The 70,379-nt window shown below is 48.6% G+C and overlaps 4 protein-coding genes, 1 long non-coding RNA gene and 2 pseudogenes across 6 annotated transcripts in view; 5 read left to right on the top strand and 2 right to left on the bottom strand.

The window, feature by feature from the left end:
- Positions 1-848, top strand: part of LOC136486183 (protein DOUBLE-STRAND BREAK FORMATION-like) — a 4,475-nt gene extending 3,627 nt beyond the window's left edge. Inside the window, exon 7 of the transcript XR_010766726.1 lies at positions 733-848. The gene's annotated coding sequence lies outside the window, so the exon portion shown is untranslated. The remainder of the gene's footprint in view (positions 1-732) is intronic.
- A 1,629-nt stretch (positions 849-2,477) lies between these two features.
- Positions 2,478-3,410, top strand: LOC136486184 (LOB domain-containing protein 24-like). Its single transcript, XM_066483035.1, has 2 exons — positions 2,478-2,682; positions 2,843-3,410. Exons 1-2 carry the CDS (start codon positions 2,488-2,490, stop codon positions 3,284-3,286), a joined length of 639 nt encoding a protein of 212 aa, XP_066339132.1. The 5' UTR covers positions 2,478-2,487; the 3' UTR covers positions 3,287-3,410.
- A 42,374-nt stretch (positions 3,411-45,784) lies between these two features.
- Positions 45,785-47,925, bottom strand: LOC136486181 (uncharacterized). The gene is made up of 2 exons (XR_010766725.1): positions 47,782-47,925; positions 45,785-46,404 (listed from the first exon to the last, which is right to left on the bottom strand). It is a non-coding gene; the product is annotated as an uncharacterized lncRNA (long non-coding RNA).
- LOC136486180 (xylan O-acetyltransferase 13-like) lies at positions 47,796-50,729 on the top strand. The gene is made up of 5 exons (XM_066483030.1): positions 47,796-48,304; positions 48,730-48,904; positions 48,989-49,197; positions 49,366-49,524; positions 49,620-50,729. The coding sequence occupies exons 1-5, from the start codon at positions 47,862-47,864 to the stop codon at positions 49,966-49,968; spliced, it is 1,335 nt and encodes a 444-aa protein (XP_066339127.1). The 5' UTR covers positions 47,796-47,861; the 3' UTR covers positions 49,969-50,729.
- Positions 50,730-50,816: 87 nt separating this feature from the next.
- Positions 50,817-52,260, top strand: LOC136487962 (uncharacterized; annotated as a pseudogene).
- A 2,031-nt stretch (positions 52,261-54,291) lies between these two features.
- Positions 54,292-58,572, top strand: LOC136486179 (nicotianamine aminotransferase 1-like). 2 transcript variants are annotated; one of them, XM_066483028.1, is made up of 7 exons: positions 54,292-54,713; positions 55,821-56,160; positions 56,251-56,469; positions 57,682-57,741; positions 57,832-57,987; positions 58,071-58,164; positions 58,294-58,572. In XM_066483028.1, exons 1-7 carry the CDS (start codon positions 54,424-54,426, stop codon positions 58,413-58,415), a joined length of 1,281 nt encoding a protein of 426 aa, XP_066339125.1. In that variant the 5' UTR covers positions 54,292-54,423; the 3' UTR covers positions 58,416-58,572. The 2 variants fall into 2 exon arrangements, with proteins under 2 accessions (XP_066339125.1, XP_066339126.1); XM_066483029.1 differs by having other exon boundaries at positions 58,071-58,129; positions 58,228-58,314.
- Positions 58,573-59,698: 1,126 nt separating this feature from the next.
- Positions 59,699-62,592, bottom strand: LOC136487961 (pentatricopeptide repeat-containing protein At1g79490, mitochondrial-like; annotated as a pseudogene).
- Between the last annotated feature and the right edge of the window lie 7,787 nt (positions 62,593-70,379).

Raw genomic sequence — 70,379 nt, 5'->3', positions numbered from 1 at the left:
TAATCCCATCGAGTCTGAAGTGCTCAGATGGGGAACACCTTGTCGTGTTTCAAGAAAAAGGACGACTGCTGCTTATTCCAGCAAGGAAACTTGGGATGCTAAGTAAAAGGGTTATGTGGAGTACAAGAGGTTAGATGTGGGTACTCATGTGGCCATATGGGTGAGCACTCAGTGGCGGATTGAATTTGACTTCGAAAAATCTGAAGACTTTTACTACATAGGCTGTGAAACTAACACTGTCGGCAGAGCTTAATAATGTAGTGGTAGGGGCCTGGGCAGCCGCGGTTGTACTTGACTGGCATGCCATCCATCCATATTAGGGACCAATCAAACCTCGGGAAGGCTTGCTTTTGTAGCAATCGCATGTGCACACACGCATCGCAGCAACCTTTCTTAGACGTCCTGCCTCCTCCTGGTCTGTAGGTCACTCGTGTAGGCCTTTCCATCTCATGGATCCATGCGCCAAGTGAGAAAATCAGAAAGCCGATCCTCTGAGAGACAGGGAGACAATTAAGATGTCTTATCCGAAGATCAATCATCGACATGCTTGCAATCGCAACCAAACACGGGCGCAGATACCTTGTTCTGTTTCGTTTGATTTTCCATTTTCATGCTAACAGGAAATTAATTAAGATTAATGCACGAGTAGAGACGTCATGGTAGCGGATATATGCGTGCGTGCATGGTTTTGTGATAGTAGTTGCTGCAACATGAATTTGTTCTGTCATGCAGAGTGGAAACAAATGTGGGTAAAATATAGTGAGTCGTTGTGAAGTCGGCATCCGACTGCCGGTGCGCTCCAGACCACGGTACATGTGTCACCCTCTAAGCCTGTACACATGTGACATGTCACAACTGGTGGAGACCCACCACGACTCCATGCATATGGCTGATGTAGGTATAGCATACTTGTCTGCTGCTACAACTTAGTCCTAGTTAAGACACGAATGATGCTTGTAGCTGCTATATGGTGTACAACATCCATTCATCACTGTTGTAATGCACGACAAATCCCTAATCTTGCTGTTGTCATGGCCTCTTGCACGCATGCATGGGTAGCCACTAGCTGACTAGCCACTCCTGACCTACTGGTTACATACGTGTCAGCTTTCTCCATCATCTTTTGCTACGCTGATACTCTGTCGTTTTCTCTTGCTTATAATGCAATGTTAGTGATTCTTTATTTATATATGGATTGGATTGAACCTATCATGATGTGGCCGTGTCCAATATTGAAAATGATACGAAATGGGAATCAGTGATCCATGGGGAGAGAGCTGACCCACATGAACCCCGCCAATTCCCTGCCCTGTTTTAATTTCATCCCAGGCATAGGAGTAGATGAATAATTCTACTACCTTAGCTAGTGCATGCATCGTTCGATTTATAAGCTGTAACCGCTATATACATGCTTTGCCAGTTTGCTATAAAACTACTAGCATTAAGGTTGAGTCAATTAGTACTTAAGGGTCAACTAGTGCTAGACGGCTTTGGTTCTTCTGTACGTAAGGGTGTTGTAGCTAGCTGTACTCTTTCTTCCCTAATCTAATTAAGGTCAACAGACCGAACGTGCATGTGGCGCTAATTTCCACCATCACGCATAGTCAAATAATCCTGCTCTCTAGAGCTAGCAGTGGTATATGTTTGCTCAGCAGCCGGCCACCGTTGCAATAATAGTCGACTCATTTCTCAAGATATTTACCTAGTCCTAATGCATGTGAGCCATTGACATGGAACATGGTTTAATTTGTCATCACTGACAATAAACAATGCAGTCTTGGTCTGGCAGAGTTTGAGGTCTCAAGTGATGCATACATCATACATGCACTTGCACATTTTTGTCTGGCTTTAGTCAACCAGGGGTGTCTATTTCCGACTGCTGCAGCAAGTGAAAACGGAGGTAGAATTTCCATGCCACAACTGTACTGATTGGGAGACGCATAGAATAGTCCATGAACCATGAATGCGTAGACTACGTTTCGCTTTCTTTCTTGTTTCTAGTTAATTATAAGGAGATAAAGACTTTCTCAGCTGTATCTGCTGCGACCAACAAACCTTGTTGATCGTGGCTGCTAAATACAGACAAAGAAAAACCATAGAACGTTACACACTGTACTGGTACAGCACTACACAGGCATAACATGCTTGCTGTGCTTGTGATCCAGCTGGAAGGAAGAAAATTAGCTGATAGGTCAGCATGATACAACAGAGTACTAAACAGAAATCTATATTCTATCATCTTTGTCCTGATCTGATACTGTGCTAGTTAATGTGCAAACTATTTGATCTCTCCCATCTTCAGACCTATCATTTCCGACCTAGCTATCATCAGTTCTTCTAACCTACTTTGTTCCTTCCTCTAACCTGCCTGGCTCTATAAAAGAGGAGGTTCTGCACCTGGCAGTCTCCCCCCTTCCCTTTGCAACCATTCTCTCTCTAAACCCCTGTGAGCTGTGACTGTGAGGAACCAGAACACGGCAGGTTACCATGGCCGGCAGCGGAAGTGGGAGTGGGAGTGGCAGCAGCAGCAGCAGCAGCCCGCCATGCGCATCGTGCAAGCTGCTGCGTCGGCGCTGCACGCAGGAGTGCGTGTTTGCACCCTACTTCCCTCCCGAGGATCCTCACAAGTTCGCCATCGTCCACAAGGTCTTTGGCGCCAGCAATGTCAGCAAGATGCTGCAGGTCCGTTCAATTTTCCTCCTTGCTGACCTCGTGCATTCAGTTTTATCTCCTTCGTTACTGTCATCCATGGATCATTCAGATTTTTTTTGAAGTGTGATCATTCAGATTCAGCTAGCTTGCTCATCAGGCTAACATAATCTGCACCAACTGTTGATTCCAGGAGCTGCCTGCTCAGCAGAGAGCGGACGCCGTGAGCAGCCTAGTGTACGAGGCGAACGCGCGCGTGAGGGACCCCGTGTACGGCTGCGTGGGCGCCATCTCCTATCTCCAGCAGCAGGTCTCCCAGCTCCAAGTGCAGCTCGCCCTCGCCAAGGCCGAGATCCTCTGCGTCCAGGTGCAGCACGATGACGGCTATGCACAGTCAGCTTCAGCTGCTGCCGTGCCAGCTCCGGCAAAGCAACAACTCCATCACCAGCAGCAGCTGATGGAATGCGATGCTTATGGCAGCCTGCTCGTGCAAAATGGCCTAGTGATGAACACGTTGAACAGCACTGCCGTTCATCAGCAGCAGCAGATGCTGGGTGGCTTTGGCTCTGCCTCTGCAGGGAACACTGCAATGATGCTGCAGGAGGCGTGCCTCAAGAAAGAGTCCCTTTGGGTATGAATGGATGAATTATGTACTTCCATTTGTCGATAAGAAAGAAAAAAAAACTTCTTGTCTCTGTCTCTGTCGCTGTCTGCCGCTGTAATTTTCCGGAAGGATGGGAAATTATTAAGAGATGAGTTAATTCGCGGTCACATGAGCGTCACAATCTCAGCATTGTTCCTACCTAAAAACTAAGAATAAGATCTTTCAGGAAAAAAACTTAAAAACTAAGAATCAAGACGAGGTTCACCTGCTTTTGGTAGACTTGGGAGTTGAGAGTCAGCTATTTTGGACGCGTTTGGATTCACATGGTGTGCACAGTAGGATTGTTTGTGGACAACTGGACATTAAGCATCACAAAAACATTTTTTTCCCCACCGCGCTGGATCGGAGTTGTGCTGCTACATCCAATTGGAAGACCTGACCTAACAGATTCCTAAGCTTTCTGCATAGGACGTGTGTCCATCTGCTGGGCTGCACAAGGGCTTACCTGGCTTCACTAAATATTCTATCTAGCAACTGTACATTGGTACTTGATAAATGCTAAGATGTTACTTGTGCGCCCCGTGTCATCAAGAAACCGACAAAAAGCAAAACCTAATTCGTTTCTTTGTTCAGAAAAAAAATGAGTTAAAAGCGTGGTTTTGGTGGATCTACTGGGAATGATTCGTGGAGGCTAAGTGGCTTTACTATTTATACATATTTTGGCAATGATTGGTTTGGTTTTGATATTGTCAAAGATGACAGGGTGCATGCACAGCATTGACTCATGAGGAGGTGAATCTAGGACAAACAAAAAAGTCAGTTGTATATGGGTGGAGTACTTTGCTTTTTGTTTGGCTATCTTACTCTTTATAAACTGTTGTTTTATTTGTGTTTCAGACGGCATTGTAGTTGTGTTGATCACTAAGCATTTGCTTACGTCTAGCTCTAGCACAAAGGACATGTTAAAATTAACAAGAAGGAAGACAAATATGTACATGGGAAAATCTTTCATTTTCTAATCTGTTTTTTTTCATTACTCATTTCGTAATCTGTTAGTCCTCTTGTCAGTGTTTTGAACAAATACCAACTAATAAATTTATAATTGTTGCGCGTTAGGCTCGGATGGTGTACTAAATGACACAAGGTTTATACTAGTTCGGGCAGAATGTCCCTACGTCCAGTTTGCTGCTGCTCGTGTTATTAGTACCGAAAAAGGCTCGTAGTAGGGGGTACAAATGATCGAGAGAGGGACAGGTCCCAAGTCTCTGATGGAAAGGTCGAAAGAACGCCAAGAGCTCGGTTGCTGCTTGGCTGTGTGTTGTATGTGGAATCGACCCCTCTCCTAGTGGGGTGTCCTGCCCTCCCTTTTATAGACCAAGGGGGGTGCAGGAGTTACAGATGGGAGAAAGAGGAAAAAACCAAAGGTAGAGAAGGTCCTTCGAAGGTGCCGGGTCTTCCTTTTCTCTTGAGCCTGCCCTACTGTCATGGCAGACCACGCCAGGGATAGCATGCCTCGCTGATCCTGATAGGGCCGGGCTCTGGCTTCGTTTCAGCAAGTGGTCACGTCCCATCCTCCCCCGGAGGACGGTGCGGTGTGTCAGGGTATCGAGCCATGACTCTACGAGGAGTAGACGGAGAAGTGACTATATGCCTGTTACTGTTGATGACGCGAGTTCTCTCTTGGACTGTAGTGGTTGTCGTATGCCTATGTTAGTATCCGCGCCCGAGGGCTGATGGCGACACCTACAACACCGTGGGACAAAAGTCGGCGCCTACAACACTGTTTGGGTTCTGTCAGGTCGGAAAGGGCTTAAAGCGCCCGTCCCGTCGTATCCTGACGGTACCTTCATGCAGGCATGCAGGGCATGGCCCTCGATACTACAGTTGACTAGAATGTCCTGTCGTACCCTATGCTCGTCATTATGAAGGAGTAGGGTGCAATCGTCGGGCAAGGCGAAGCCTGCCCTTAGCCGTCGGGTGCGAGGCGGAGCCTGCCCTCAGACATTGAACAAGACGGAGCCAGCCCTTAGCCATCGGGTGAGGCGGAGCCTGCCCTCAGACGTCGGGCGAGGCAGAGTCAGCCCCCAGCCGTCAGTCGAGGCAGAGCCTGCCCTTAGCCATCGGGCAAGGTGGAGCCTACCCTCGGACATCGGGCGAGGCGGAGTCTGCCCTCGGACGTCGGACGAGGCGGAGCCAGCCCTCAACCATCGGGCGAGGCGGAGTCTTAGCCCTTGGGGGTCGAGCGAGGTGGAACCAATCTTCCATTGTTCGGGCGAGAAGTGTAGTAGCATTCTTGTATGACCGGAAGCATCAACGTTCGATGGTTATTAATTCCACCTCATTGGGTACCCCGGTATTAGGTCCCCGATAGTAGTCCCCGAGCCCTCGGGCGATTCGAATAGAATCGCCCGGGGGGTATTTTGACTTGCTAGAGGGTGCGCGTGAGCGCACCCAACGGGTGTAACCCCTGAGCCCCCGGGTGATTCGGGCAGAATCACCCAGGGGTATTTTGATTCGCTAGAGGGTGCGCGCGAGCACACCCGTCAGGTGTAGCCCCCGAGCTCCCGGGTGATTCGGATAGAATCGCCTGGAGGGTAATTTCGGACCCTTCGCGGGTATGGTTGTGAGATTTGGTTTTTGTCAACTAGACAGTTTAAAGGAAACCCTGGTATCCTGTTCGCGGGGATTTGTCTAGGGTTAGCCTAGTTGGGACTTGATCGCGCATCGAGGTTCCCTTGAGGCTTGTGTGGCTGAGTTCTGGCCACTCGTGGGTCCATCCCTTGTTGGGACGGCCGTTGAGACTGTTGGGCCAGCCCTTGAACTCCTAGGCCTAGGCGGGCTGGAGAAAAGCTTTTTGACCCATATCCCCTCTTGGGAAAAGAGTCCTAGTCTGCTTGGGGAAGGCGAAACGTCCGACGCAATTTTTGTGGGAAAGGATAGGGATCGCGAGCACATATCCCGTGACATGACGCGGTGGTGTATCATGGCAGGCTCAGAGACCTAGGCGGGCGGTTGCTCTTCTCGCATCCGTCGCCCCTACAAAGCCGAGGGGTTCACCCCCATAAAACCAAGGGGTTCGCCCCTAGGGTTCCGTACTTTGCCTCCTTGCCTTCACATCGACAACCTCCACCGCCAATCGCCTGAGCCTCCCGCACTCGCAATGCAGCCGCCGTTAAACTCGCGTCCACCCCCTCCCAATTGTTTCAATGGAGCCGTGGTGCAGATCCAACATCACCCCTCAGCACCTAGAGGGCATCGTTCACCGTGGCCTCCTTTGCTCGCTGACCGCCGCCGAGGAGTGGTGGCTACCTGGTAATGGGGACAAGCCATCACCGCCCGAAGGGTATGTCATGTCCTTCGCTCACTTCCACGAGCGGGGATTCGCCATACCTACTCACAAGTTCCTTCGGGGGCTGTTGGATTACTACTAGGTGGAGTTGCAGCACCTTACTCCCAATGGGGTCTAGCACATTGTGGCGTTCATCGCCCTGTGTGAGGGGTTCCTGGGGATTAGTCCCCACTTCGACCTGTGGTGGTATCTCTTTGCCATCAACCTATCGAAAAAGCAGGTTGGGAAGCAAGAGCTGAGCGTGCCGATGGGATGTGCCAACATTCATCTCTGCAACAACCGGGTGAACAAATACCCGTCGATGCGTCTATCAACCTCCAACAAGGGGTGGCATTTGCATTGGTTTTACGTCAAGGACGACGTTGCCGCCCCCTTGCCAGTGTTCTCCGTGCGCATCATCAAAGAGGTCCTGGGGCCATGGAAGTGGGGTGTCCTGAACAAAGACAAGAAAAAGATCAAGAACCATCTCGCCGAACTCCAAATTCTAAAGGAGAGGGGCGTGAAGGGATCGGGGATCATCGGCGCCTATCATACGCGGAGGGTGGTGCCGCCGATGAGCTGCACGCTTCCCCTGTACCTGATGGCGCCCAGGGCATTGCTCGAAGGGACGGTGCTTGTCGACAAAGCGCTCCCCCCACCAAAGTGGCACAGCGCATCAAGGAGGCAATGGAGCCTTTGAAGGACAACACCGGTGTTGTCCTTGCTTTCGTGTATCCGGTGCCGGGGCATCCACCAACGCGGCTAGAATCGGGGTTCATTGATTTCGTAAGTTTTTTTCCCATGCCTCCTTTTTTCTTGAATTCCTACCCCCTTGATGCTGACCTCGGGATAGTAGGACCAGCCGAAGAGACTCGTCTTCGGAGATAGCTCGGCTCCGCTGTCGAAGGACCGGATCATGGCGATAGCGAATCGCACCATGGCTGAGTGGGATAGGAAGATGAGAGAGCTCAAGAGGAAGAAGATGCTATGAAAGCAGCAAGCACAGGAGCGAGGAGAGGAGACAGGCAGTGACAACGACTACAACGATGAGGAGTTTGATGAGGTAGTTGCTGATGTGGAGTGGGATGTCCTGGAGAGTGAGGATACGCTGATAGGTACCCACTTGTCAACACAGGGACCCTTCCCGTTCCATGCGGAGGGAAGTGAGTCTGTGAGGCCGGCGGAGATGGGCCAAACCATTGGCCCGTCCTTAGGACCGGTGGGAGTCGACGGATCCACCGCCATACCTGGGGTGCCGATGGAGGACCGGTGGATGGGGGGAGATGGATCTACTACCGCACCCGAGGTGGCGATAGAGAGGGGTGGCTCCGCCGCCGTGCCCTCGAAGGTAAGGGAGATGAGCCCCTCTACCTGGGAGTAGGGGGCAGGCTCGAAACGGTCCCGCCCAGACGAATTGGAGTAGGAAACTAGGGGTTTGTCCTCAAAATGTTCCTACCGCCCAACAGCGCCAGCGTAAGTAACTGTCGACAGAATATCATCGACAGTCCTCCGAGGGGTATCCCACGAAGGTAGATTGATCAGCAGAGGAGCGTGAGATCAAGAATAAGAAGACAACAGAGACACACGAGTTAGACAGGTTCAGGCCATCAGTATGATGTAATACCCTACTCCTGTGGTCTGTTAGTTTGTATTAGCTATCGTATGATATTGTGTGACTGCATATGTATGTATCTTGATGTAGCCTATCCACTAGCGGACCCCTACCTCTCCTTATATAGTCTGGAGGGGTAGGGTTACAAGGAAAGTATCCTATTTGGTACTATACAATATCTTGCGGTGCACGTCGAGTAACGCCGTGCACGTCTTGATCTTGTGGGTTGTACCACCTCTGATGGTGTGACCCATGTCTTGTCTTGTGGATATTGGGGGCCATACCCCCACAGCTAGTCCCCAAGCCTAATAGTAGGTGACGTAGTCACATGGTGCCAGGGTCAGAAAATAGAAGACCAGCCGAGCAGGCAGCCAGTCCCCAGGCGTAGCCATGAGATGAGAAAAGCGCACATTCACCGCAAGGTGAAGTGTGCCCATTTAGTCCCCGAGCCTGCTGAAAGATGAAGAATGAATCTTGTAGCAGGGTCAAAGAAAAAGAAGTATGAAAGCTTACCGATGTTGTCTAACATGCACGTATTAAGACCCCAGACATGCTGCCCAAGATCAGCACCCTGATCCGAACAGTATGGAGCAGCTTGATAGCACACCGATGAGACGTAGCAAGATTCGAGCACCGAGGAGTCCCTGGTGTAGCTGGCGATGTCTGAGCACCGAGGAGTCCCCGGTGTAGCCGGCGATGTTCGACCACCACGGGAGTTCCCGGCGTAGCTGGCGATGTCCGAGCACCGATGAGTCCCCGATGTAGGTGGCGCTGTCCGAGCACCGAGGAGTCCTTGATGTAGCTAGTGACGTCCGAGCACCAAGGAGTCTCCAGTGTAGCTGGTGATGTCCGAGCAGCGAGGAGTCCCCGGTGTAGCTGGCGATGTACGTGCACCGAGGAGTTCCCAGCGTAGGCGGCGATGTTCGAGCACTGAGGAGTCCTCGACATAGCTGGCGATGTCCGAGCACCAAGGAGTCCCTGGCATAGCTGGCGATGTCCGCGCACCGAGGAGTCCCCGGTGTAGCTGGCGATGTCCGACCACTGAGGAGTTCTCGGCGTAGCTGGCGATGTCCGAGCACCGAGGAGTCCCTGATGTAGGTGGCGATGTCCAAGCACTGAGGAGTCCCTAGCATAGGCAGCGATGCCCGAGCACCAAGGAGTCCCTAGTGTAGGTGGCGATGTTCGAGCACCGAGGAATCCCTAGCGTAGCTGGCGACATCCGAGCAGCGAGGAGGTCTCGGTGAAGCTGGCAAGGTCCGAGCACCGAGGAGTCCCCGGCATAGCTAGCGATGTCCGAGCACCGAGAAGTCCCCGACGTAGCTGGCGACGTCCGAGCACCGACATAGCTAGCAATGCCCAAGCACCGAGGAGTCCCCGACATAGCTGTCGATGTCCGGCGTTGCTGGCGACGTCTATGCGGTGAAGTGTGCCCACTTAGTCCTTGAGCACGAAGAATTCAAGGGCTGAGGAGTAACCGACGTATCTGGCGATGAAGCACGAGCGACGAATAGTCTGGTCAACTGATCGACGGCGAAGTGAGCATTGAGCAGAAGCGACCGACGAACATTCCGATCAACTAGTCGGCGACAAAGTCAATGATCCTAGCGGTCCGACCAATTGATCGGTGGTGAAGTCCAAGCACCAGGTGATCTTGTGGGTTGTGCCACCTCTGATGGTGTGGCCCATGTCTTGTCTTGTGGATATTAGGGGCCATACACCCACAGCTAGTCCCTGAGCCTGACAGTAGGTGATGTAGTCACATGGTGCCAGGGTCAGAAAGTAGAAGACCAGCCGAGCAGGCAGCCAGTCCTCGGGCGTAGCCACGAGATGAGAATAGCACACAATCACCGCAAGGTGAAGTGTGCCCACTTAGTCCCCGAGCCTGCTGGAAGATGAAGAATGAATCTTGTAGCAGGGTCAAAGAAAAAGAAGTCTGAAAGCTTGCCGACATCGTCTAACATGCACGTATCAAGACCCTAGATGTGCTGCCCAAGATCAGCACCCTGATCCGAATAGCATGGAGTAGCTTGATAGCACACCGATGAGACATAGCAAGATCCGAGCACCGAGGAGTCCTCGGTGTAGCCAGTGATGTCCGACCAGTGTTTTCCTAAATGCTAAACGGTAAACAGTCGGTCACATACCGTTTAGCCATTATTCGGGCAAAACGTCCCATTAAACGGGCTAAATGGTCAATTAAACAGGGTAAATGGATGATTAAACGGAAACGACGCACCACTATGTAGCGTTTACACGGTGTTTAAACGGGTTAAACGACCGTTTAGGCGAACAGGCGACCACCAAGGGAGTTCTCAGCGTAGCTGGCGATGTCCAAGCACCGAGGAGTCCCCAACGTAGGTGGCAATGTCCGAGCACTAAGGAGTCACTAACGTAGCTAGCAACGTCCGAGCACCAAGAGTCCCCGGCGTAGCTGGCGACGTTCGAGCAGCAAGGAGTCCCCAGTATAGCCGGCGATGTACGTGCACCGAGGAGTCCCCGGCATAGGCGGCGATGTCTGAGCACCGAGGAGTCCTCAGCGTAGCTAGCAATGTTCGAGCACCAAGGAGTCCCTGATATAGCTGGCAATGTCCACGCACCGAGGAGTCCCTGTCGTAGCTGGCGATGTCTGAACACCGAGGAGTTCTTAGCGTAGCTAGCGATGTTTGAGCACCGAGGAGTCCTTAGCGCTGCTAGTGATGTTCGAGCACCAAGGAGTCCCCAGCGTAGATGGTGATGTTCGAGCACCGAGGAGTCCCTGGCGTAGGCGGTGATGTCCGAGCACTGAGAAATCCCCGGCGTAGCTAGCGACGTTCGAGCAGCGAGGAGTTCTTGGTGAAGCTGGCAAGGTCTGAGCACCGAGGAGTCCTTGACATAGCTGGCGATGTCCGAGCACCGAGGAGTCCCTAGCGTAGCTAGCAATGTCCGAGCACCAGCGTAGCTAGCGATGTCCGAGCACTGAGTCCCCGGCGTAGCTGGTGATGTCCGGCGTAGCTGGCAATGTCTATGCGGTGAAGTGTGCCCACTTAGTCCTCGATCATGAAGAATCCATGCGCCAAGGAGTAACCAACGTATCTGGCGATGAAGCACGAATGACGAATAGTCTAGTCAACTGATCGGCGGCAAAGTGAGCATTGAGCAAAAGCGACCAGCGAACAGTCTGATCAATTGGTCGGCGATGAAGTCGATGATCCTAGCGGTCCGACCAGTTGATTGGTGGTGAAGTCCGAGCACCAGGTGATCTGAATACCTGGACGATGATCCTGCAATACAAATATGTAGAACGGGTAGTACATGATGTACAAATATATGAACTCTAGAGAAAAATCAGTAATGGCGATGAAATAGCGTAAGTAGCTCAGCGATTAGTTGGTGTGAAGATGTATTTAATATAAACTACCCGAACAGTTAGTGTGTAGCTGAGTCTCTAGCCCTAGCTAGCCTGTTAACCATAACACGGAGCGTGGAGCCCGTGCACGTGTAGGAGGAACAGGCGTCGCTAAGAAGCCGCTGCCGACCACCCATAACACAAAGGGTAGACGCTCGTGCATGTGTAGGGAGGAGCCAGAGATAGGTCCATCTCTGGAGGCATTCGAGCATCAACAGGACTGTTCGAGGGTTTGGAAAATCGTTAGAGAGCAAACATGGAGAAACGTAGCTCGGAGAAACATCATGGCAATTAACGCAGATTGGATAATATTTAGAAAAATATTAAAGCATGACTTAGCTTTAGACAGAACGACTGGTCGGCGGCGTATGGCGCTATCTGGTTGGCGAGAGGATGGACGTCTTCAACCTAGTCGGCGAATCTGCCCCTCAGGGCATGTTGGTAAGCGGCGGCGGTGTTGGTGAACTCAAAGGGTAGGGTCATAACCCCTAGAGTTTCCTGAGCAGCCTCTGTTAGATCTAGATCAAAGGGTGGTCGGCGCTGAACCAGAGTGTCTAGAGCCGATTCAGCGATGGAGAGGCAATCGACGAGCTTCAGACCGACCCGATCGATGGATACGATCAGATCATCATTGTTGATCTGCCTCCTCTAGTAGCGAGGAAGCGGGAGGCGAGTTGTTGATGAAGGTGACCTTGGAGGTGGTTCCAAGATCGGATCTTTAGTCGCAGGTGTGGGGGTGATCGACGAAGAATCGATCTACACCGCCTTGAGGAGCTCTCTGACTCTGTCAGCATTGATGATCCACGAGATCTATCTAACCATGAAGATCTAGCCGGGCTATAGGAGGAATGAAGAGCCTATGGAAAAAGCCATCTTGTTCGACAAGGAAATAGCACGTAAGCCCCTACCTGGCGCGCCAACTGTCGACAGAATATCATCAGTAGTCCTTCGAGGGGTATCCCATGAAGGTAGATTGATCGGCAGAGGAGCGTGAGATCAAGAACAAGAAGGCAACAGAGACACACGAGTTAGACAGGTTCAGGCCGTCAGTTTGATGTAATACCCTACTCCTATGGTCTGTTGATTTGTATTAGCTATCATATGATATTGCATGACTACATATGCATGTATCTTGATGTAGGCTGTCTGCTAGGGGACCCCTACCTCTCCTTATATAGTCTAGAGGGGTAGGGTTATAAGGAAAGTATCATATTTGGTACTATACAATATCTTGCGGTGCATATCGAGTATCGCCGTGCATGTCTTGATCTTGTGGGTTGTGCCACCTCTGATGGTGCGGCCCATGTCTTGTCTTGTGGATATTGGGGGCCATACACCCACAGCTAGTCCCCAAGCCTAATAGTAGGTGACGTAGTCATGTGGTGTTAGGGTCAGAAAGTAGAAGACCAGCCGAGCAGGCAGCCAGTCCCCGGGCGTAGCCATGAGATGAGAATAGCGCACATTCACCGTAAGGTGAAGTGTGCCCACTTAGTCCCTGAGCCTGCTGGAAGATGAAGAATGAATCTTGTAGCAGGGTCAAAGAAAAAGAAGTCTGAAAGCTTGCCGACATCGTCTAACATGCGCGTATCAAGACCCCAGACGTGCTGCCCAAGATCAGTACCCTGATCCGAATAGCATGGAGCAGCTTGATAGCACATCGATGAGACATGGCAAGATCCGAGCACCGAGGAGTCCTCGGTGTAGCCGGTGATGTCCGACCAGTGTTTTCCTAAATGCTAAACGGTAAACAGTCGGTCACATACCGTTTAGCCATTATTCAGGCAAAATGTCCCATTAAACAGGCTAAATGGCCAATTAAACGGGGTAAACGGATGATTAAACAGAAACGACGCACCACTGTGTAGCGTTTACACGGTGTTTAAATGGGCTAAACGACCGTTTAGGCGAACATGCAACCACCAAGGGAGTTCTCAGCGTAGCTGGCGATGTCTGAGCACCAAGGAGTCCCCGACGTAGGTGGCAATGTCCGAGCAATGAGGAGTCCCTGACGTAGCTAGCAACGTCCGAGCACCAAGGAATCCCCGGTGTAGCTGGCGACGTTTGAGCAGCAAGGAGTCCCCAGCGTAGCCGACGATGTACGTGCACCGAGGAGTCCCCGGCATAGGCAGCGATGTCTAAGCACTGAGGAGTCCTTAGCGTAGCTAGCGATGTTCGAGCACCGAGGAGTCCCCGGCATAGCTGGCAATGTCCGCGCACCGAGGAGTCCCCGACATAGCTGGCGATGTCTGAACACCGAGGAGTTCCCGGAGTAGCTGGTGATGTTCGAGCACCGAGGAGTCCTTGGCACTGCTAGTGATGTTGGAGCACCAAGGAGTCCCTAGCGTAGACGGTGATGTTCGAGCACCGAGGAGTCCCTAGCGTAGGTGGCGATGTTCGAGCATCGAGAAATCCCAAGCATAGCTAGCGACGTTCAAGCAATGAGGAGTTCCTAGTGAAGCTGGCGAGGTTTGAGCACCGAGGAGTCCCTAACATAGCTGGTAATGTCCGAGCACCGAGGAGTCCCTGGCATAGCTGGCGATGTCCGAGCACCGGCGTAGCTAGCGACGTCCGAGCACCAAGTCCCCGACGTAGCTGGCGATGTCTATGCGGTGAAGTGTGCCCACTTAGTCCTCGATCATGAAGAATCCATGCGTCGAGGAGTAACCAACATATCTGGCGATGAAGCACGAAAGATGAACAGTCTAGTCAACTGATCGACGGCGAAGTGAGCATTGAGCAGAAGCGACCGGCGAACAGTCTGATCAACTGGTCAGCGATGAAGTCGATGATCCTAGCGGTCCGACTAGTTGATTGGTGGTGAAGTCCGAGCACCAGGTGATCCGAACACCTGGACGATGATCCTGCAATACAAATATGTAGAATGGGTAGTACATGATGTATAAATATATGAACTCTAGAGAAAAATCAGCAATGGCGATGAAATAGCGTAAGTAGCTCGGCGATTAGTTGGTGTGAAGATGTATTTAATATAAACTACCCGAACAGTTAGTGTGTAGCTGAGTCTCTAGCCCTAGCTAGCCTGTTAACTATAACACGGAGCGTGGAGCCCGTGCACGTGTAGGAGGAACAAGCGTCGCTAAGAAGCCGTTGCCGATCACCCATAACACAGAGGGTAGACGCTCGTGCACGTGTAGGGAGGAGCCAGAGACAGGGCCATCTCTGGAGGCGTCCAAGCATCAACAGGACTGTTCGGGGGTTTGGAAAATCATTTGGAGAGCAAATATGGAGAAAACAGCTCGGAGAAACATCATGGCGATTAATGAAGATTGGAGAATATTTAGAAAAATATTAAAGCGTGACTTAGCTTTAGACAGAATGACTGGTCGGCGGCATATGACGCTATCTGGTCGGCGAGAGGATGGACGTCTTCAACCTGGTCAGTAAATCTGCCCCTTAGGGCATGTTGGTAAACGGTGGCGGTGTTGCTGAACCCAAAGGGTAGGGCCATAACCCCTAGAGTTTCCTGAGCAGCCTCCGATAGATCTAGATTGGAGGGTGGTCAGCACTGAACCAGAGTGTCCAGAGCTAATTCGGTGATGGAGAGGCAATCGATGAGCTTCAGACCGACCCGATCGATGGATACGATCAGATCATCGTTGTTGATCTTCCTCCTCTAGTAGTGAGGAAGCAGGCGGTGAGTTGTTGATGAAGGTGACCTTGGAGGTGGTTCCGAGATCAGATCTGCAGTTGCAGGTGCGGGGGTGATCGATAAAGAATTGATCTGCACTGGCTCGAGGAGCTCTCCCAATCTGTCAGCGTTGATGATCCATGAGATCGATCCTACTGTGAAGATCTAGCCGGGCTGCAGGAGGAACGAAGAGCATGTAGAAAAAGTCATCTTGTTCGACAAGGAAACAACACGCAAGCCCCTACCTGGCACGCCAACTGTTGACAGAATATCGTTGGCAGTCCTCCGAGGGGTATCCCACGAAGGTAGATTGATTGAAAGAGGAGCGTGAGATCAAGAACAAGAAGGAAACAGAGACACACGAGTTAGACAGGTTCAGGCCTTTAGTATGACGTAATACCCTACTTCTATGGTCTGTTGGTTTGTATTAGCTATCGTATGATATTATGTGACTGCATATGTATGTATCTTGATGTAACTTGTCCACTAGGGGACCCCTACCTCTCCTTATATAGTTTGGAGGGGTAGGGTTACAAGGAAAATATCCTATTTGATACTATATAATATCTTGTGGTGCACGCCGAGCAGTGCCATGCACGTCTTGATCTTGTGGGCTGTGCCACCTCTGATGGTGTGGCCCATGTCTTATCTTGTGGATATTGGGGGTCATACCCCCACAGTAACTGATTCATCTGTTTTTTTATATTTATCTGTTTTTCTGTTTTTCTATTTTTAAGCGTGACCTTATGCCTCTTAACTCTTGCAGGGTCTTGCGACGGGGCCATTCTTTGGCGTTGGCGCCCAAGAAAAGTGTTGCTCTTCAGGCAGAATGGGTGCTATCGCCTAATGTCACTCCTATTTTGGGCAGGAGCAGAGCCGATGTTGCAACCCCATCGACCGGTCAGGCGCCACCCACGGTGGCGCTCGTGCCCTCGGTGGGTCAAGCTGGCGTCGGGGCTAAAGAAACGCCCTCGGGGGTCACCGAGCAGACGACGGTGGAGGTGACTCCATCGCCTACGTCGGAGCAGACAGAGCTGCCGCCCATGCTTGTGGCGCCCTCTATGGTGGGCATGGCCCCACAAGTTGAGGCCTTGGCGTCACAAGCGGAGGTGGCCACGACCGTGACAAGCCAGGCGTAGCCGGACATAGCGATGGTGGTGTCCGAGGGAGAGGCACAATCCGAGCCACCGGCGGCCTAGGCGGCGGTGCCCGAGGTGGGCTGGACGAAGGGGGACATGGCTGGAGGGTCCCTAGGCGTCATGGCGGTGGTGGAGAGGATCAGCAAAGGGCCCCCCTCAGCCCTGATATCGAGGGGCAGCCGCTCGCCTGCATAGGGTGAGCCACTGCTCCAGTGGATGGCTCCTCAAGACCCAACGTCAACTCTCTTCTCGCTCGACGATGCTACAGAGAACACAGAGTGGGAGAGTCTCGAGATTGGGTTCTCGGACATGATGGATGCCTTGAGCCAGGCCAGGGGCGTCCTGCGTTATGTCATCATTCCCACTAGCCGGGTATCCACTTGATCTTCCCTCTCCTTTCTTCTTTCTTCGTGTATTTTTGTATTTTCATATTTTTTATACTGGTCTTCTTTTCAGTCCCTCATTGCTCATAGCCAGGAGAAATCCTAGTTTCTCCACGAGTAGAAGGTGGAATGGGACCGCCTCACCGAGGAGGACTGGCTACATGAAGATGTGAGCGCTCAACTTACTACCGCCCAATAGCGGGAAGCGAGGCGTGTCGGGACGCGGAGGAGATCCATGGGATGTTCTAGGATCTATCGGCGAGGGTGCAGCAGGACGAGGAGGCGGCCACCGGGGTTCGAAAGGAGCGGGATGAGCTACTCCAAAAGGACGCCGAGGCCAGCCAATGGGCCATCGAGCTCTTGGGAGAGCTAGAGAGGGAGCGGGACCTCAAGCTAGAAGCCGAGGAAAGGTCCATGACCATGCAGCAGAGGGCGAATCAGGATGCTGAGGTGATCGCCCGGCTATGCAGGGAGTGAGACAAGCTACGCTAGACCACAGAAAGACTCCACTTAGAGCGTGGCATGGTACACGAGGAGCACGACCAGGCCGTCCGAGAGCGCGACGAGGCACGTCAGGTGGTCAGCTCCCTCCGGGCGGATCTTGGAGCTGCGATGACCCAAAGGCTAGAGGCTGAGAGCATCTCTGCCGGGCTAGGTACGGAGCTTGCCGAGGTGCGGGGGATTCTTTAGGCCGAGAGTGATGAGCATGATCTTCTACGTGCCACCGTCGGGGTCGTCTTCGATGACCTAGGGGTGGCGCGGCCAAAGGAAACTGGCTCACTTGCGGCCCATGCCATGGATATCACGGCACGGGTGCGCTAGCTTGAGGAGAATGCCTTTCACGCTGGGATCACCCAAGTCTTTGCTGTTGCCCGCTCTCATTATGATAACTTGGAGGTAATGAGCCTCGGCTTTGCGCCTGGCTATGAAAACTCTAAGCTAGACGAGATTGAGAAGGCGGTGACTCCCATTGCGCGGAACCTGGCGAACATGCTAAAAGACATAGTTCTCTCTCCGAGGAAGTAGTTAGTTGAATATCTTTGATAAACATTTATCTGTAATATGCAGACAAGTGTTGGTACTTTTGTGTCCGAAAATAGATTTGTAATTTCATTTCACAATTTTGTTTCGTTCGTTTGAGCTTACTTTCTTCCCTTTTGCAATTGAGAAAAAAGGTGTATGCGATCCGACCCTTCCGTTCATTAAGACCATAGGGCCCGAGGTGTATAAGGGGGAAATTTTGATTATGCTAGTGAGCAAAGTTACCGTAGCCATCGGGGCGTGGGTTTTTTACTGTCTTACCAGGCATGCTCGTTTATCTGCTCCCACAAACCTTGCCGCTAACCTTAATGCGAGGAAGAGGTCTGATGCAACGACTGTTTCAAAAAAAGGAGGTATTTATACCTTTATCAGCCCCCGAGTGAGATCCGACCTCTTGTGGTCGCTGGGGTCAGATGTTACTGGAGACCGAAGCGAGGGTAGCAAACTTACTTTTGTTTTCACACGTACCCCTTACGATTTTAGCGATCGTTCCATGACCATGCATATCGAATGTCCACCTTCCCTGAGCCCTCACACGTGGTGAGGATTCAGTCAAGGGTCGGCTCATTGTGTGACTATCGCTCCATTCATGATTTGCGCAACTAGAGGGGTTGAGGCTACATCACTTGCCTCGACGGCTCGAGTGACGTGCTTGATGAGCTCGCTAACAGGGATGTTCGAACGAAATCTGATCCCGTTGCTTTGCAATAGGGTCAGCAAAGCCCCCGGGTGGTGTTCTGTTGCTCCTTGACCTGCCTTCCAGCAGATTCCCCCTCAATGGGGATTCCATGGGCTTGGCTTGAGGCTAGATTGAACTAGAACATTGAGATGACCCTATCTGCCTCAATGCGGGTTGGGCAAAGGCCGCTGAGGCTCATCTGTGTTTTCTCCCCAAGCTCTTGTTTGACGCGAGGCGGCCTCGAACCCTTCATGGGCCAGCCTTTGAACCTTGGTCTCTCGATCTCGGATCGAGCGGCTCGAGCCCCTGAGTCCTTTGGGGTCTGATAGGGGTCGGCCGTGTTTCGCGCGTCACCTCGTCCTTAGTTTCCGCAACCGGAGGGGCTGAGCTGACAACACTTGCCTCGAAGGCTCGAGTGTCACGCTCGATGAGCTCTAACGGGTATGTTCGTGTGGAATCTAGGTCCATCATTCACAGATGGGGTTGGCAAAGCCCTCATGTGGCATTCCACTACTTCTTAACCCGCCTCCCGGTAGATGCCGAGCCGTTCGATAGGCTCAAGTGGCCCGTTGGCCTCTCCTCGATGGAGATTGTATGGGTTTGGCTCGAGGTTAGAATCGAACGAGAAAGGTCGAGATGTCCCTGTTTGCTTTTGAGCGGGGTCGGGCAAGGCCGCTAGGGCTCATCTCAGTTTTTCTCCCTTGGCTATGTTTGACATGAGGTGGCCTCAAGCCCTTTGCGGGCTAACCTTCGAACCTTGATCAGTTGCCGCTCATATCGAATGAGGCGGGTGCCGCCTCTTGGCACAACACGAAGCGTTGAGATGCGACGATCACATATGCAATGTTTGGATGTATAGGATTAATGTACGATTTAATTAAAACAAAAGCAGAGGTCAATAATGTTACCTCAGTGGCATGAGTGACGAGAAGCTCTTACCAGACATGTTCTTGCAAGGTTCGGGTCCAACATTTGCGATGGGGCCAGCGTGACCTACACGAGCATCGCAATTTTTTGTTTCTGTCTCTCGGTGGTGATCTGAGTTGTTCGATCGTTTTTAGGTGACCTGACAACTTCTCCTTGAAGGAGATTCTATAGGAGGACCCCTCTGAACCCTTCTCGAGAAGGCGGATGCTAAAGATTAGGGCATGGGGAACTATGAATTTAATTATGCTGGTGAACAAAAACACCGTAGCCGCCGAGGCATAGGGTCTAGCGGTTCATCTAGTTCTACTCAAAGTTTTACACCCGCACCCCATGTCTCTAGTTTTTAAACATAAAGAGGGGTCAGGCGATGAGGATGTCTAAACAAGTAGACACTCTCGGCAGCCCCCGAGCGATGTTCGTGCCCCTGCCGCTGCTAGGGTCGGAAGCTCGGTAATGAAATTAACACACAAAGTAAGTAAACAGAGGTGCTTATCTTTTAGCGGTCGTTCATCTATCATTTTACTTGGGCCGTCCGATCAACCTAGTAGGCCCGTTGGGCCCCCCTAGATGGGGGTTCCATCGTTGGGTCGTTCCATGGTCCTACCTAGGGAAGCGGAGAGTCACCTGCATGCGGGTGCGCCCTGATTCTCGCGCTCAGCGTGCAGTAGTGGTGGGCCATGCCCAGGCAACATCCTATTTGACCAGGTGATGTCTTGTCGACTAGAGCATGTCCCGTCAGTCCAGGCGCGTCCCCTCAGATTCCCATCAGCATCGATTTCCCATCTGCATTGAATAGGGGAAGGAAGAGAGTTTTTTGTCCCAACCTTTCACCTTTCCTTGGTTGCTGCGCCTCTTCCTTAAATAGGGAGGGGGAGGGGAGCTCTCATCCCATTCCTTTGCTTATTCCTGAGCCGCTACCTCTCCTCCTTTCTCCTTCTCGTCGAGCATGTTCGTATGTCGCGGCGATTCCTAAGTGAGAGAGGGTAATGCGAGGGAGAGGAGAACTCACAGATCCATTCATGAATCCAGAGTGTGATGTTGAGATGGAGGTCATCCAATGTAGATGAGATGGTGCTGGCCACCTTTGTCGAGAAGGGGCCGCTGCTGCCGAAGGAGGAGGCGCACTAGAGGGTTCTGAGCATCGTCGGCTTTGCCGTCATTCACGAGGCCTTCGTCGGGATGGAGCCATATGGGAAGCCCTTTCGGTGAATCTTCTCTGGGCAAGTCTTGTTGGTAGGGAGGCCACCCAGGACTACGTCAATGGGGGGGTTCTCCCTTGCAGCCGCTTAGATCAGCCAATTCATGAAGCCCAATGAGATGTTAGAGACATCTGTTGGCTATGGCGGCCTTTCTTTGGTGGGGAGCGCCCCCTGTCCAGGTGCCATTGTCAGGGTTGCGGCTGATCACGATGGCATAGTCCCTGGATGCCCTGGCGAATGCACCATAGTCACCGATGTGGTGCTCGACGTTGCAGTTGATGGCGCCCTCGAGGATCCCGTGGAGCGGTAGGACGTCGCCGATGGAGAGCATGGCGCGGCGACCGTAGTAGTGCTCATAGTAGAACTGGTCAGAAACTATAATCAAATAAGTTGTGGGGGAGCCCCCAAGTGAACAATCTTTTATATTTATGAATACATTAGTCCTTTTCATGATGAAATCACCTTGTAAGCGATGAATTTGTGCAAAAAATGAACAAGTTTTCAACTTTCATTATGGCAAACAACTTTTCAGCTCTTCTCCCTCTTTTTGTAGAAGAGGTTTGGTGCCTTCTAACCCTTCCCATAGTTAAGGTCATAAAAAACTTAGAGTGCGGGTGAAACAATTCTGATTACGCTGGTGAGCAAGGAGGTTGTAGCCGCTAGGGCATGGGTTTCCCGCAGTCCTACCAGTTGTACTCAGATTTTGTTCCTAAAATCCTAGCCTTTAGGACTTGCCATGAGAAAAGAGTGAAAACTCAGAGAATGTTTGCAAAGATAACACAGAGAGTGTTTGCAAGATAAACATACTTATATCAGCCCCCAAGTGAGGTCCGACCCCTCGCAATTTGCAGGGGTCGGATGTCACTAAAGATCGGGGATTTTTGAAGACAAAAACTGATAAGAAAAAGTATGCGTTATTTTAAGGGTAAAAATGATATAGCTGCTCAATGTTCTAGGCGTTGGTGAAAACCTCGCCGTCGATGGTTTTCGACTTATAGGCGCCTGGCCGGAGTACTTCCGCGACGACGTATGGCCCTTCCCAGGGCGGGGAGAGCTTGTGACGGTCCTTGTTGCTCTGCACGAGGTGGAGAACTAGGTCCCTGATGTTGAAGGCTCAGTCCCACACCCATCGGTTGTGGTACCGACATAGGGCCTGCTGGTACTTGGCTGAACGGAGGAGGGCGATGTCGTGAGCTTCGTCTAGCTGGTCCATGGCATCTTGGTGGGATGCCTCAGCTCCCTGTTCGTCGTATGCTCTGATTCTTGGCGCTCCATAGTCAAGGTCAGTTGGGAGGATGGCCTCGAAACCATAGACCATGAAGAAAGGCATGTAGCTGGTGGCCCGGTTGGAAGTTGTCCTCAGTCTCTAGAGCACCACAGGGAGCTCGATGACCTAGTGTGCGCCGAATTTGTTCAACCAGTTGAAGATCTTGGGCTTGAGGCCCTGTAGGAGCATGTCGTTTGTGCGCTCGACCTGCTCGTTTGTTCGGGGGTGCGCAACGGTGGCCCAATCGACCCAGATGTGTTATTCATCACAAAATCAAAGGAATTTCTTACCGGTGAACTGTGTGCCATTGTCCGTGATGATGGAGTTTGGTACTCCAAAGCGATGGATGATGTCGAGGAAGAACAGCATGGCTTGCTCGGATTTGATCACGGAGATCGGCCAAGCTTCGATCCATTTTGTGAACTTGTCTATGGTGACAAGCAAGTGGGTGTGGCCCCCAGGCGCCTTTTTGAGAGGCCCAACCAGATCGAGCCCCCAGACCATGAAGGGCCATGTGATGGGGATCATCTGGAGTGCCTGGGCCAGGAGGTGAGTTTGTCGAGCGTAGTACTGGCACCCTTTGTAGGTGCGTACGATCTGCTCGACGTCGGCTACTACAGTGGGCAAGTAGAAGCACTGTCGGAATGTGTTCCCAACCAAGGTTCTAGGCGCGGCGTGGTGATCATAGACCCCATCGTGGATATCGCTCAGCAGAAGCTTCCCCTGTTCGATAGGGATACAGAGCTGTAGAATCCTGGTGTGGTTTCATTTGTAGAGTTCACCCTCTACAAGAACGAAGGACTTAGCACGATGTGCGAGCCGTCGAGCTTCTATCTTGTTAGTCGGTAGCATGTCATGGAGGAGGTAGTCGAGGTAGAGTGTTCTCTAGTCGTCCAGAGGGTTGGGCTCTATCGCTGGATGACTAGATCCTCCTCAAGCTCCATGACCTTAGGGCTAGATGGAGCCATCGGTTGGTTAGCCCCCAAGGCTAGATCAGGTGGGCCATCATTGGCCTGTTCTGACCCTTCATAGTGCACCAAGGGTTTGTGTTGGTCACTGGCAAAGACGCCCATTGGCACCGGCTCTCAACTGGATGTCACTTTTGCAAGCGCGTCGACCGCCTCTTTGAGGTGCCTTTAGATGCGATTGAGTTCGAGGCCGTCGAATTTGTCCTCTGGCCATTGGATTTGTCCTCCAACTGTTGGACTTCTTGGTAGTACGCATCCATCTTGGCGTCGTGGCAGCTCGACTCCTTCGTGACTTGGTTGACGACCAGCTGGGAGTCACCTCGGATGTCAAGGCATCAGATGCCCAACTCAATGGCAATGCATAGGCCATTGATGAGTGCTTCATACTCGGCCATGTTATTTGATGAGGGAAAATGGAGATGAACCATGTACCTCATGCGGACCCCAAGGGGTGATACGAAGACTAGCCCCACACTGGCGCCCTTCTTCATCAGTGATCCATCGAAGTACATCGTCTAGTACTCTTGATCGACGACTGCTAGTGGTGTTTGGACCTCGGTCCATTCCACGATGAAGTCGACCAACACCTAGGACTTGATCGCTGTTCGAGAGGCATACATGATGCCTTGATCCATCAACTCGAGTGCCCACTTCGTGGTTCTTCCCATGGCATCTTGGCTATGGACAACCTCGCCGAGGGGAATGACGTCACGACGGTCATAGGGTGTGACTCGAAGTATTGGCATAGCTTACTATTGGTGATGAGGATGGCATATAGGCGCTTCTAGATTTGGGAGTAGCAGGTTTTAGAGTCAGATAGTACCTTGCTAATGAAGTACATAGGGCGCTGCACCTTAAGGGCGTGCCCCTCTTCCTCCTGCTCTACTACTAGAGCGACGCTGACCACTTGCATGGTGGCCGCTATGTATAGCAGGAGGGATTCTCTATCGCTTGGAGGAACTAGGATCGGGGGCCTTGTTAGAAGTAGTTTGACCATGTCAAGTGTCTCCTGGGCCTTGGATGTCCACTCGAAGTGGTCGGCTTTCTTTAGGAGTCCATAAAGGGGGAGACCTCATTCACCGAGGCACGAGATGAATCAGCTGAGGGCGGCGAGGCACCCTGTGATTTGTTGAACCCCTTTATGTTCTAAATCAGGCCCATCCTTGTGATGGCTGAAATCTTCTCCGGGTTGGCTTCGATGCCATGCTCGGAGATGATGAAGCCGAGCAGCATGCCCCTTGGGACCCCAAAAACACACTTCTCAGGATTGAGTTTGATGCCATTTGCCCGGAGCTTCGCAAAGGTTTTCTCAAGATTGGCAACAAGGTGGTCATCCCATTTGGACTTAACTATGATGTCATCAACATAGGCCTCAACGGTAAACCTAATGATGTCCCCGAAGCATCTAAGCATATAGCGCTGGTACGTAGCCCCACTGTTCTTCAGGCCAAACAACATCGAAACATAGCAGAACGATCCGAAGGGGGTGATGAAAGACATCATGAGCTGGTCGAACTCTTTCATCATGATTTGATGGTAGCCAGAGTACGCATCAAGGAAGCAGAGGGTTTCGCACCCCGAGGTAGAGTCGACTATTTGGTCTATGCGTGGCAAAGGAAATGGATCCTTTGGGCATGCTTTGTTCAGACCCATATAGTCAACACACATCCTCCATTTCCCGCACTTCTTTCGTACAAGAACAGGATTAGCTAACCACTCTGGGTGGTATACTTCCCTGATGAATCCGACCATCGATAGTTTTGCTATCTCTTCACCGATGGCCCTGTGCTTCTCCTTGTTGAAGCAACATAGGCGTTGCTTCACCGGCTTAGAGCCTAGATGGATCTTCAAGGTATGCTCGGCGACCTCCCTCGAAATGCCTGGCATGTATGAGGGTTTCCACGCAAAGATGTCTTTGTTGCCACGGAGGAAGTCAACGAGCACACTTTCCTATTTGGAGGAAAGTGTGGTACCAATGCGTACTATTTTACCCTTGGAGCTGCTGGGATCTATGAGGACCCCCTTGGAACCCTCTACCGATTTGAATGACCCAGTCGATTTCTTCGCATCGGGCGCTTCTTCGGCGACCTCCTCCTTGAGGGCGGCGTGTTCCTCAAAGGCAATGATTGCCGTGGCATGGCCACAACACTCGACCTCGCACTCGTAGGCATGCTGGAAGGAGGTGTCGATGGTGATGACCCCATGGGGGCCCAACATCTTTAGCTTGAGGTATGTATAGTTGGGGACGGCCATGAACTTCGTGTAGCATGGATGTCCTAGGATGGCGTGGAAGGTTCTAGGGAACCCAACCACCTCGAAGGTGAGGGTCTCAGTCCTGTAATTGAACTGATCCCCAAAGGTAATGGGCAGATCGATCTGCCTGAGTGGCATGGCCTACTTCCCAGGCATGATGTCATGGAAAGGTTCTTGGGTTGCACGGAGGCGCATTCGGTCGACGCCCATCTCGTCGAGCGTCTTAGCGTACACTATGTTGAGGCCGCTGCCTCCATCCATCAGAACTTTGGTGAGTCACTTTGGGCCAACGATTGGGTCAACCACAAGCAGATACCTCCTCAGGTGCGGGATGGTATCTGGATGGTTGGTCCAATCGAAGGTTATGACAGACTCCGACCACCGGAGGTAGGGAGGTGTGGTCGGTTGGGCCGTGTAGACTTCACGACGTGTGACATTATGACGGCGTTTGGAGTCGTAGGCTGCTAATCCTTCGAAGATCATAAGGCAGTCGTCTAGCATTGGAAAGCCGTTGTCCTTCTCCTCGGCATCGTCCATAGTGGGGGGAGGGTCCTTCCCCTGCTCCCCTTTGTTGGAGCCTCTAGACAAGAACCGCCGCATGAGGCTGCAGTCCTTGAGCAGATGCTTGATAGGAAAGGCGTGGTTCGGGCACGACCCCTTGAGTAATTTTTTGAAGTGGTTCGGAGTGCCCTCTATGGGCTTCTGACCACCCTTGTGGTCAGCCATGGCCACGAGCGAGTCCTCGCATTGTTGCTTCTTATTCTTCCTTTTGGCGAAACGATTGGAGGTGCCTTCACTGGCACCCTCATCCTGCCTTGCCTTGCCCTCAAGTTGATCAAAGATCACTCCAACCACCTCTTCTCCTGAGGCGTGGCTAGTGGCGATGTCTAGGAGTTCCTTGGTGGTTCATGGGCCCTTGCATCCTAGCTTATGAACCAGGGACTCGCAGGTCATCCTAGATAGGAAGGCTCCTATCACGTCAGCGTCGGCGACATTAGGGAGCTCGTTGCACTATCGGAAGAAGCATCGGATGTACCAATGGAGGGTCTCACCAGCCTTCTAATGGTAGTTCTTGAGGTCCCATGGGTTCCTAGGGCACTTGTAAGTGCTCTGGAAGTTTCCCACAAAGATCTCCTTTAGGTCCGCCCAACTCTGCATTACGTTGGATGGAAGGTGTTCCAACCACGCTCGTGCCAAATCGGCCAAGAACAGTGGAAGGTTGTGGATAATGAAGTCGTCATTATCCGCACCACCAGCTTGATAGGCAAGCCTATAGTCTTCAAGCTAAAGTCCAGGGTTTGTCTCCCTAGAGTACTTAGGGATATTGGTAGGTGGTCAGTACCTTGGTGGGAAAGCAGCGTTAAGGATGTGCCGGCCGAAGGCCTAAAGGCCTAGCAGGCCAGGGCTCGGGCTTCGGTCCTCACCACTATCGTAGCATCCACCATGACGAGGGTGATAGCCGCGGTGGGCTCCTTCTCTTGGGTCATTGTAGGTACGTCTGTGGGCGTCGAGGGTGCTGCGTGCGTCATGGTTACGGCCGACACGCTGATGTATCTGGGCCGCAGCGCGCTGCCCGCTGCCTTGTGGTGCTTGGTGCACTAATGCATCCCTAGCGGGGTGCACCGACGGCGTACGCTGGCTGGTGTCGAGCTCGCGTCGCTAAGACAATGAGCTTTTTGCCTGCTGCACCGCCACACGCTCGAGCAGCGTGCGAATTTCACGGTGGGCCCGACGATCCTTAGGAGTTGCGGCCTCTGGAAGGCCATGAAGCAAGGCCGTTGCGGCGGTGATGTTCTGGCTTGCCCGAGCGCAGCAAGGAAGGGTTTCACCATCGGCGATGATCTTTCGATTCACATCACGGGACATGGCGCGTGCGCGCCCACGGTTTCCATGGCGTTTGATCTCCCGATCGACCTCCGCGTATTCCCGCACAAGCGTGAGTCCGACTTCATCAATCTCCCACTTTTGGGCTCTTAGCTGCTCCACCCCTACGTGAGGTGGGGTCGCCGTCCCTATTCGGTTCCATCGCCGGGGTAGCCTCCTCTACAGAGATGCTCTCGATGTGTCCCTCGGGGGTACCCGCTATGAAACATTCCCAGGAGGGGCGATGGCTCCCCCTGCTGGAGTTAGAGCCAGAGTCTGACCCCAGCTCCTCCATGAGGAGGCCGTGGAGCGATTTCATGACGCTTTCGATCATCCTCAAGAACTCGTTGTTCGCGGGGGACGGGATCGTGCACTGTGCCACAAGGTGGCTAACGGTCGCCGCGGTGTTGTGGAGACTGAACGGAAGCGCCGTTGTGGCACTCCATGCGGAGTGTTCCGGAGAGAGGGTGAGGCGGTGCGGGTCCTCCCTGGACGGCTGAGGTCCAAGGGAGACGTCGGGCTAGCGCTCAAGCCTCCCGTAGTTGAAGTCGATGGAGGGGAGAGATTGGATGGCGACATGGGCCAACGCCAACTGTGCTCCCACCGTGACGATGAAGTCCAGGTCACCAAAACACACGTGTGCACCCAGGACCCAGCTGATTGCGTGGCTAGCCATCCGAGGCCTGATTTGGAAATGCACTGAAAGGATCAAGATGCCCAAGAGGGGGGGTGAATTGGGCTAATTCTAAATTCTCTTGCAATAATCAAATCCTACGGATAGCCCAATTAACCCTTTGTGCCTAGAAAAGTGTTTATATCAAACTAATGCACAACAACCTCTCAAACTATGTTCCAAACTTACTCTAGCAAGCAATTCTATGGATGTAAAACAAGTATTGAATTGCTCAAAATAAATACTCAAAGTAAGTGCTCAAAGTAAGTAGAGAGAGAAAGGAACGCGGCGATGTTTTGCCGAGGTATCGGAGAGTCGCCACTCCCCACTAGTCCTCGTTGGAGCACCCGCGCAAGGGTGTAGCTCCCCCTTGATCCGCGCAAGGATCAAGTGCTCTCTACGGGTTGATTCTTCGACACTCCGTCGCGGCGAATCACCCAAAGCCGCTCACAACTTGAGTTGGGTCACCCACAAACTCCGCCGGGTGAACACCAAACTCCCAATCACCACCAAGCCGTCTAGGTGATGGCGATCACCAAGAGTAACAAGCACGAACTCTCACTTGACCACGCGAAGCCTAATGAGAAGATGGATGCACACTTTGCTACTCTTGATTTGCTAGTGAGGCTACTCTCTTGGATTCTCAAATCACAAACACCTCACTAGGATCTTGCTCTTCTTGGCACTCACAAATGTGTTTCTCAGCTGTTGGAATGAGCAAAGGATGCTCCACTCACGAGTGGAGCTTCTATTTATAAGCCAGCCTGAAAAACTAACCGTTATGAGCTTCTGCGGGATGACTGGACGCTCCGGTCATGATGACCGGACGCTCCGGTCAGTTCAACCCGTGAACCAGCATTCAAGTGATGACCGGACGCTGTCAGGGTCCAGTCAGTACCGACCGGACGCGTCCGGTCGCTCTTGGATGCTTACTGTAAACGACCGGACGCTGGATACTCAGGGTCCGGTCACACTGACCGGACGCGTCCGGTCACACTTTTCCAAGTCTGGACCCTTATTGGAGTTGACCGGACGCTGGCCCTCAGCGTCCGGTCACATGACCTCCCAGCGTCCGGTCACACCAGACTTGATCTTCTCGGTCAAATGAACTGACCGGACCCTGCGGCCAGCGTCCGGTCGCACCGGAGCCAGCGTCCGGTCAGTATTTGACCCTCCATTCACTTCCAACTTCCGAACATATGTGAATGAAGTTTGCTCCAAAGGATCTTAGGCATTCATAGGAGCTACCTAGAGCTAGTTTTAACAAGTGTGCACCACACCTAACTCACTAGACTCAACTAGGTCAAGCTACCCGTTCATACCCCCCTTCATAGTACGGCCAAAGGAAAAACAAAGTCCTAAACTACTCTAAGTGTCTCTCCAACTTCAATTGACACTTAGAACTAGTTATCCTTAACCTTGTCGTCCATCCTTTGAAAACCGAAACGATTTCCATCGTAGGGGCATGACAACCTCGATTGCCCAATCGATCTCCATTACCATGACCTAACTTAATTGCCTCTGCAGAACACACGTTAGTCATAGTAATCTTGTATTGACATTAATCACCGAAATCCAACTAGGGGCCTAGATGCTTTCAATCTCCCCATTTTTGGTGATTGATGACAATACCACCTCGAGTATGTTATGGAGTGAGGTTTTTGATGGGCTTGGTTCATATAAGCTTTTGTCAATAAGAACAAAAGAGTTAGTCAAGCTTATATGACCCAAGCCAACACAATGTACTCAAAGGATATGAATTAAGCATGAGTACAAATAACAAAGCTCATTTGCTTCGAAGTAAAAACGCGGAAGCAAAAGCAAATGAGCATTCCACAAGTGATATGACATATAGATAAAGCAAAGTAGAAATCACATATGTCAAATATCACAATCATGTAGATAGCACTATCACATGTATATATAATAGTATGCATGAAAGAAAACACACGAATGCATAAGTAATAGTGTATCACACAAATAAAACTCCAAATGTATATAATAAGCTAATACTAGATAACTAGCTCCCCCTAAAACTCGCTCCCCCTAAGTCTACATACTCAAACCCTCTCCCCCTTTGGCGTCAAACACCAAAACCTAAGGGTCAGTCGGTGGGGCTGCAGTGGACGAGTCGGGCGCTGAAGTACGTGGAGCAAGGTGGAACTGGGCGCCATCATCATCTGACTCTGAGCTCTGAACTGACTGACCCTCTGAAGCAGGAAGTGTCGCTGAAGCGGTCTGGGTCTGAGCTGGTGTTGCCTGTGAAGCTGCAAGTATGTCTGTCGTAGGATCTGACGAGGCGACAGACGAGGGGAGCCTCTGAGTAGTCATGATAGCTGGAGCTGCTGTAGACGGACCGGCAGTATGCATGTGAGGCAGAGTAGGCATGCCGGTCAACTCGCTGAATGATGCTCCAAGACTCCTGGAGACTGACGACTCAGGCACGAATAGCGAGGAAGTCTGCTCTGGTGAGAAACCCATGTGATAAGGAGTGAACTGCGGGGCTACACCAGGTGAAGCTAACCACTGGGACACCTGTACAGGAGGTGAAGTAAACTGAGCTGGAGGCTGTCCCTGACTCTGAAGCCCGATGGGCTGTACTGCTGGAGTCGTCGAAGTGGTAGGAGGCTGTGCAAGCTAGGGCGAAGTCTGTGGCAGTGGAATCCCAATGGCTGTCACTACATGCTGCATGAATCCCATGAGCTGCTGCTGCATGAGTAACTGCTGGTGCTGAAAGAGCTGCTGCTGCCGCTGAAACTCGTCCTGACGAGCCTGAAACTGTGCGAAGTTTGTAGCTGTCTCCTGTGCCTATCGTGTCTGATCCTGCTGCATCCGCTCAAGAATAGCAATGAGAGCGGGGTCTGTCTGTGGAGCAGGTGGAGCAGAACTGGAGCTACCGGCCTCTGCATCGTGTCTGCGTGGAGGCATCTGAGGTATAGGCTGGTAGTCGTCGTCAGAGCTGTCACTGTACTCACTCACCTCCTACTGTGCCTCTAGCTCCGCCTCCTCAGTGGCTGCAATCCCTCTGATGATCTCGTCCTGCTGAGCTGCAGACTCTAGCACATCGGGGCGACGGCTAGGCTGACTGGGTGCCTAAGGAGTGGCGTGTCTAATCCTCTGTGACAGGTTGTAAGCTAGGAACTCTGTAGTGGCACCTATATACTCATCCATCATGCCAGGGGGCTTATCAATCACAACTCTGCGGATGAGGAACGTGATCCAGTGAGCATAGGGAAGCTGCCTGCGACCCTTGAATCCCTCAGCTATAGTATCCTCCATCTCTGAAAGAAGGAAGGTCCCAGATGTCAAACACTGTCATCTGCATGATGGCATTGAGAAGCCAGAGCTGTAAGCGAGTCAGGCCCTCCCTGTATCCCAACCTGGGAAGCAGTGTCCTCCTGATGATGGCCTCTAGTATCCTCGCTGTAGGAGTCAAGTCACTGGGGTTCCTGCTCGACCCCTCACCAAACGGCTCCTTGAAGCAATGGCGCACTAAGTCTGTAGGGGGCACCAACCCTCCATGAGGACGCCTGGGAGGCTCCTGATGTCCATAGCAAACCTCATGCATCCTTACAGGCTGCTCCTGTAGTCTCAGTATCTCTCTGGCCCTGCTACTCGTCACTCTATAGTCTTTGCCGTTGAAGGCAAAGTGAATGAATCTGTGATGAGGATCGATGTAGAGCGAGGCATAAAACTGACGAACCCAAGAAGGTACATATATCCCTGTCCGTCCAATCAGATCTGACAGTCCTGGCAAATATGACAAGTATTGCCGAATGCCTCTCTCGGCTGCTGCCACTAATGGACTCTATCGGACAGACCCTCTGTGATCTGAACACTGCCCCACTGTTTAGATATGCATTGTAGAAATCCTCCTGCAGTGGCGTGTAGAACCCCTCAGCTGCTCTCTCATCCCTCCTCGGAGGGAACCAAACCTCAAACTCAACAAACCGCAGCTGCTGAACCTGCCTGGCTGTAGCGGCCCTCAAGTCGAGGTGAACCACTGGAGGCGGACCCTGTGGTCTGGGCGGAGGGCGTGAACCCCTGCGCCGTGTAGCTGGCCTCGGTGGAACTGCAGCACTGGTACGACTCGAGCGGTGTAGCTGAGGTGCTGGCTCGGTCTCCTGACTCTCCTGAGTCTCCTGGGCTAGCTGAGGCTCTGCTGGTGGAGGCTGCTGCTGTGCTGACGGACCCTCCTCAATGGCAACCCGTCGTCCTACAAACTGTGGCAGTCCCTAGCTGGACTACCATGACGACGCTCAACCTCCTCAATCGCAGCTCTGACTGCGGGTGAAACTGGCTGATCTGCAATGACAATTCCCCTGTGGGTGCCACCTCTCTCGGCACGCTCTGCGGCCTCTGCAACAGCTGCTGCTCTGGCTGTCTCTGCGTCGGGGTACTTCCGCTTTTTGGATGTTACTTGCTTGGTTGATTTGCCCTTGGATCCGGCTGGCTGACGAGGCGGTGGCCTCCGATCATCATCACCTGGACCACCACCAACATTCTTGGTGCGAGCCATCTGAACTGACAAGATGGTGAACTGTCGCTGATGAAGATCAACTATCAAACTGCTGCTTTCGAGGCGTGGCCTCGATCCTTACTCGCGAGCTTGGCTCCGAGTTTACTGCCAACTGCCAGACGAAACACAACAGAACCGACTCGCTGCACGATAGAATAGATGGATATACAAATAAATACCATATATCTAATAGATGCGAAATCCTAATAGAGAAAGCAATTTTAGATGCGAACTTGAATCGAGTGGCTTTCTACCTGACGATCAGCGATCCGAGAATAGATAAGACGTCACGTGGGGGATCTCGGAACCGGTTAGGGTTAGGTCAAACGCCCTGAATGCAATGGGGAATCAATGTATTTAGAATTTGATCTAGGTCACAATTGGAGATCAAGATTGAACCACAAGATTTGCCTTACCAAACAATGGGAGGATAGGGCAAGATCACTTGGCGAGGATTTTCAGCCTTGGCACCGATGGAACGACGAGCTTGTGTGCGAGAGGGCCGGTGAGGAGCTGAGCAGGCGGTGGCTTACGAGACGGCGACGTGGCTGCGACTGGTCGGTGGTGGCGCGGGGCAGGGGCACGGAGACGTGCGGCTGGGCAGGCGCGGGACTGCGGCGCGAGGCTGGCGCGGGGGCCAGGCGAGGTGGCGCAACGGTCGGCGCGAGGGACGGCGGCGACCCAGCGCTTGGGTTGGCGGCTGCGGCGGCGCGGCTAGGCAAGAGGTGGCGGCTTGGCTGTGGGCTCACGGTGGCTCGGGTTAGGTCAAGGAAGAAGAACCGAAGGTTCGGATAAATAACCCCCAAAACGCGACAGAAAAGGAAAAGGGAAAAGAGTCCTTGACGCGCGAGATCCACTGACCGGACGCTCCGGTGGTAGCGACCGGACGCTACCACCCAGCGTCCGGTCGATTCCAGAGAGGTCCAAATCCTCTGGAATCGCGACCGGACGCGTCCGGTGGTCCATGACCGGACGCAGGCAGGGTCCGGTCAGTTTAACTTTGTCATCCTCCGATCGACCGGACGCTGAGCCCTTTCTGACCGGACGCACAGACGCAGCGTCCGGTCACTCCTTCAACAGCAGTTCACCTCCTAGTGAACTGACCGGACGCTGGACAGCAGCGTCCGGTGCAGCGTCCGGTGCACCTTTTTCAGCAATCCTTCAACCTTCCTTTGCGCTGTCTGTTCCCAATCAAGTCCCAACTTGAATAAGATCCAAATAAACACTAATTGGGACTGATGTGAGTGACCTCTCTCAAACCCTCATATTTTTCAAAATATTTTGCCTTAGGCTATAATTCTTTTTAAGAAAATAGGCAACAAGAGGGCAAATGGAACAAAATGACAAACAACATTCATGCATATGTAATACTTGTAAGAAAATCTAGTTGCTTGTCAAGTTTGATCCAAGGTTAAGCTTCTTCACACGCTTTTCGGCGGTTATCTTAACCATGTTAGACAAGCCCTATATGCATTGCTACAAATTAAACATGTTGTATATTACAATGAATGCAAGGGACAACACAAGCTCAATTTTTAGTGAAGTTACTAAAATCAAGTACATTGAGCTCATTCCGCAATCTACAAAATGTAGCTTCATCTAACGGTTTAGTAAAGATATCCGCTAATTGATCTTCGGATCTTACACCCTCTAGTGATATATCATTTTTGGCTACATGATCTCTTAGAAAGTGATGGCGGATATCTATATGCTTGGTGCGAGAATGTTGAACCAGATTATTTGCAAGTTTTACCGCACTTTCATTGTCGCACAAAAGAGGTACTTTCTCTAGAACTACTCCATAGTCTAGTAAAGTTTGTTTCATGTATAATATTTGTGCACAACAAGCACCCGCGGCAATGTATTCCGCTTCGGCGGTGGACAAAGCCACACTATTTTGTTTCTTGGAGGACCAAGACACAAGTGATCTACCAAGCAAATGGCACCCTCCGGATGTGCTCTTTCTATCAACTTTGCATCCGGCGTAGTCCGAATCGGAATAGCCAATTAATTCAAATAAAGCTCCTTTGGGATACCAAAGGCCTATGCTTGGTGTGTGCTTAAGATACCTAAGGATTCTTTTTACGGCAATTAAATGTGTTTCCTTAGGACTAGCTTGAAATCTAGCACACATACACACACTAAACATGATGTCGGGCCTAGATGCGGTTAAATATAACAAGCTACCAATCATAGAACGGTAGAGAGTTTGATCAACCGAGTTACCTCCCTCATCTAGGTCGAGATGTCCATTGGTAGGCATTGGGGTCTTGATTGGCTTACATTCATCCATCTTGAATCTCTTGAGAAGATCTTTTGTGTATTTCTCTTGAGAGATGAATATGCCTTCTTTCATTTGCTTGACTTGAAAACCGAAGAAAGAATGTAAGCTCACCAATCATTGACATCTCGAACTCCTTAGACATCAATTCACCAAATTCTTTGCATGAGTCTTCATTTGATGATCCAAAGATGATATCATCAACATATACTTGACAAATGAAGATATGCCCATCAAGCTTCTTGGTGAATAGTGTGGTGTCGACCTTCCCAATGGTGAAGCCCTTCTCAATAAGGAAGTCCCGAAGGCGCTCATACCAAGCTCTTGGGGCTTGCTTAAGCCCATATAGTGCCTTGGACAACCTATAAACATGATTAGGATATCTAGGGTCTTCAAACCCGGGAGGTTGATCAACATAGACTAGTTCATTAATAAAGCCATTTAAGAATGCACTTTTCACATCCATTTGATATAGTTTCATTTCATGATGTGATGCATATGCAAGAAGGATACGGATGGCTTCTAATCTTGCAACCGGTGCAAAGGTTTCTCCAAAATCTAGACCTTCAACTTGAGAGAACCCCTTTGCCACTAGTCTTGCCTTGTTCCTCACAACAACACCTTGATCATCTTGCTTGTTGCGGAACACCCACTTTGTTCCAATGACTCTTGCATCTTTTGGTCGCTCTTCAAGATTCCAAACTTCATTGCGAGTGAAGTTGTTCAACTCTTCATGCATGGCATTGATCCAATCCGGATCTTTAAGAGCATCTTCTACCTTGGTAGGCTCATAGCAAGAGACAAAAGAGTGATGAGCAATAAATGAAGTAAGTTTTTGAGATCGAGTCATCACCCCCTTTGTTGGACTCCCTATGATGAGATCTTGTGGATGATCTTGTAGGAGAGGTGTATTTCTTCTATTGACCACTTGAGGAGGAGGTTGTGGAGCATCAACATCTTGTGCTTGTACCACCATTTGCTCATGGGAGATATGAGTATCTTCATTTTCTACTCTCCCAACTTTTTCACCATCTTGTGGTACATTTGATGAAGAGGGTTGATTAATGACTTGTACATCATCTTCATCATCTTTTGGCTTGATGTCTCCCACCGGAATATTCTTCATAGCCTCCCTCAATGGTTCATCACCTACATCATCAAGATTCTCATGTGCTCCTTGGGAGCCGTTAGATTCATCAAATTCCACATCATATGTTTCTTCAACCAAGCCGGTGGCATGATTAAATACTCTATATGCTTTGGACTTCAATGAGTAACCAACAAGAAAACCTATATCACAACGCCTTTGAAACTTCCCTAGGTGTTGCCGCTTCTTGTAGATGTAGCACTTGCAACCAAACACCCTAAAGAAGGAGACGTCCGGCTTCTTCCCATTGAGCAACTCATATGGAGTCTTGACAAGGAACTTTTGAAGAAATAGGCGATTGGATGCATAACATGCGGTGTTGATTGCTTCCGCCCATAGAGCTTCGGGGGTGTTGTACTCATCTAGCATTGTCCTTGCAAGAGTGATCAAAGTCCGGTTCTTCCTCTCAACTACACCATTTTGTTGAGGAGTATAGGTTGCGGAGACTTCATGTTTGATTCCAACTTCATCACAATAAGCTTCTATATTTGTGTTGTCAAACTCTTTGCCATTGTCACTTCTTATCTTCTTGAGCTTCACTTCAAATTCATTTTGAGCTCTCTTGGCAAACTTCTTGAAACAAGATGCAACTTCGGATTTGTCATGAAGGAAGAACACCCATGTATATCTTGAATAGTCATCCACAATCACAAGACAATAGAGATTTCCTCCCAAACTCTTGTATGTTGTTGGTCCAAATAAATCCATGTGTAGGAGTTCTAGCACTCTTGTGGTTGACATGAAAGCTTTGGTTGGATGAGTGTTTGCAACTTGCTTGCCGGCTTGACATGCACTACAAAGCTTGTCCTTCTCAAACTTCACATCCTTCAACCCTCTCACCAAATCATTCTTCATAAGCTTCTTGAGTGAGCTCATCCCAACATGAGCAAGTCTTCTATGCCATAGCCACCCAAGTGTTGTTTTGGTGAATAGGCAAGTCTTCAAGTTTGCATCTTCGGAGGTGAAGTCAACTAGATATAAGTTGTTGTATCTAAATCCATTGAATATCACTTGATTGTCATCTACCTTGGATACAACCACCTCCTTCTCGGTGAATAAGCATTGAAAGCCAAGATCACACAATTGCCCAACGGATAGCAAGTTGAAGCTCAATGAAGCAACATAGAGCACATTGGAGATGGAATGATCATTTGATATTGCCACTTTGCCCAATCCTTTAACCTTGCCCTTTGAATTATCTCCAAATGTTATTTTCTCTTGTCCATCTACCTCTTCATCTAGTGAGGTGAACATACGAGGATCACCGGTCATATGTTGAGTGCAACCACTATCAATAACCCAATGACTTCCACCGGTCTTGTAGTTCACCTACACACAAGAGATTCAAGCTTTAGGGATCCAAGCTTGTTGAGGGCCCTTCACCTTCTCAACAAGTGACTTAGCCACCCAAACTTTCTTAGGCCTACTCTTGTTGGGGGGACCTAAGAACATGACTTTCATCTTTCCACTCGAATCTTTTCTAAGCATGTAGTGAGCATTGAAAGCAAAGGGTCTAGCATGCTTGGGCAAGGGTTGTGGTGGTGGAGTTTGACACTCATGAGCAAAGTGGCCTTCTTGTCCACACTCAAAACATCTCTTTGGCTTTGGCTTTGGCTTTGATTGTTGGTGTTGAGCTTGAGCCTTCTTCTTCTCTACACTTGCCATATATCCAATGCCACTTCTATCCATCTTCATGACGGTATTCATGAGTAGCTCACTTTGGAGATGCTTGCCTCTAGCAAACTTGCTCAATCCCACCTTGAGATGCTCTTTCTCCATCTTGAGCTTCTTGTTCTCTTCCTTGAGAAGATCATTGTTCTTCTCCTCCTTGAGTTTCTTGACTTCTTCTTTTAACTTCTCATTTTCAAGGATCACCTCTTTGTCATGATCAAGAGTTTCTAGCACAATGGTGTTGTGACTTTTCATTTCTTCAAGATCTTTCATGAGCTTCTCATTGTTACTCTTGAGCTTGACATACTCATCATAGTCATTGCACTCAACCACTTGCTTGCCCTTGCTACTAGATCCATGCTCAATGCTTTCATCAATTAAATCATCACATGAGGTAGCTATATCAATCTTAACAACATGGTTAGTAGCATCATGTGGCTCATTTGGTAAGAATTCTTGTGCAATAATAAGGGCATCATAATTGATCTTTAGAGTTGCATATTCATCTTTTAGCTTATTGTGACTAGTGATAAGCTCATTGTGCACCCACTCAAGTTTATCATTTTTATCTTTAAGCTCTTTCTTAGAAGATTTGAGCTCCTTGAGTTTGGATGATATAGAATCATTTGTTTCTTTGAGCTCATCATTAGCCTTTTCTAATGTGTCACATTTAGCTAAGAGTGAGTCATTTTTAGCATCAAGTTTTTCATTTGTAGCTCTACTCTTTCTAATGATCTTAGTATATTTTCTTAGTATTTTGACAAGATCATCATAGGTAGGTGAGTCATCATCATCGCTATCACTATCATCATCACTAGCATGTTCATCATCACTACTATCATCACTCTTAGTTACCTTGCGTTCACCTTTGGCCATAAGACATAGGTGTGTAGAGGATGATGGCGATGGTGGTGGTGAAGATGCAAGATCAATAGCAATGGCGGCCACCTTTTCATCGTCACTATCATCATCGGATGATCCACTTGATGAATCAATGTCCGTGAGCCAATCACCGACAATATAGGCCTTGCCACTCTTCTTCTTCTTGTAGAACTCCCTCTTTTTGCCATCTCTCTTCTTGTATGGCTTGTTCTTCTTCTTTTCATCTTCATCACTTGAATCATCTTTCTTGCCCTTGTTCTTGAACTTGTCTTTCTTGGGCTTTGTGCATTGATGAGCTAGATGACCAAGTTCGCCACAATTGTAGCAATCCATCTCGGAGATTGGCTTTCTTCTTGAGCTAGTGAAGAACTTCTTCTTCTTGCCATCAAACTTGATGCCACTCTTGTTTAGCCTTTTTAGCATCTTGGTGGTCTTCTTCACCATGAGGGCAAGGCTTTCTTCATCATCTTCATCACTTGAGCTCTCATACTCAAGTCTTGCTTTGCCCTTGTCTTGGCTAGCTTTGAATGCTAGGTCCTTCTCTTTCTTCTTTGTAGAGGATGAGCCATCTTGTGGTGTGATGTGCATGTACATCTCATGAGCATTGATCTTTCCCAAGATTTGTGTCGGTGTAGCGGTGGAAAGATCACCTTGATGTAGCACGGTCACAATGTGCCCATATTTATCAATGGGGAGGACACTCAAGATTTTTCTCACAACATCGGATGGTGACATTTGAGTAAGTCCAAGCCCATTGACTTCCTCTACAAGAACATTTAATCGAGAATACATCTCATTAGCACTTTCTTTGGGAAACATCTCAAAAGAATTTAGCTTTTTAATCACAAGATGATAGCGTTCCTCACGCTCACTCTTGGTTCCCTCATGGAGCGCACAAACGTCCGACCATAGAGCATGGGCGTCTTTGTGGTTCCTTACACGATTGAACACCTCTTTGCAAAGGCCTCTAAAAATGGTGTTGCGAGCCTTTGCATTCCATTTCTCATAATTCACTTCATCGCCTTGAAGTTGTGCGGCATTCCTAGGTGCGGGGAACCCTTGAGAGGCGGCTCTAAGAATTCCAACATCTAGAGCTTCTAAGTATGCCTCCATGCGGATTTTCCAATATGGAAAATCATCTCCCTCAAAGATAGGAGGAGGTCCATCCCCGTGAGACATCTTGCTCTAAGCGATTAAGCTTAAAAAGTGAGCACGAGGCTCTGATACCAATTGAAAGGATCAAGATGCCCAAGAGGGGGGGGGTGAATTGGGCTAATTCTAAATTCTCTTGCAATAATCAAATCCTACGGATAGCCCAATTAACCCCTTGTGCCTAGAAAAGTGTTTATATCAAACTAATGCACAACAACCTCTCAACCTATGTTCCAAACTTACTCTAGCAAGCAATTCTATGGATGTAAAACAAGTATTGAATTGCTCAAAGTAAATACTCAAAGTAAGTGCTCAAAGTAAGTAGAGAGAGAAAGGAACGCGGCGATGTTTTGCCGAGGTATCGGAGAGTCGCCACTCCCCACTAGTCCTCGTTGGAGCACCCGCGCAAGGGTGTAGCTCCCCCTTGATCCGCGCAAGGATCAAGTGCTCTCTACGGGTTGATTCTTCGACACTCCGTCGCGGCGAATCACCCAAAGCCGCTCACAACTTGAGTTGGGTCACCCACAAGCTCCGCCGGGTGAACACCAAACTCCCAATCACCACCAAGCCGTCTAGGTGATGGCGATCACCAAGAGTAACAAGCACGAACTCTCACTTGACCACGCGAAGCCTAATGAGAAGATGGATGCACACTTTGCTACTCTTGATTTGCTAGTGAGGCTACTCTCTTGGATTCTCAAATCACAAACACCTCACTAGGATCTTGCTCTTCTTGGCACTCACAAACGTGTTTCTCAGCTGTTGGAATGAGCAAAGGATACTCCACTCACGAGTGGAGCTTCTATTTATAAGCCAGCCTGAAAAACTAACCGTTATGAGCTTCTGCGGGATGACCGGACGCTCCGGTCGTGATGACCGGACGCTCCGGTCAGTTCAACCCGCGAACCAGCATTCAAGTGATGACCGGACGCTGTCAGGGTCCGGTCAGTACCGACCGGACGCGTCCGGTCGCTCTTGGATGCTTACTGTAAACGACCGGACGCTGGATACTCAGGGTCCGGTCACACTGACCGGACGCGTCCGGTCACACTTTTCCAAGTCTGGACCCTTACTGGAGTTGACCGGACGCTGGCCCTCAGCGTCCGGTCACATGACCTCCCAGCGTCCGGTCACACCAGACTTGATCTTCTCGGTCAAATGAACTGACCGGACCCTGCGGCCAGCGTCCGGTCGCACCGGAGCCAGCGTCCGGTCAGTATTTGACCCTCCATTCACTTCCAACTTCCGAACATATGTGAATGAAGTTTGCTCCAAAGGATCTTAGGCATTCATAGGAGCTACCTAGAGCTAGTTTTAACAAGTGTGCACCACACCTAACTCACTAGACTCAACTAGGTCAAGCTACCCGTTCATACCCCCCTTCATAGTACGGCCAAAGGAAAAACAAAGTCCTAAACTACTCTAAGTGTCTCTCCAACTTCAATTGACACTTAGAACTAGTTATCCTTAACCTTGTCGTCCATCCTTTGAAAACCGAAACGATTTCCATCGTAGGGGCATGACAACCTCGATTGCCCAATCGATCTCCATTACCATGACCTAACTTAATTGCCTCTGCAGAAGACACGTTAGTCATAGTAATCTTGTATTGACATTAATCACCGAAATCCAACTAGGGGCCTAGATGCTTTCACGCACAAAGGCCCCTACCTGGCGCGTCAACTGTCGGTGTTTCGAACAAACACCAACTAATAAATTTATAATTGTTGCACGTTAGGCTCGGATGGTGTACTAAAGGACACAAGGTTTATACTGGTTCGGGTAGAATGTCCCTACGTCCAGTTTACTGTTGCTAATGTTATTAGTACTAAAAAAGGTTCGTAGTAGGGGGTACAAACGATCGAGAGAGGGACAGGTCCCAAGTCTCTGATAGAAAGGTCAAAAGGACGCCAAGAGTTTGGTTGCTGCTTGGCTATGTGTTGTGTGTGGAATCGATCCCCCTCCTAGTGGGGCATCCTGCCCTCCCTTTTATAGACCAAGGGGGGGGTGCAGGAGTTACAGATGGGAGAAAGAGGAAAAAACCAAAGGTAGAGAAGGTCCTTCGAAGGTGCCGGATTTTCCTTTTTCCTTGAGCCTGCCCTGCTGTCATGGCAGACCACGCTAGGGATAGCATGTCTCGCTGATCCTGATAGGGCCGGGCTCTGGCTTCGTTTCAGCGAGTGGTCACGTCCCATCCTCTCCCGGCGGATGGTGCGGTGTGTCAGGGTATCGAGCCATGACTCTGTGGGGAGTAGACGGGGAAGTGACTATACGCCTGTTACTATTGATGACGCGAGTTCTCTCTTAGACTGTAGTGGTTGTCGTATACCTGTATTAGTATCCGTGCCCGAGGGCTGATGGCGGCGCCTACAATACTGTGGGACAAAAGTCAGCGTCTACAACACTGTTTGGGCTCTGTTAGGTCGGAAAGGGCTTAAAGCGCCCGTCCTGTCGTTCCTGACGGTACCTTCCTGCAGGCATGCAGGGCATGGCCCTCGATACTGCGGTTGACTCGAATGTCCTGTCGTACCCTGTGCTCGTCATTATGAAGGAGCAGGGTGCAGTCGTCGGGCGAGGCGGAGCCAGCCCTCAGCCGTCAAGCGAGGCGAAGCCAGCCCCTAGCCGTCGGTCGAGGCGGAGCCTGTCCTCAGCCGTCGGGCGAGGCAGAGCCTGCCCTCGGATGTCGGGCGAGGCGGGGCCTGCCCTCCGCCGTCGGGCGAGGCGGAGCCAGCCCTCAACCGTCGGGCGAGGCGGAACCAATCTTCCGTCGTTCGGACGAGAAGTGTAGTAGCATTCTTGTCCGGCCGGAAGTGTCAACGTTCGATGATTATTAATTCCACCTCATTGGGTACCCCGGTATTAGGTCCGCGACACCTCTTCACGATAAATAAACAAGCGTCGCACTTTGGCTGACAACATTTGCATTAGTCCTCTGAACTGCAGTTGTGATCTTTGTGAGGACGTTTCGCGTTCTGCACTAACAATCACTATATAACTGTGTCAGTTAACATTGGATCAAGTGCAAACCGGCCATTTTAGTGATCTAATCTTTACAAAGACCAATGATTGACGACAGGTTAAAAATAGATGGAACAAACCTTCAGTCAATCTCTAAGCTCAACCCTTGTCCTTGCTGCTGTATTTTGATGGTGCACATGGCATCGAGACTTTTTAAAGTGTTGTTACATTGTTCATTGTTTACAGTAGCAATACGGACATATACTAGTATGGGCCTTCTTTTGTAAATCACACATGGGCTTGCTTAGAAAGAAGTGGGCTGAGAATATATGTATTATTAGGTCATTTATTTAGGGAAAAAGCCTGATTTACACCTTTCAACTATTGCGATCCTCTGATTTTCCACCCTAATATACAAAACCAGTTTTTTACGCCCCTCAACTTTTTTGAAAACCATTTGTTTTTGCACTCTGAGCAGTTTTGATGGTGGCTTAAGTGATGTGGCATCACGTCAGAGGGGTAGCTCGAACTAGAAATATTTTTGTAAAAAATATAAAAAGTCATAATTTTTTTTTTCAAAATTTACCCAAACATAACTTGGAAAAATAATGCAATTAAAAATTCTAAAATTTATTTGAATCTTCGAAATTCATAGAAATTTTGTTTTAGCTCGGGAAATTATGAAACTAGTTTGAAAATTTTCTAAAATTGTGTTCTATCTTATGGTGCCTACCTTGAAATTGTTTGAATCTTGATAAACTCTATGTCCTCATTGGTCCAATGTGTAATATGGTTCAATCCAAATATTTGTCGCCATCATGGGATATGAATACTATCAACACTTCTAAAAAAGGTGAGGTACAAGATTAAAATACCATGATGACATATTAAGGTTATTGGCAATGTATGAAATTAAATAAGTTTGCAAGTGAACCATTATTTTAATTTTATCTATTTTTACTTCTAAAATATGATATTCCTTGATGTACTTCCAAACATAAACATGCTTACAAGTTATGATCAACTGTGCTTATTTAAAAAAATAAAAAGTACAAACAAATTAAAGAAAAAAGATTGTTATGTGGTGAGTGAGTCAACAGGTTCCGGCCCTATATCGACCTGTTTAGACTTTGAGGCCAACCTCTATGACCCATTGACCTTACTTTGGTTGGTCGAGTAAAATACCAAATGAGTCAACCCGATCCATTCTCATCCCTAGAGGCCTAGATGTGCCGGAGTTGACCTAACCCAGAAAAGCAAGGTCAGTAGGTCATAGGAGTCAGCCTCAAAGTCTAAAATTGATCCATACTACTCATTGGATCAAGGAGGCTACAACGTTTAATTAAGTAAAATGGGTTGACCTATAACCCCAAGCCACGGGCCTCGTTGACCCATTCTTATCGCTAGGCCCATCCGACCACGCAGAGTCTGACCATTGGTGCCTTGGTGGACCCAATTTGTTTGTTTATCCACAAATAAAAATGAGTTGTAAGTATAGTGATTTGGTGGATCTCTTAGCTAAAAATTAAATGATTTATGGTCGCTAAGTTTGATTACTACACTTAAAACGTATTTCATTATCTGGCACTCGTTGGCTTGGGTGTGCATGCACCCGTGAGGAGGTAATCTAGGGCAAACAAATTAAGCGGTAGATATAAGCAGGAAGTCATTTGGCATGTATACTTATTAGATTAGAGTTTAATTTTGGCCTTGCGTGTCCGAAGGATGATCGCAGAGCACTGCATATCATTTTGGACAATTTACCACATATCAAATTTGATGGTGAATAGAACCTTTACCAAGAAGGATGTATCGTCGGCAACACGTTTTGTCTAGCTTGTCTGGCCTGTGCTGCACCTGCATCTGCACCACATGGAACAGACACGTACTTTTGACTTTGAGTTCTAATAGAAATAACCCAGTCAAGGAAGCGTCCGCGTGGGCTTCATTTTGTGGAAAGATATGAAAGAAACGGGCCGCAGCTCCGAAAACAAAAGGCATGTAGCCCAGCACTAGACGTTCGCTTACTTATCAGCCGTACCGTTTCAGCGAAATAACAGTGTTTTTCTCTCATAATAAATCAGCATCAACATCAGCTGTTTTTCCAGCCAACCGAACAGAGCCTTGGTTGTCTCTTCAAGCTCTGGGCCGGGGCTGCTCTCCTCATATATGAGTCCTTGTGAGTTTCACAAACGTAAAGTCTAGCGCTTGGACGTTCGGACAACGGCTAGCGTCCAGATGCCCGCGCGCACACGTCTGCGCTTGCTTCATGTGGGGGCCCACGTCGCTCCGTGTCCTACATGCGCCCCTCCGTCTCGATCTGCGCCGACATGATTTCCCACGACTGCCGCTCGCGCCCTCTCCACATCCTCGCGCATGCAAGGGGGCCCAGCAGCTATCGGCTACTATAGATGGGGTCCACTACAACATGTACAACACCAGATATATTTTTGCAACATCTACAGGAACATTTACAACATACGTCCGAAATAGTTGAAACACTTGCAAGATACATATGAAACACGAGGAAAACATGTGTGTAGCCATTACAAAACATATGCAACATCTAGATGAATCACTTGCAACATAAGTGTGAAACATATGCAACACCCAGATAAAACACATGCACATACGTCTAAAACAACTGAAATGTTTAGAACATATGCTTGCAACACACGTGTATAGCCATTGCAATATATGCAGCATCCCGATCTACTTTTGCAACATCCACATTAAACACTTGCAACATGCATATGGAACACCTGAAACACTTAAAACATACGCTTGCAACATGTCAGACGCGACACTCTAGTGGACGGCGACCACCATGTCTGGCGAGCCTTGAGGCGATCACGAAGTACGGCACGGGCACAACGCCCTTGCCATCTCTAGCCGCAGGAGGAGGTGATGAGGAGGACGCCGGTGCCGGCACCGATGATGAGGCGACGGATGTGCTGGAGAGGGACCTTGTACTAGTACCCGTAGCGGAAGCCATCCGAGGATATGAGCAACACCACGGGCTTGGGGGGGCTTGGAGAGCGGTCGCGTGACAGCGGACGCAGCGGTCAAGACGGTGAGGGACGGGCGGAGCAGGATGAATGTCGTGGTGGTGTTGAGAGCAGTGGTGGGCCGCGGCGAGTCGCCGGGGGTCCGGACCTCGACTGAGTGGGTAGAGACGCCATCAACGGGCGGTGCTTTGACTGCAGGACTTGGGGAGAGTGGGAGTGGACTGGATCTGGGAGAAACAGAACGTGTGTGCGGCTTGTGGCCGACAGCTTGCGGAGTGGGAGATTTTTATTTTTGGAGGCAGCGTGGATTATCAGATATTTGTGGTGGGTACAATAAGTGGATGACGTGAAGCCATGTATTGGGGCTGGCAGACCTGGTCCACAGGCCCAGCGAAGACGCGTATCCGGTCGGACGGACGCTTAGTAGAGAGCATTACTGTTTCACAAAAGAAAAAACAGAAGCAACTTCTATTGGTAAACTATATTTGGACACTTGTTTTGGACGAACAAGTTGCCTCTCTTCTTTTGGGGTAATAAGAAGCTAAGGTAGAGGAAGAAGTCGTATCCCTTTGCAGAGAAGAAATGCAACTATATAACATCCGGGGATATCGTTACTGATGAATGCTAGTGCTAGGGTCTAATTAATCAAGGAGCATTACATTATCCACACATGCCGTCGATGGGATTAGCAAGAAAGATTGAATGCCACAGTACAATTAGCATTATATTTGTGGAACCAAACCACGCGATTAAATTAGTGGTGCATCTGCAAGGCCAACGACAGAATCATGTGATTGTAGCGCTCCTACTCGTACTGCATCTGCAATTCTGCATGCATATGCCTGAAGCCTCTTCTTGGATGGACTTGTGCATGAATTTAAGCAAGCCCGACTGATCCAGCCGGCCCTCATGGAAGGCAGCCATGCATGTGGCCATCAGCTAACAGGAATCCCATGCCACCAACTGATAGGCTAGCTACTACTCTCTGTCTGTTTGTCTGTCTCTGTGTACAGTACACTCTGATGATGTTACTACCCTTCTAAGGCCCGCTCACCTCATGTACTGCACATCGTCAGCAATCATTGTACCCATTCTCCAACCTTGCAACCAGGTGCTCTGCTGAATGCCATCGCTCATCGTCCATGCTTTTCAGATCTACTACTGCACCTGCCACAAGGAGTTTAATTTCTCAGCGAATATGGCAAAATGGAATCAGGTTAACAGCAAATATATATACTGCAAGCTGCAGGCTCAACATCCAAGCCTTCTCATTAGACCCCACGCTGGTTAGGACAGGATACCAAACAAAGCAACTATCACCACAAAAAATTTTCACCTAACCCTTTATTTGGTCTCTGGCAGCACTCATTCAGTCCTTTGCTGAAAGAAGATAACGCGTAAGAGGATACTATATTTTTAGCACCCAGTAGGGCCATCTTAAGATTCAGCACACTGGACCCAATTGATGATAGAATGTGGTAAGAATTAAGGATAGAATGTGGCATTTGCCTCTAAGTACCAGCATCACATTAAATAATCCTGGTGCCACCACCAATTGCGTTGCTTTGCATTATTGTTAAATTAAATCTGAACGTAGCTTCTGTCCTAAGAAATATTGAAAGAAAGGTGCTACCTAGTGGCACCAATGATCACCTGGTCTATCAAAATCGGATTCAGAGCCTCATGTTTTTGTAAGAAAAAGGCACGCTCCTTCAAAATGATTGAGTCATCTGCACGTTGTCTGTATACTTATTAAAGCAAAACAGCGCGTGACACAGTCCTAAAAAACAATACATGTGATGGATGACAAAGAAAACTGAAGTAAAATAACGTGGCTAAAACCCCATTGATTCCTTGATGGTCCAAGTTGACCATTGGAAAAATGTTGATCATTTTGCAATTGCTAGCCAGATAGAATAGGCTTTCTTTTTTGTTTATTACAAGGAGTAATGCTTATGCTAGGACTGCTAAGACATAAATACATAATATTGTTACAGTAGATCAGGATCAATGCCAACAGATATCATGATTGATAGTTTGAACTGGGAAAGCCTGCAACATTTCTGAACTCTGTTTAACATTAGCGGGTTAATGACTTCAAGTTTAGTTAATTATAGTCCAGAAACATGAAAAAAGATTCCTTTTCGCTGGCCAGTAGCTTTTTTTCCTTGCTTAATTTACAAAACTCCGTCTTTTCAAAGTGACAAACCCAGCTATTTCACTACTTAATTTATTTGCATCCATTCTGCCATGTTTGGTGTGATACTATGGTGGATTGACAGAACTGTCGGCACCAGAAACCGGTACTTGGACTACCTTTTTCTCCTTTTGCTTTTTCTTCAAACAAACTTAGGACATGTGGATCATACTGAATAAGCATGGGATCAATGTGTAGGTAACTTTGAAAATTTAGATTGACTGTATAACAACCTGTAAACTGATATCTAGAAAATTGAATTTATCTCAGTTCTTTTTTTGGCTAACTGGACCTTCTCATACTTATTTACCAAAAAGTTCAGATGAACCAAAGCAGGCAGACGTTACCTCCCATATGTGGTTAGCCCAGGGGTCAGTGTTCAGTTTGTTTGATTAGCAGTAGACCTGGGCCACTTAGCCATGTGCAAATGCGATGTCCCCATCGCAGAGAAGACAGGTGCACCATAAAAGAGGGGAGCCAAGCTAAGAACCACATTTTTTCTGAAGGAAGAATGAAATCAGAAGCCTCTCACAAGATGACGGTGCTCCATGCTCCAGTTGGAGTGAGGAGCATCGTGACCTCCTTGGTGGCTTTCTTCATCTTGGCCAGCTCCATCGTCTTCCTCCTTGACAAAGGCCAGGAAGATCAAGTGCAAATGGCAGTCAGAGGGACAACTGAAGAGGGGGATGCTAGCAACGAGGAGTGCAACTGGTCGAGGGGGCGGTGGGTGTACGACAATGTGTCCCGGCCATTGTACAACGGGCTCAAGTGCGCCTTCATCTTCCCCGAGGTGGCCTGTGACAAGTATGGCAGGAAGGATGTCATGTACCAGCACTGGAGATGGCAGCCTCATGGATGCGACCTCCCAAGGTATGATTATTACAGATTTCCCAAGTATTTTTTAGCTGAAGCCCAAGAATTCGAGCATATCTAAAGGTCTGTCAGTATCAGTCAAGGATTTTCCAAGGGTAGTAAATGTTTTTGTTTTATAGAAGCATAAAAACACTAAGGTAAGATAATCTGTAACTGAATAAAAACAGAGGATAGTACAGCAGAAAGGAAGAAACAACTAGTACTGAGATTGCAAAACTGATCTCATTAGAGTCGTTAGCTGGAGGCCAACAAGAAACTAATTAAACATGCATGGCAACTAATTGACAGTGAAAGGTCCTACCTTTTATTTTATCATTTGTACCATTTCAAAAGTTTGTAAGAGTAGAAAGGAGATCAAATTTAGCATAACTTTGCATGGTATTTTTGACATGCTGTCTGAACTTTACCTTTTTTCAAAACAGATTCGATGCCATCAAGCTGCTTGAAAAGCTGAGGAACAAGAGATTGGTGTTTGTGGGTGATTCAGTCAACAGGAACCAATGGGTCTCTCTCGTGTGCATGGTGGAGGCCTCAATACCTGACGACAGGCTCAAGATACGCATCTTCAATGGCTCACTCATCTCCTTCAAGGCATTGGTATGCTTCCCTTCAGGAATCTGCAAGATACAAAAACCAACAATTTTATTTGGGTAGCCTGTTTGAACATATAATCATTTTCAGGAATACAATGCAACAATTGATTTCTACTGGTCACCACTACTGGTGGAGTCTAACAGCGACAACCCCATTATCCACCGGGTGGAATACCGGATCATAAGAGCAGACAGAATTGAGAAGCATGCCAGTGTCTGGAGGGACGCTGACATCATTGTCTTCAATTCTTACCTGTGGTGGAGGAAGCAGAAGGATGACATGAGGATGAAGGTCATGTAAGTACATTTTCTATCCTTCCCAATCATAGATCATAGATTCATAGGTATTGCACCGTCAGTTTTGCATATCAGAAAAAAGATACCAGAACTGGTAATTTAAAATGCACTAACATGGTTACCAAATGCAATCAATGAATAGGTAATAATTAACACTTGTATGTGCAGGTATGGCTCATTTGAAGATGGTGATGCAAAGTTAGACGAAATGGAAATGGTCAATGGTTTCGAGATAGCTCTCAAGAAACTAACTGAATGGCTTGGAGAGAATATTGACAAGAACAAGACTAGGATCTTTTTTGCAGGATCATCACCAACACATTCCTGGTGAGAGAGATACCTATGAATCATTTGCAACACAAATAGTACAATACCAACATCTCCATGACATCCAGTGTGTTCACATTATTTGTTACTTTCAGGGCTAGCAACTGGGGTGGAGAAGACAAGAACAAATGCCTTAACGAAACAGAGCCGATCTACAAAACCGGATACAAAGCTGCAACTACGGACTACAGCTTGATGGCCACAGCCAAGTCCTTTTTCCGAACATTGGAGCCGAAAGGCATACATGTTCAGATACTGAACATCACAGAGCTGTCTGACTACCGGAAGGACGGGCATCCGACGGTGTTCAGGAGGCAATTTGTTCCTCTAACGAAAGAGCAAATTGCCGACCCAGCCAGCTACGCGGATTGCACGCATTGGTGCCTTCCTGGAGTTCCTGATGTCTGGAACGAGTTTTTATATGGCTACCTCGTGCACAAATGATTGATGTACAAAATGTCAGGTTCGTTTTACCCCTTATATATAATGTACAAATGGCATACTCCATTTAGATTAGGATGCTCTTGTGCAGAGAGTGGTTGGACCTATTACATTCACATGTAGAGACAGATAAAAGGAGGAAAGCAAGGATCTGTCTGTGCATCACCTAACGGGATCAGTGTACTATTTGTTTATTACATCTAACAGAGCAACATGATTTTGTAAGAAATTTGTCATGGAAAAGAACACCTTAAGAATGATTAACTGTCCTAGACTCCTAGATGTCCCTGAAATTCAGTTCAGTTCAATTCAGTCATACCAGGCAAGCAACAAAAGCACACTTGACATTTGAGTGGTGTGGGTACTGGGTAGGTCAAGGAGGGAAGAGAAGAGCAACCTGAAGCTGCTATCGCTGAGCCGAACACAGGTCCCCGCCGCACACAGCAGCATACAACACCCGCCGACCCGCGGCCGCATACAACACCATCGCCGCCCTGGATTGGAACGCGCTGCTATGGCCGGCCACCGGCCGTCGCCGTCCGCCCCAGCCGGCTCCGCCGCAGCTTTCCAGGCCATGGGCCTTATAGGCTACGGGATATATACGGGCTGAAAGGCCAAGCCAGCCCAACCCATGTGAGTAACACTTGGCTGATGTGGGCCGACAACGGCCCAAGTTTAACAGCCGCCGTGGCCTGCGATCCTCTCGTCTCGTCTCGTCGTCCTCCTCCTCGGCTATGGCGGCTGCATCTACTGTTTTCGGGGCATTTACATATTTACCACGGACGACATCTTACACACATGAGTCAATTTTTTATACCACTCGCGTTGTAGCGATGGTAAATATATAAATATTTCACTGTTTCCTCTGGATTCCGCCTCCGCTTCCCGAGTCCGACGACGGTAACGACGACGCCTCAGGGTTGGTCCTCCTCGACAGGTGGTGCTACATCGCCAACCTCGTCAACGCCACCACGGCTGAGGGTACCACGAGCACCGGCTTGCGCATTCAGGTGACCTTCCGCACCGCCCGCCCGCCACATGTCTCCCACTTCTGCGTCCACTGCCCCGGCCTCGACTTCCCCAACGCAGCTCCCATGGTCATCACCACCGACGCCGATCTCGTCCTCCTCTGCGTCCCCGTCTACCCTGACACCATCGGCCACGGACGGGACTGGGACTACTTCGTCTACAGCCTGCGAGCCCGTCGCCTAGATCTGGTCCCGAACCCGAACTACAGGTGTCTCACCGACTCTGCAACTGTCCTTCTTAGCCGCGAAGACGAAGACGGCGCCAGCTGGTATGCCATCGCCGCCCTCGGTGTTAAGGCCCCCGTGTTCCATGGCCGCCGCGTGCTCATTGGGTGGGATTTCGACCTCCACCTGTACAAGTCCTGCAATTCCTCCGAGGGGTGGATCTCCAAGGTGATGTCTGTGAATGATCTCGTGAGGGACAGGCTAATCCCTTTACCTGATACTACCGAAGACAGGCTGTACCATGAGACTGAGAAGACCATCGCAATCGGCGGTGAGGGTGGCACAGTCGCCTGGGTGGACCTCTGGCGTGGCATCTTCTTCTGCGACGTGCTCAGCGAGCGCCCTGTGCTCCACGACGTCCCACTGCCGGTGCCGGCAAGGGGCAACTGGAATCGGCTCCTCATGGAACTCGACCCTTACAATTTCCGCGATGTAACCATCAGCCGGAACAGAGACTCTATCAAGTACATTGAGACGGAATCCTGGTCTGAATACGGCACCTGCTCCCTACTCCTACACCGAGTGGGTGCGCAATAAATCAAGGAAACGACCGTGGGAGAAGGAGAACTGCTGGCACCGTCACTCAGAAATTGATGCTGAAGATGTCACCTTGCAATTGGATGCCAGCAATGCGTGTCCTTCTAACTTGTTGGCTATGCTGCGCTGCAGCAAGACCACAGAAATGTTGAAGGAGCTTCAGATGTCATGCCCCATGGATGACGATATTGTTTGCTTGCTTTCTGCAATCAAACCCAGGCATATGGACGAGTTTGAAGTGGTTCTTGCTATTGATGTGAGGAAGGGAGTGCTTCGGGGATTGGCCGAGCTTGATGCTCAGAAGAACTTCATTTTAACAGACAACATCTTCAGCAGTGACATCTACAGGCATTTGAGAAAGGTTACAGGTAGGTAACTTCTGTTAGGTTCACTATGTGGATTTTTTGTGTGACTATGCTTGTGATGTTTAAGGTTTAGGGAATTATTTTGTTGGTACATTTCTGTTCAGTAGGTGTTGGCACGAAAACGTGTCGTATCGGCACACAGCAAGCCAGAAGAATCTGTTTAGGATGAGCCCGGGGATCCGTTTGGCTTCAACGCAGGGTTAACCGATCCTGCGTACTCCTTCCGAGACGTGCTAGTTAATTTGACCCTGCAATTGACAAAGAGAGAAAGTTTATCAATAATTTAAGGTGAAACATGCTGGTCTTTGCCCAGACAGTTCCAAGTGTGCCGCTTCGGGAGCAGCCAGACAGAAAAATAGCCGATACGCGAAGAAATCGGTTGTTTAGGACTGTAAAGCTTACGGATCGCGATTGATTTTATGTTGATAGGTACAATGCCCACAGATATAAGTAAAATCATCAGCTAGGTGGATATTATCAGTATGAATCATTAAGCCGATGAATCTAACGAGAAAATATATAGCATGCGAACAATTCAACTGTCTAGTATGAATGGATCTATAAACGCTCTGACTCTAATTGTTACCATCAACAATAAGGTTCGACCGGATCGATGACAGCTATGATGATAATAATAAATTAAAACCTTAGAATCCGTAAAGCCATCTACACATGATAGACTTTCTGAAAGACATGCTATATGTGTGAAAGCTCAAAGCGGATCGGCTAAAATAGCCGATTCGGGTGAAAATAGACTACAACATATGAACAATCGACTATTTCACGTAAACAAACCTATGAACTCATCAGATCTAACCTGTTATCTCTAACAGTGGGGTTCGACCGATCAATGCAGCCGTGATAAAGACAACAAATCAAATCTTTAAAGTAAATAGATCTATTCACGTTTAACAGAATCATGGAGACATACTGTAGGCATTACAGCATAGGTGATCGGCTATTTAGCCGATGCAGGCATAGCAAACAGCTAAGGTCATGCCTGATCGAGAACAAATCTATCAACTAGCATCCTCCAATCTAAAGTGCTATCAGTGGGGATCGACCAGATCGTTACAGCCATAACAGTGAATCGTAGACCAGATTTAATCAGCCAGCAAACCTCTTTAAGATCATGTGTGCCTTAACCGCGTACTATGTGCGATCAAGATCAAAGTAAAAGCAACCGATGAAACATAACCCGTCGCTTAAAGTAAGAATCATCGTATTGTAACAAAGCAAACGATGAACTCAAAGGATATGAGGCTGATCTAAATCGATCTTGACCGGGCAGGTTGATGTTGCTGTAAACTAATAACAATAAGGACATCAGTAAGATCGGTAACTTAATGAATCTACTCGAAAGACGCCACCATTAAGTAGAGTCGATAACTTGATCTTAATCTAATTCGAGCAGTGGAGGTCGATCGATCGATGCAGCCATACTTGAACTAGACAAGAGTCAATAACTAGCTTATATTAGAGTTCGCAATGGAGGTCGACCGGATCGATGCAGCCATATAAACAGAAGTATAAGCCATGACGGTACTTACAGACAAGCCGGAGGTCGACCGGATCGATGCAGCCCTGCTTGCTGAAGAACTCGCCGAGATCTACTATACTTCTACTCCTAAGGGTTAGACGGAGCCGAAAAAGTAAGTAACTTGTATTTGATTGATTGGATATCCTTTACAATAGCCGGGGTCTAATATTTACTCAAGTACGACTCATTACAATCTTTGGTATATAAGAAAACATTCCTAACTTAAGATAATTTGGACTCTAATCTTTTCTTTTTTAGAGTCCGATATGTATTTCCCGACGTCAACCGTAACTCATTGTCATTATCTGCTGGCGTCATTTGAAGAGAGCCGATTCCAGTGTCACGTCCGAATCAACTGATATCGATCCTCATGCAATCAATTCATTGATTGAGAAAGCTTTGAGTTCACGTATTTTTCTTCCCAAATTTTGGTGTAAACAGTGGGATCTAGAGCTTAGCAAGTTAATAATGCACTTAATACAGGAGCGTTCAGACAGTCACGGGCTCTTGGCTGATCCCGCCAAATTCCCGTGTCGTTTATTCTCGAGATGATATTTTATCAAACAAAGTTAAAGTATCTTCTCTTAAAAAATAAACAGGAATCTTGGCGTACATACAAGTCTTATCCATTTGTTGGAGAACCAGCGATGAACGATATTTTGAAGAAGAAAGCCACGCAACCCCGAGAAACTAGATGGCGTTTAAAAGAAAAAATCTAGAAGGCGGTTCAGACTTCAGACGGAGATTGAAGTAGAGGCAGGCAATGGAGGAGAACGGCGGCGCTGGCACGACGAAGTGGAGTATCTCCAGACCGTCAGAGGGAACGCCGCTGGAGGTCGCGGGAACCATGAGTATCCGCGCAGTGCTCGACCGTGTCTTCTCCTCGGTAGACGGCTCGGGCCCGCGGCCAGTGCTGACGCTCGGCAGCGGTGACCCCACAGCCTCGCCCTGCTTCAGGCCTCCGCCCGAGGCCGAGGACGCCATAGTGGAGGCGCTCCGATCTGGGAAGCACAACGGTTACTCACCGACGGTCGGCGTCCTCCCGGCGCGCCGGTGAGATCCCCTGCCCCTCATCTGTGCAGTATGCGATGCGATGCGAGTGTCTCAAAATCATGGTACTTCACGACGCCATACTTGTGTTGTGTCTGCGACAGAGTCAACTGCATACTAGTATATGCTTTTTGTACTTTTGAAGCAGCCACGTAGCCAAACTGTTTTTGTACTTTTGTTCCAAATCATAGTACACATACATGTCTACTTTTGTTGCAAATCATGGTACTTCTGGTAAGAGTGCCTACGCAGTATAGATTTCTGATTGAACAAAGCCAGACACCTTCGTGCAATGGCCAAAACAGAAGGCTGCGTTCAGAGTTCCCGGGTTCTCTTGAGGTTGCTGTTTTTGAGGAAAGATGCAGATTTTTTTTTTTTGAACGCAATGGTGCCTTTCTATAAGCGGAAAAGAGAATATATGTACAGGAACACGACTTAAACACCGAACCCTCCTCCCACCACACACACAAGGGAAACTACCCCCGTAAATTAAGTGCCCTTCTATATTGCACTAAGCAATCTTTTTTTTTTAATGAAAGCGGAGGGGAAAGAGTACTACTGCCCACCTACTATATGCTCTGGAACAGCAAAGCACTTGCTGTTCAACCATGATAGGAGGTTTTACATATTTAACAGATTCAAGAGATAATGGAAACAAAGGTGTTACACCAATATGTGACTACATATCTATCACCACTTGGAAAGCGAAATTGCCACAGGCAGCAGCTTCTCTAAGCAATATTTTTCCCCAGGGAAAGATGCAGAGTTTCTCATGAAATGCTTTCTTGCAATTGCTATCCACATAGCATTGGAATATATATACTGCTGCATTTGAAATCTATTGTATGAACACTTGAGTGTGCAACTTTTTTATATTAAGTGTGGCCTGATTCCTCTGTTTATCATGAAGCCAGATTTTTTTCCATTATATGTAAAAAAAAAAAAAGTCTTTTGTGTATTAATCTGCATCTTTTAAGCTTTGCTGCCTGTAACATTCAGTTCCTCGTACCTCTGTTCTACAATTTGTCATGGCCTTTTACTTCCCTTAAAGGTTCCGTTCTTCAACTTGCATTCCTGACCATATCTCATGTTCCTTTCTTGAATGGGCAGTGCTATTGCAGAGTACCTATCTCGGGATCTTTCCTATCAGCTTTCACCAGACAATATTTACCTCACTGCTGGATGCTGCCAAGCTATTGAGGTCATCATCTCTGTCCTTGCTCAGCCTGGCTCCAATGTCTTGCTTCCCAAACCTGGGTTTCCATTGTACGAGTCACGGACCATGTTCAGTAATCTTGAGGCCCGACATTTTAACCTTATTCCTGATCGTGGCTGGGAGGCTGACCTTGAGTCTCTGGAAGCTCTTGCTGATGAGAATACTGTTGCGATGGTCATTATAAATCCTAGTAACCCTTGTGGGAGTGTATACTCATATGATCATTTGGCCAAAGTAAGTTTATATATTTCTGAGACAAATATTTCCTAGGATCTGTTCCCTGTTTGTTATATTACTCAAATTTCCAATGATGAAAATGAACAGATTGCGGAGACTGCAAGGAAACTTGGAATAATAATCATAGCTGACGAGGTATATGACCATTTGGTTTTTGGCAATAAGCCTTTTATACCAATGGGTGTCTTTGCGGATATAGTTCCAGTGATCACCTTGGGATCTATATCTAAAAGATGGCTTGTGCCTGGTTGGCGACTTGGTTGGATAGCCACGTGCGACCCGAATTGTGTGTTAAAGGAAGCTCAGGTAAACATTTGATCTGTGTTCTTGTGAATTCCTTTGGGCTGTCAATTAAAAAGCAGCCACCTGTACTTCACTCCTGCTCGAGATGTGAGTTGCACTTTTGAGCACGGGTAAATGGTAGATCCATTCTAAAATAACATGCGAGCCCATCCTTTATAGAAAGAACAATTTGATAACTTATAACATCTAGCCAGTTGTCCTGAAAGTTTTCTGATTCAATTTCTACTAGCATATGCTTGACAGATTCAGTGTCTCTTTCTGGTTACGTTGATAAAGTTTTCCAAATAAAGAATAGTTGGGTGTAAGGTGTTTTCACAGGTGTTGATAAAACTAAGAAGCCAAGGGGATGTCTCTCCCGATGGTTCAGTTTTTTAGATAAAACTATGAAGCACTACTGTATCATGAGTTCATGACAGGGATTTGCTGAAGCAGTGCAGTACTGCTGTTGGTGACCTTTTTGAATCCTGGGAATTTATCGATAGTGTCATAGTGATGTAATAAGATGTCCAGTCTCCACATATTCTGGAACTTCGATATTCAAATGGTTTCCTTTTTATTGACAAGCCACTAAAATATATGATAAAACCAAAGTGATGTTTATGTCCTTAGTTACTTGATCAGCCAATATAATTTGATCCACTAGGTGACGCGATAAATTTAAAGGGATGAAGCAAACAAGAAACTCTGTGAGGTTCACTGGTGGAATGAAACTTTTGGAAGGCAGAAATAAGCTTTCTGAAATATCATTTATCAAAAGTGTCATATGAGTAATGGAAATTAGAAAATGTAAATATTAGTCTGACATATTGAATTGGTGAAGAAATTCTTGATACTGTTCAATTGGTCTCAAAATATGAAACACTGTTCTGGATAGAATCATGACAACTATCAAAGCTGTGAAACCATACAAAACTATGATGTTAATGTTGCCACCTAGAAGTCTGCGTTTCTGGACCAAATAATCACATGTTCTTTATATTTGTATGTTATTTTTCCTATTCATTAAATGTTAATTCAACCATGGGAACCTAGAGAATTGGCTATGGTCAATTATGTAGCTGTGAAAAATATGAATTTCAATAATACTGAAATATACTGGATATTTTATTAGCCATTTCATTCGTACTAAATCTTTTTAATGAAGACTGTATTTTTTGAGGCTCCTATATTTTAGTTGGCTGGTTATTCATTTTGTACCATTACATTGTGTTACAGGTTGACAAATTGATTGAAAACTATATCAATATCACAAATGATCCTGCAACATTTATCCAGGTATATTTCTCTACATTTTTGTTGAACAATATTTTTAGAAGAGCTTGTGTTTCAACTGATGTCAAACTTATGGCTAATTATGTCTTACAGGGCGCAGTCCCTCAAATAATAGCCAACACAAAGGAAGATTACTTCAACAAAATACTTAATCTTTTGAGGAACTCTGCAGATTTATGTTATAATAAAATAAAGGAGACTAGGGGCATCACATGCCCTCACAAGCCAGAGGGATCAATGTTTGTTATGGTAAACAGATTCAGACATTCAGTAACAGAAATGCTTAATGCTCCTTGTATCAATCATAATAGCTTATGATCCTTGTTTTACAGGTAAAATTGGATCTCTCTTGGTTGGATGGCATCCAGGACGATTTGGACTTCTGCTGCAGGTTGGCAAAAGAGGACTCTGTAATAGTGTTACCAGGTATATTGGAATTTGGACTTCCATACGTGTGCTAATTTTAGTTGCTTCATGTTTCTGTTCTAGTTAATACAACTGTTCTGGTATCGTCTGCCTAAAGTCCCGCGATGAGGTACATGAGTAAATTTGCAGGAAGTGCACTAGGAATGAAGGACTGGATTCGTATCAATTTCGCTACGGATGTACCTACTCTTGAGAATGCCCTCGAACGGATCAAGTCCTTCTGCCAGAGGCATGCTAAACTACAAGCATAAACACAGAGATGGTCAAGCTATTACATAATTACATTGGTGTGCTGAATCACTCTTGTCCCAGCTATTGCACCGGTCTGGTGAATGCATCACCAGAATGTTGTTAACAAACGATGGTCTTGCAAATAATGTGACGAAATTAATTGATTTGCCTTACTTTTACGTTGGTGTACTATTCCTGTTTGGCTTAGATAAATCTTGCAGGGAGTACGTCATGTGCAGAAAATACTGCAGTTTGCCAAAAGTTTCTCGGTTACTCCAACGGCTATATTTCGCACGAGCGCCACTGGCAGGTGGGCCCCAACTCGCTTTCAGATCTCCGATCTCCAAAACAAGGGGAAGTCGGCCCCCCCGAGGACCCGATGTCCCGATCCGAAACAACCCAAACAGCTACAAGACTAACCCAAAGAACCGAGCGAGGCAAATCGCCGAACAAATGGAAGCCATGGCCGCGGAACCGTCCTCCACGGCGTGTCGGCGTCGACTGCCGCCGTACCATCCCACTGCCAAGCTCCAGCTGATGAGGTAGCAACGCCGCCGCCAAAACCGAAGCCGAAGCAATCAACCGCGGGAACATTTTTGTGGAATAATGAGTTTGTGAATTGTGTTTTGCTTAATTTGTATTCTGTTTGTAAGCTTGGCTCAACATTTGGCAGAGGATATGCAGCCAAGGAACTGTGTTGGGCCTGTTCCTGGCCAGAAGCAGCACCTTATGGGACATGTTATTGAATTTGCATTTATGACAGAAATTAAGTTCCTCTGTTTTTAACTCATACTCCGTATATGGCAATATATTTGACCAAAATGAACCAGGGTAATTGATTCATGCTTTTATGTTTGTCTATCTTTTTTTTTTTTTGCTAGTTATTATGACTAACGTGAGACATGAAAATAGTTCTTGCTTTAGAGATTTTTTTCCTGTTCAAAACATGAGATATTCGCTTTGATGCAGGCACAGTCGAAGCATGAGGTGATTATGAAAATTATGTGAATCTGGAATTTATTGCTTGTAGTCTGCAGACACAGTCTTTTATTTATGTACTAGTGAACTTGTGCGGTGTGCCTAGAGTTGAGCTCACTTGAGTTGCATCCATGTATCCTATTATGACGTTTCGTGTGGAACACTGTCTATAGTGATAATTCGGGCGGGCAGGAGTCATCATTTGGTTTTTGTTGAACAATATTTTTATTTGCTTCGATTTGGTTGGTTTTTGTTGAATGCTACCTGTTGAATTGTATAATCCGCAAGTAATGAAATTCGGACGGGCAACCGTTGTGGAAAAAAGGAAAAAAGATTTGGTGTTTTCATATTTTTTATATAGTAGATCCTTTTTAAAAAAAAAAACTCTGGCATGACAATAACCTAGGGCATGTTTGGTACGCGGCCTGAAGCCAGCCAGGCTCGGGCTAGCCACAACCTGTCTGAACTGGTGCAAGGCGTCGTGTTTGGTTGCCTGTACCAAACGGACCTGGCCCAATAGAGATTGTGTTTTGTATGAGGCATGGATGGATATGGTCACCCTCGTACCTGGAATAGGTGGCGTTACCTCCCTTCTCACCCTTGTTGGCATTCCATCGAACGGTTGGTAGGCGGCGGCGAGGAACACGAGTACGTCGATGGCAAGCATCCAGAGCGGGACGTGGAAGAAGCTTGGCTCCACCACGGCCATGGCTGCCACCTAGCTCGAGGCCATCGCGCGCGGACGCCGTACACGGGGCGCTCCGCGGTGACCCAGCCGTCTCGGGCGACGACAGTCTCCCCGGCTGCGGCGCGCGCCACGTCGATGGCGACGCGTGCACGGACACCACCAGCTCGGCGGGGCGAGCCGAGAGCCTCCGCACAGCCTCGGCGTCGAGGCTGAGCACGACGGGGTCGGCGTACGCCGCCGCTGCGCCAGGGCCCGAGGCGGCGGACGCGCACACGAGCGGCAGCAGCGCGGTGCGGGAGAGCAAGGAGGAGGGGTGGTCCTAGACGAGGCGCTCCAACGTCGGTGGCCAGCACAGGTGGTTGTCGCGGCGGGGGCGCAGGTTCGGGAGGAGGCTGCGGCGGCGCCCTGAGCTTGGGCTCGACCTCGAGTCCGTCCCGGGCAGCGACGAGCTCGCGAGGTGATGCTCCTGCTAGGCTGAGGCTCGGCGGTGGAGGGCGAGGAGCAGGGCGGCGGGGTGGTCTCGGTCCGCCGGGACGCAGGAGAGGTGCGAGACGGAGACGCCGCAAGCGGAGCAGAGCGCGGTGGGCCCGGGCGCGGCGGGGGAGGAGAGGAGGTGGAGGCAGGCGGAGCAAAAGTCAGACGGGCTGTAGAGGAGGAAGTCGGAGGCGCGGCGACACCAACGGAGGAAGGGAGCGGTCATTGGGGCGGGCATTTTGGAATTCGACCATTATGGGAATCGGGCTTCGCCAAAATGTCATCCCGCAACGGGGCTTCGCCGGATCGCCATTATGAAATATGGCCACCATGCCAAAATGCCATCGGAGAGCTTTGTGACTCTTTTCTTCCTCTTCTGCCCCTTTCCTTTTTGTTCCACACACAGCGGGCACGGTTCATCTGCCCCATGAGCACCAGGTAGTTGAGCAGGACGTTCACGAAGTACCTGGCTGCGCTCTCCTCATTGTCGTAGTCGATGCCCTGGAAGAACTCGCGCACGAACGAGAGCACAGGCTGCTTCCGCCGCTCCGGACCAGTGAACAGCCCACACATGCAGTCATGCGCCTTGTGCTTGCTGGCACTCAGGATGTCCATGATTGCACGCTCGCTGCTCTTGTCCTGGCACCGCACCAAGTGAGCAAGGATGGATGTGTACAGAATCAAGCCCACCTTCGCTGCCCCAGCGACATATGCCTCAAGCAACGGCCGCGCTGAGTCATACAGCCCCGTCTTCATGCAAGACTCGAACAACTGTCTTATGATGAAGTTGTTGGTCCTTATGCCAGCCGAACCCATGAACCGTAGCCACCGGAGTGCAAGGTCAGTCGACCCATCCTTGATGTAGATCATCAGCAGGTCATTTGCGGTCACCTCTATTGGGAAACCTGATGCCTACATCTCCAGCAGCACCTTTGCAGCCAAATCCAGCAGACTCTTATTCGCCAACATCGTGAGCAACGCCGTAAACGTGCTAAGCCCTGGCCTTGTCCCTGCATTCACCATGGAGTGATACAACCGCATTGCTGCATCCACCTTCCCTGCCGAGGCATGCATTTCCACTAGACAGGCATATGTGGCCGGCGTAGGGAAGAAACCAGACTTCTCCATGTCACTAAACAACTTGGCAGCCATGTCCAACCTTCCAGACCGTGCATTGGCCTCGACCACCATAGTGTACAAGCCAAAGCTTGGTCGGAGCCCTTCCCTCCTCATCTCCTCCCAAAGCTCCATCCCAGCATCCAGCTTCCCAGATCTCACCAGCGCCTCCACCATGGCGGTGCTCACTGCTATGCTCACCCGATGCCCGACCGCCACCATCTCTCTGTACATCCCCATGGCCGTGCATTGGCCTCGACCACCATAGTGTACATTCCCTCCCTTTGCTTCGTTTCATCGAACATCTTGCGGGCAGCGTCAATCCTCCCGGCCCGCGCCAGTGCAGGCACCGCGAGCTCGTACGTGCCCTCGTCGAGGGCGCAGCCCGAGGTCGCCATTTGGTCGAGCACCTCGAAGGCCTTGAAGGCGAGGCCCCTGGTGAGCAACAGAGAGAGGAGGGCGTTGTATGCGGGCGTCTCGAGGCCCCCGAAGCTGGCATCGCGGAGGCGCTTGAAGCAGTAGAAGGCCGGCTCGAGGAGGCCGTGGGCGGCGAGGGCGGAGACGACGGCGTTGAGAGTCTTGGGGAAGGCGGCGAGGTCGGGGAGCCCGAGGGTGTCGTCGAAGAGCGCGAGGAGTTCGGAGGAGTGAGTGGCCGGCGGGAGAGGCGCGGCGAGGAGCGAGGAGAGGTCGTCGGAGGGGACGAACCACGGCTGGAGGTGCGCCCATGCGACTAGGGAGATGAGCGGGACGGGGTCGGAGGCCAGGAGCGAGGAGGCTGCGAGGAGGAGCAACGCTGGGTCGGGCACGGAGGGCAGCGCAGAGAGCGCGGCGGAGAGGGGCACGCCCGAGCGGTGGCGGAGCGCCAGTGCCGCGAGGGGCTTCCGGTGAAAGGGACAGGGGCAAAAGAGGAAGAAAAGGGTTCCAAACTTATCGGATGGCATTGTAGCGAGTGGGCCGTGTTTCATAATGGCAAGCTGACGAAGCCCCGTCGTGGGATGGCAAATCACCGAATCCCACTTTGCATGATGGTCGAATTCCAAAAAGCTCCATCGGGGCGGTGGGTGAGAAACACCGAGCCGGGAGGTGAAGTTTGCGTTTCCTGGGAGCCAGGAGAGAGCGTTTTTTTTTCCATCGAGCTGGGCTCGGTGATGGGCCAAGTAAATCAAACACAAGCTGTTGCAGCCCACGGGCGCAGGCCACCCCTCTGGCCCTATACCAAACACGCTCCTAGTTCAGTGGCCACAGCCATCTGAAACCCTAACATAGTACATCCTAAGCATCTTATGTGTTTGTGACTATTTTTTAGGGTTAATTAGAACCGTGTCATTATAAGATCCTATTTGGATCTAAGGAGCTAAAGATTAGCCTTCCCTTTTTAACCACCTTTTAGCCCTTGAGGATCCAAAGAGGAGGGCTAAAAGGAGGGGCTAATCTTTAGCCATTCATTAGCCCATTAGCCCTTGTAAGGTAGGCTAAAGGTGGCTAAAAGTGCTAATAGGTGACTTTAAGGCCTTGTTTGGCTGATGGTTTCTGCGGCTGATAAGCCGGCTGAAGTTGATTTATTGTGAAAGAAAAACATTGTTCCATGACTAATAAGTTCAAGCGAACACGGTGTACTCTATCTCTCTCCTCTCTCTTTCACAATTTTAGTCATCTTTTGGTCATGTATGCAAACAACTCAAGGGGTTAAACTTTAGCCCCTTCATTTTAAGGGCTAATCTTTAGTCCTAGGCTAAACTTTAGCCAAGGATCTAAATAGGGCCTAAATTTGATGTTTTTAAGAAACATCACTATTTCTCGTCTTATAGTGACTAGTATATTGCCCATGCTAACGCTACGGTGGCATCTAAAAAAGTCATAAAACTAAAATATAAATCAACTGATGACGTAATCAGCGTATAAATATACAACTATTCATCATCGTCGTCCTCCAACAGTGAAGGAACTTAGCTCTAGATTCACTCTCCTATTATTTTATCAAGGACCGCCATCTGCTTTACAATGCCATCTGGGGTCTTCTTTAATTTTTGATGGACAAAGAAGCCGATGGCTATGGAAACTTGTGATTTGCCCATGCTAACAGTAAATTACGAATTACAGAGCAAACACGGAACTTTGAAACTTTCAGGATAACAGATAGAGTGCAAAAATAAATTTCACCTTCCTCACCCTCCTACAGTTCTTCCTCTTTGTTGTCTCCTTCCAAAAAAATTGAATAGTAGAACCAAAGCAATTGGGGAAGTGAAATCCTCAACTTTTTGTTACATTGCTTAGTTTGTGTAGCTAAGTAATTTGCGCTCTCTAATTCGGTATTAGTTGCCTTGTTATTGAGCATTGCTAGTGAGCTTAGGTGGCTTTGTGTTTTTGCTTATTAGATTGTATAGGAGCTCCCCTGTTGCTTAAAGTACTAGTGGCATAGGTTTGTGTGACCTTGCTCCTAGAATTGTTTAGGTAAGCTCTAGCTAGCCAACACCTTTGTTGCCTATTTAGGACCCTTGTAAGGTGCTTGAGAACTTAGATAGACGGTTGTAGTCTTTGCTAGACTGATAGTTTTAATTCTGTATTTGTTTCGGTTAGTCAGCGCGATTAGATTTTTAGAAAGGACTATTTGCCCCCCTCTAGTCCACCATCTCGACCCTACAAGTGGTATCAGAGCTTGGTCTCTTATTTTTTGTCTTCACCGACCCAAGAGGATGGCGTCTAGTGGTCTAGATGATTGTAAGACACATATTTTTTATGGCACAAACTTTGCACATTGGAAAAATCACATGCTTGATCATTTTCGTGCAAAGGGACCTAAGTTTTGGTGGATTGTCACTAGTGGTCTCACTCATGTCTTTGACCATAGAAATCTCACCAAAGCTCAAAGAGTTCTCTTTGAACTTGATGCACATGCTTGTTGTTATCTAATGGATGCTTTGAGCTTTGATTTGAAGAAAAGGATAAACTACGTGGGAACCACTCGCGGGATATGTGAATCAATCAAGCACACCTTCAGTGATTCCTCCACATGGGATGATGGCAAGTTCAAGAAGGAGCCTAAGGAGGTGATGCATGAGTGTGTCGATCATGACCACAATTTGGTGATTGTGGAAGATTGCTCCACCTTATGGTCAAGTGATGAAGATGATGATGTATCTACCATAAGTTCACTTGACAAGGTTGATGGTGATGTCCCAAGTGATGTAAATGATGATTCTACCTCGAGCACAATTGGTGATCTTGATGATAATGGTTCATGCTCAGGCCATGATTATGATGCTACTACAAGCCTATCTACTACACCACATTGCTTCATGTCACAAGGTGACACCAAGGTATCTAATATAAATGTGGTGGATCATGTTGATTCATATGATGAGCTTGTTAGTAGACTTGCTAGCATGACCATGTCTTTAGAAAATAAGAAAGCTAAAACATTGAAATTAGAAAAATGAAAACTCATTTCTAAACAGTTCATGTGAAGATCATAAGCACTTACTTAATATTCTTAAATCTTCACATGTTGAGCTAAAATTGACTCATGAGAAGCTACTCGTGTCTCATGAAGAATTATTAGAACAACATGCTTCTTTCATTAAAGTATTTTCAAAGAAACTTAAAAGGAATGAGAGTTCATCACATGAGTCAAGTGATCAAACGCAACATGTGACTAACTCTTGTGATGTAGGGAAGAAGCATGTATCCACCTCTTGTGATGATTTATTAGATATGTCTTGTTCTTCACAATTAAATGCTTGTTCTACTTCTATGTCTTGTGAGACTAACCTTTTGAAGGAGAACAATGAGCTTAAGAATGAAGTGAAGAAATTGAGGAACAAGTTAGAGAGGTGCTACAACACAAAAATTACCTTCGAGCATATGTTGAACAACAAAAGAAGCTATGGTGATATGAGTGGCATTGGATTCAACAAGAGCATGACCAAGGGGGAAAGAAAAAGAGAAAGAAAGATGAAGAAGCAAGAACAAAAGAGGCTATCTCATTTCATGTGCTTCAAGTGCATGAAGACATCTTGCAAATGGGTGCCTAAATGAAGAAAAGCTCAAGTTGAAGAAAGAAGAAGAGAGGATAAAGCATGTCAAATGCTTTAAGTGCCACACATGAGATCATCTGTGTGCCCAACCAAGCAATTAGTGAAGCAACAAGAAGAGCCTCAACCAAAGCCACAAGTTGAGCAAGAAAAGACACCCCAAGAGCAAATCAAGATTAACTATGAAGATGGTGGCGACTTGATGATGAAGAAGTAGACAAGAAGGGGTGGAAGAGCAAGGCATCCAATGCTTAATCAAGATGCCAAGATGATGAGCATGAATCAAGTTGAGAAGAGAGATTTGGCTCACATCAAGTGCTTTAAGTGTGAAGATATGGGACATTTTTGCCTCGAAGTGTCCTACCAAGCTTGAGAAGATGACTCAAGCAACTCACAAGAGGCAAGGCAATGAAGCATAACATGAGCAAGGAACAAAAGGCCTAATCAAAGAGGAAGTGCTACTCATGCCGGGAAAGGGAACACATGGCACATTCATATCCCCTAGGTAACTCTTCTAATCCTATTTCAATTGATGATAATATTATATTTAGAAAGGATGGCAGTAGTACCTCATTGGTTGCAATTGCAAAACATCCCGCTATTCATACTAAGGCTATGCCTAAGTATGTTGCACCTAACTTAAGAGGACCCAAATAAGTTTGGGTACCATCAAAAAGTGGATGATTGTTTGTAGGTACCATGTGCATTGGAGGCTTGGTTCAAGTGGTATTTATTGTGTTGATCATGTGATTGAGCCAAGTATTGACAAGTGATGATTATCATCCTAATGCCATGACAAGATAGTGAAGTCCAAGAGCTATCAACATACAAGTGTAACATTCATATTGTGGATGATTTATTGATATATTTGATGGCTTGCAAAGATATGAGTTGAAGCTTGCTAATTGGATGATCATAAGCCAACCAAGGTATATCTCTTGTTGATTATTTCATTTCGATGCATATGAGTTGATTGAATTGTATAAATGTTCAATGTTGCTTGCTATGAGATGTTTAAATAGATAAATAGCTTAGTAATCAAGTTTAGATTGATTTATATTGGATAAATTCATGAGATGACTTTTAGCAAGTGGATTGAATGGATATATGTCTTGTGAAAATATTCAAACAAGTTGATTTCAAGATTGATTCACATTTGGTGAAGTATAGCTCAAGTGATTGAAATATGTTCTTCATTGAAATTCTGAGTGAGCTGTGATCAAGTCTGAGTTTGAGTGATCAAATATATTTGGATTGGCTTAAAATTTGGTATGCATACTCTAAACTTATGGTATAAGTTTCTGTATGAATTTCATAAGAATTGGATAAGAGATGCTTCGGTTTTGGAGTGGATCTTTTCAGCTATAGTGCAACAGTTTTCAGCATGGAGTAGTGGTAAAAGATTTGATTTCTGGCAGTTCATATGAGGTCAAATGTAACACCCCGGTGTTACGATTTCGCTTAACACCTTGACTAAGCCTAAGAAAAATTATCGAGACGATTTTTTGGATTTTAAGAATTTAAAAATCCAGCTTTTCGCGTCCACAGTAAAAATCAGAAAGTATAGTTTAAAGCGTTGTTTGTGGCAAATTGTTTTGAGTAAAATAATCATATAACGCTTTAATATTTTGTTTCATTTCCTGTACGAATATGAACTACCGTGTCCGATGTTTTTAGCTGAGCAGCAGTCGCACCGAGTATTTAGGCTGCAGCATGTCCTTTGTTCTTTTCCCGCTGTTTCTCACGGCCTGTTTTTTTTTTCAATGACTCCTGTTGTCTCTTTGTCTGTCTTGCGGTCTTGTCTTGCGTCCCTTGCTACTCGACGTGTCCACCTCGCCCTGTCACGGCGTCGTCGTGTTGCCAGCCACTGTTGCGTTTGACCACACGCAGGCGCACCCCGTGGCGCTGTTCTGCTAGGCGACATGTCGACCACACGGTACCACGTGCGTCCTACCCCATGCCCTGCTCGCCTTGTCCCGTCGCTCTTAAGGGCCGCTGAAGCACGCCCGAGCCCTGGAGTATCGCCGCTGCGGCCGCGCAGTCCGTCGTTTCCCTTTTCCATTCGTGTGTGTGCGCATGGCTCTGCCTCGCTTTCTCTTCTCTGTGCACAGCGGTGCCCCTCCTTCTCCCTTCCCCGCTCTTCCACTTGCTCAAGGCCGAAGTTTCCTCCCTCCTCGGTTCCAGCCGCGTCCCGATCCCGTGCTGGACCCACGGTTCCCCCGGTGTCCATGCCGTAGCGCTCGACCGTCACCACCCATCCGAGCAATCGGCCAAGGTCACGCATCGCTGGCTGATTCGTCGTGCCTCCTCCGTCGGCGCGGTGTCACATGGAGCGGGCCACCGTGCGCCACCTCCGGTGCAGCGAGGCCGCTGCCGTTGCCGCCTCGAGCTCCCGCCACCGCAGTCGTAGTGCCTCGCCGACGTCCGCTCCCCTACCCGCGTGACCGCGCGTGAGTGTCGCTGCACCAGGTCGCCCCATTGACATCCGCATGTGGCTCCGCATCGTCCTCGCCACGCCGTCCTGGAGCGCCGTCCCACGCCGAGCCCTATGCGCCCATGCCGAACGTGGTCGTGTCCTCGCTGCCCATGCCCGAGCCGCGAAGCACCTCCCCGCTCCTTGGCTGCCCGCGCTCAGCCATGCCGCAGCGTCCCGCCATGGCTACCCGCCGGTGCCTGCTCTCTCCCGTGCGCGGGGGTTCCTTGCCACGCGCCGAGCCACCGCGGTACCTACTGCCCCGCCAGGACCCGCGCCGTCACGACCACAGCGTCTCCATGTCCGGTCGGAGCTCTTCAGCTCCTCCGCTCCGAGCGCCTCCGCTCCTGGAAAAGATGAAGCATGGTGAGTAGGGGTATAAATCCTAGAAGATTTTTGTACGGGGGTTCTCGGTGCAAAATACTAGACTCATTTAAATAGTACATTAGTACCGCGGAGTGATTTAGAGAAAGTTCGGGGGTTTTTATGCAATTTGCCATCGCGCTGGGCTCAACCGCGCATAGGCTGACCGTTTCCGGTCATTGGGCCGTTGGCAGCGCGCCTTGCCTAGGCCTGGTGCCGCGTGCCCCGTTGGGCCGGCCTGCTCGGCGCCCGACTGGGCCGTGCGGTGCTCTGGGCCGCGTGTCCGGGTGAGCTGGCCGCTCTTGGCTGTTGGGCCGCTGCCGCTCAGCCGCGCGCTGGGCCGGCCTGCTCCGCGCCCGCCTAGGCCGCCAGTCCGGCAAGTTGGGTTGCCGCCGGCCCCTTTTCAATTTATAAATGTTTTTCTAATATAAGTTTCTAGATAACTTGTAAAATCAATATAAAATTAGGTAGTTGTCCAAAAATTGTGAAACCAGTTTTGTTAACTTCCTAAAATCATGATCTACATGTTAGTATAGTTCGTTCACATCGTGTGATAATATTCTTGGAAGGTATATAATTAATTTAAGGTACTTAATATTGTAAAATATAAACTTGTAGGAATCTCCACGATAAACCGGTAATATTGTTGGATCTGAAAATTGTACAGAAGGCTCCTAGCAATCATAGGTACTCACTGTAATTTTTGTAGCTCAATAATAATTAGTTTGCTAGATAGATAATGATGCTCTAATTCGAATAATGATTAAATCGATAGACTTGAATAAGCAACAACTTGGGTTTATGTTACAGAAATAATTGTTGGGAAATAGCGTCTTATCCGACAACGTGTATATGTAGCCAAGTACGGTCGTCGTTTGAACTATCTTGTTAGCTTGTGAGGCGTAATCGGATTTCTAAGCGTTTCGGCTGTCATTGGTCATTTACATCTTTGCATTTGCATCAATGCATATCATATAGGTACGATGATGGATCAACGGATCAATTAAAGGATGATTGGGAATCCGAAGATGGTGTATTGGTATTCTCTCCAGGAGATGATGCGAGGGGTTTTCTATTCGGATGATCTGAGGATGCAGATACTAACTTTTAAATATATCTTACCCAGGCAAGCCCTGGTGCATAACCCCTATTTTTAAATGATCACTGGATATATTTATATGATATGCATTTACGTTTCAGGCATTTTATGGAAACTACCTGCATAAGTATATCTACCCATGAGTCCTACTAGTTCAGGTCGAGTAGTTGCTATGCTCAGGATGTCGGTAGCGTGAGTAACCTGTCGTTACTCGTAAATAGGTGATTAAACTATGATATCATGATGAAATAATGGAAAGGAAAATGGTGACCGGGCAGGGATGTGGATTTGGTACTGGTGGGTGTGAGGGGTTGTGTCCTGCGGTCAACAGGGCATAGCCCGGTTACACTTTTTCCCTGTCTGTGTCGATTAAGGACCGGTCGTTGCATATGACTCTAGGCAAGTCACAGATTATTGTCTCGAGCACATACTTGGGTATGGGCACAGGGAAGGCTTGCCGCTCTCTTGTCGCGGATCCGGCTCTTTCCGGACCGACTGATGGGAAGAGGAGGTGGTGGAGGTCCTTGCACCGCACTGAGTCCGGGACTCAGGGGCAGGGGCTCAGAGTCCAAGTTTGGACGGGGACCTGGACACCCGAGACAGGAGAGTGGTGGGTTAGTCCTACTTGTGCCTAGGGTACAAGCGGGGCGTGTGTCTTCGGGGCACCTAGCTGGGGGCATTGATTCGCGAATTGCCGGGCTATCCGGTATGGCTTGTCTACGGTTTAGCATCGTAGTAAGAACTGAAAGATGGAAGATGGAC

Source organism: Miscanthus floridulus, chromosome 10 (genome assembly GCF_019320115.1).
Source record: "Miscanthus floridulus cultivar M001 chromosome 10, ASM1932011v1, whole genome shotgun sequence".
Lineage (NCBI taxonomy): Eukaryota > Viridiplantae > Streptophyta > Magnoliopsida > Poales > Poaceae > Miscanthus > Miscanthus floridulus.
Note: the sequence above shows the minus strand (reverse complement) of the source record. Positions and strands in the feature narration are given on the sequence as shown.

Excerpts from the sequence above, each read along its gene's own strand:
- LOC136486184 (XM_066483035.1), top strand. The coding sequence starts at position 2,488 with ATGGCCGGCAGCGGAAGTGGGAGTGGGAGTGGCAGCAGCAGCAGCAGC. Across the intron at positions 2,683-2,842 it reads ATGTCAGCAAGATGCTGCAG|GAGCTGCCTGCTCAGCAGAG; the intron begins GTCCGTTCAATT and ends TGTTGATTCCAG.
- LOC136486180 (XM_066483030.1), top strand. The coding sequence starts at position 47,862 with ATGCGATGTCCCCATCGCAGAGAAGACAGGTGCACCATAAAAGAGGGG. Across the intron at positions 48,305-48,729 it reads CATGGATGCGACCTCCCAAG|ATTCGATGCCATCAAGCTGC; the intron begins GTATGATTATTA and ends TTTTCAAAACAG. Across the intron at positions 49,198-49,365 it reads GACATGAGGATGAAGGTCAT|GTATGGCTCATTTGAAGATG; the intron begins GTAAGTACATTT and ends TTGTATGTGCAG.
- LOC136486179 (XM_066483028.1), top strand. The coding sequence starts at position 54,424 with ATGGAGGAGAACGGCGGCGCTGGCACGACGAAGTGGAGTATCTCCAGA. Across the intron at positions 54,714-55,820 it reads GGCGTCCTCCCGGCGCGCCG|TGCTATTGCAGAGTACCTAT; the intron begins GTGAGATCCCCT and ends TTGAATGGGCAG. Across the intron at positions 57,742-57,831 it reads ATCCTGCAACATTTATCCAG|GGCGCAGTCCCTCAAATAAT; the intron begins GTATATTTCTCT and ends TATGTCTTACAG.